This window comes from Lactuca serriola, chromosome 8, assembly GCF_051521515.1.
Source record: "Lactuca serriola cultivar US96UC23 chromosome 8, Lser_US96UC23_V15, whole genome shotgun sequence".
Taxonomy (NCBI): domain Eukaryota; kingdom Viridiplantae; phylum Streptophyta; class Magnoliopsida; order Asterales; family Asteraceae; genus Lactuca; species Lactuca serriola.
Window position 1 is genome coordinate 71,746,460 of NC_136415.1, and position 59,260 is coordinate 71,805,719.

The 59,260-nt window shown below is 35.2% G+C and overlaps 2 protein-coding genes and 1 long non-coding RNA gene across 5 annotated transcripts; 2 read left to right on the plus strand and 1 right to left on the minus strand.

The window, feature by feature from the left end:
• Nucleotides 1–20,965: 20,965 nt before the first annotated feature.
• On the plus strand, nt 20,966–35,036 carry LOC145065911 (TMV resistance protein N-like). Of its 3 annotated transcripts, XM_079013021.1 has the most exons (9): nt 20,966–21,134; nt 22,898–23,498; nt 23,975–25,073; nt 25,166–25,387; nt 32,018–32,821; nt 32,912–32,978; nt 33,090–33,661; nt 33,781–34,246; nt 34,533–35,036. In XM_079013021.1, the coding sequence occupies exons 2-7, from the start codon at nt 22,984–22,986 to the stop codon at nt 33,521–33,523; spliced, it is 3,141 nt and encodes a 1,046-aa protein (XP_078869147.1). In that variant the 5' UTR covers nt 20,966–21,134; nt 22,898–22,983; the 3' UTR covers nt 33,524–33,661; nt 33,781–34,246; nt 34,533–35,036. The 3 variants fall into 3 exon arrangements, with proteins under 3 accessions (XP_078869147.1, XP_078869145.1, XP_078869146.1); XM_079013019.1 differs by having other exon boundaries at nt 32,912–33,661; XM_079013020.1 differs by lacking the exon at nt 34,533–35,036 and having other exon boundaries at nt 32,912–33,661; nt 33,781–33,935; nt 34,140–34,277.
• A 550-nt stretch (nt 35,037–35,586) lies between these two features.
• On the minus strand, nt 35,587–37,163 carry LOC145065912 (uncharacterized). Its single transcript, XR_013688569.1, has 2 exons — nt 36,887–37,163; nt 35,587–35,883 (listed from the first exon to the last, which is right to left on the minus strand). It is a non-coding gene; the product is annotated as an uncharacterized LOC145065912 (long non-coding RNA).
• Nucleotides 37,164–46,665: 9,502 nt separating this feature from the next.
• Nucleotides 46,666–51,164, plus strand: LOC145067019 (TMV resistance protein N-like). Its single transcript, XM_079014248.1, has 5 exons — nt 46,666–47,226; nt 47,702–48,818; nt 48,872–49,066; nt 49,652–50,512; nt 50,601–51,164. Exons 1-5 carry the CDS (start codon nt 46,751–46,753, stop codon nt 51,162–51,164), a joined length of 3,213 nt encoding a protein of 1,070 aa, XP_078870374.1. The 5' UTR covers nt 46,666–46,750.
• The last annotated feature ends 8,096 nt before the right edge of the window (nt 51,165–59,260 follow it).

The window sequence follows — 59,260 nt, forward strand, 5'->3', positions numbered from 1 at the left end:
ATTTCAGGCAGTTCAGTGTTCAGGCAGTTTCAGCGTCTGGGCAGTGTTAGTATTGGTGTTTGGGGTTGCAAGTACTCACGGAATAGCTAGTTTATTGGGGAGTGACAAGTCACTTACAACAGGAGTACCTGGTCCTTGGCCAGGTACAAGTGATCTGCAGAGATAATTAGGTCTATGATCCTGTTTTATAATGGGAACCTCGAGTTACAAGAAATTGAGTAGCCGGTTGAAGGATAAAGTGGACTGGGTCCAACGATATTGATTCAGTATGAATGGTCTGCCAGGGATTCAGAACATCTCGAGACAGCAGATCCAGATCGAGTAAATGTTACCTTATCGCGAGAAATTCGTTCATCTACGGATTATAGGGCTTTACGAGGATTGGTCATGGCTACCCTAGGAAGGCTAGGGTGTGCCCAGGATTGTGACCATGTTACTAGAATGATTGGGTGTGTAAGGAATGGTAAGGAATGATTTTGAGGACGAAATCTAATTTACGTGGGGGAGAGTTGTAATACCCTGTTTATTTATTTGATAAATAAATAAATTAATGAACCAATAGTAGCCTAAAATAAATAATTATATAGCAAGGTGTTGGTCTCGGGGAGCTATAGGTCACAATTTTAGAAGTCAGCGATTAAAAGTGTAAGTTCCGGACTAAGTTTATAATTATTTATGAAGATAGGGACCACTCGGTAAATTATTGGGACTTCATTTGAAAAGAATTGTAAGAGGAGGGGTTGTTTTAGTAAAATTCGGTCCTACTTTGTAATGTATTTAGATGGAAAGGGTTAAAAAGGTAAAATGTGGATCACATTTGAATAAAAGGGGCATGGAGGGACCAGAGTTGCCAAATTCGTTAAAAGTTTGAATGGGGTCACGGGACTTAAACCCGTGCCATCCATTCCCGTTGGAGACTATTTCATTGAGCAACCCTAAATCTAATACACTTCTATAGCCGCCACCACGATATGAGAGTTCCCCCAGCCACCGTTGCATCCCAGGATCCGATCACCACCTGTTGCCGTCCGCTACTCCGCTGTCGAGGTCGCAAATCGCCGGAGGAGCACCAGAATAGTCCAGCGCCGTGTTGCTCCGAGCCGCCGCTGTAGTCGCTGCCGCTGCCTTGCGTAGTCGTCGATGAAGCCGAAACCGACGCCATCAGCCGCCGTTTGCATTGTCGAGCCCGAACGTTACCGTCTCTGCTGTTGCACCGCTTATGTGAAGAAGATGAAGTCAGCGCCCATCGCCACCTTCTGTCCAAGTAGACGTCGTGGTGAGCCGCCGTTCTCGGTTGAAAGCGGGCCGACCTTCTATAGTCGATGGCCATCGTGCGTAGCTGGAGAAGAACCGTCGTGACCGGTCGAGTTTGCTGTTGTTGGGTTCTTCATTTCTGTTGCCGGCATGCGGCTGTTCCTCCGTGAAGTCGCTGCCACCGTCGCCTAGCACCACATGATTCCGATGGGTGTGTTTCTTTTCGTGTTCAGCTCATGAGTTCGCGTATTTTGGTATTGCTGAACAAGGGAGGGTGCGTTTTTTGACCGGTAACCACCATGGCAGCCAACCATGGTGGCTGCCACCGTGCACCACCGTACTTTGTGTGTTTATTTTGTTTAGTGTGTGTGTTTATTTTGAGATTTATCATTGTAAAGTGTAAGTTACAAATTGAAATAATGAAAGGAAAAATCAAACCACCACCGGCCGCCGTGTCGGGTGGCGGTGTGCTTGCCTCGTTGAGTTCGATTCGTTTAGGGTGTTTGAAACCCTAATGGTCCCTAGGAAGCCCTAATGGGCCCAATAAGACTTAATGGGCTTAATAATATTCTAGTGGGCTTAATAGGCCCAATAAAGCCCTAATTGATCTAAAAGCCCAACAAATTAATTGATGGGCTAGTATTGGGTTGGAAACCCTAATTAGGGTTTAGAAAACCCTAATGCCAATGAAACCCTAACTTTAAGAATTAATCGGGTCACACACACACGAGAATTATTTAATAACTTGAGATATTAAATAATAAACTTTGGCAAAGATTAATCTAAGCGATAATGGACTTAATGGATTAAGTCCTTAATGGGTTAAGTAGGAAACTTAACCCTAATCATCATTTTATGTGAAACCCTAATTTCACTTGGGTTTATTTTTGGGCCTTTCTATTGGGCCTTGATGATTTGGGTTATTAAATGGACTATCCAAGATCAAGCAAATGGTCTAGAGTAATTTAATGGGCCTAGGGTAAGGCCCATGTAAGGGGCTTGGGCCCAATTTGGAAAATTGGGCCATAGATAGGCCAAGGTTTGGGTCTTAATGAGTATATGATGTTGGGCCTTAGAATGAGACCATGTATAGGCCTAGGCCCAATTTGGAAAATTGGGCCATATGTTGGGCTTTGATTCCTAATTGACTTTGGGCCTACGGACTGGGCCTTGGGCTTGAGTAAGCCAAACTTGGGGTAATGTAATTATCCAAAGTAAGTGTTTATGGTTATGTAGTGGGAACCAATTATTAATTGGGTGATGTTTTGATATTGATAGATCGGGAATCTGTCATCCAGCAGCTGGGGTTGAGTCTGCAGGACTTTAGCAGTGTGGGATTGTGTCTACGGGACTTCAGCAGTGTGAGGTGAGTTACCTTCCAGTAGCGGTGGGTCTACGGCCACAATGCCGGCCCACCAGTAGGAGTTGTTGTTAGATGATTGTCTTTGTGATAATTGTCTATGTTTGCTACTACCTGTTATGTTTATGTGCTAGCATGATATGATGTTATGTGATAGTGGTAGTAGGGGGTGAAATAGTCCCCACATACCGGTCGACAGGACCGAAGGGGTAGGCCAGCACCCAGATATGCTAGGCAGTATATGACTTATGTGTTTATGCTATGCTTTTATGTGGTAGTGTTAGGGGGTGAAATAGTCCCCACTTACCGGTCGACATGACCGAAGGGGTAGGCCAGCTCCCAGATATGCTAGGCAGTAAGTATATGACTTATGTGTTTATGCTATGCTTTTATGTGGTAGTGTTAGGGGGTGATATAGTCCCCGGTTACCGGTTGAAAGATACCGAATGGGAGGCCAGCACTCATATATGCTAGGCAGTATCCGGTCGAGAGGACCGAAGGGGAGCCCAGCACGCAGATATGCTAGGCAGTATCCGGTCGAGAGGACCGAAGGGGAGTCCAGCACCCAGATATGCTAGGCAGTATCCGGTCAAGAGGACCGAAGGGGTAGGTCGGGCACCCAGATATGCCTGACAGTATATGTATGTTATATGATTATGTGGTATGTGGTATGATGGGGGAACTCACTAAGCTTCGTGCTTACGGTTTTCAGTTTTGGTTTCAGGTACTTCGTGTTTAAAGGAAAGGAGCCGGCTTGATCGCAACGCATCACACTATGGTTTTCTGCACATGAGATCTTTGGGATTACACTCTGATATTGTTTTATGATAACATGTTTGATTATTTCCACTTTGGGTTTGACATGACATGATATTACAAATGTTTTATTACACTGTTGGTTTAATAATGACGTATTTAAAAATGAAATTTTTGGCCTGTATTTTTGGGACGTTACACTCTATCCAACCCGAATTGAAAAAGGCTATCTATGAGGAGATGCAAGCTCTCGAGAAGAATCAGACATGGAAAATTGAAGAGTTACCAAAAGGAAAACCTGTTGTTGGTTGTAAGTGGGTATTCACTTCGAAATTTAGAGTTGATGGTACCCTTGAACGCTACAAGGAAAGACTTGTAGCCAAGGGATTTACACAGACATACGATAGACTACAAGGAGACATTTTCTCCAGTTGCTAAACTTAAAACTGTGAGAATTTTGTTATCTGTTGCAACAAATCTCGACTGGAGTCTAAGACATTTTGATGTAAAAAATGCATTTCTCAATGGAAAACTAGAAGAAGAAGTATATATGAGACCTCCCCCAGGTTTTGAAGAAAAATTTCACTCCAACGTATGCAAACTACAAAAGGCATTATATGGTTTAAAGCAGTCGCCAAAGGCATGGTTTGATCGATTCACTTTGTTTGTAAAAGGGCAAAATTATTGTCAAGCTCAATCCGATCATACTCTCTTTACCAAGCTTTCAAAAGAAGGAAAGATAGCTATATTGATTGTTTATGTGGATGATATAATTCTCACCGGTGATTATCATGAAGAATTGGAAATTTTGAAAGAAAAGATGGCCAAAGAATTCGAAATGAAAGATTTGGGAGAATTACGATATTTTCTTGGTATGGAAGTTGCTAGGTCTAAAAAGGGTATTATCGTCTCTTAACGAAAATACATTCTAGACCTACTTAATGATACTTGGATGAGTGCTTGTAAGTCGGCCGATACTCCAATTGATCCAAATAAAAAACTTAGAGTTGTTAAAGATGGAACTCCAGTTAATGTGGAACAATATCAGAGATTAGTTGGAAGACTAATTTACTTGGCCCACACTAGGCATGATATTGCCTTTGCTGTGAGTCTTGTTAGTCAATTTATGCATTGTCCATATGAAGAATTACTTGGCACATATAGGATACTTAGATATTTAAAGAGTTGCCCAGGTAAGGGTTTACTTTTCAAGAAAAGTGATAGCATATATGTAGAATCATTTATAGATGCAGATTGGGGAGGGTCCTTCGATGGAAAATCAACTTCTGGATATTGTACATATGTTTGGGGGAATCTTGTGACTTGGAGGAGTAAAAATCTAAATGTTGTAGCAAGGAGTACTGCAGAAGCCGAGTTTAGATCCATGGCAAATGGAATTTGTGAGTTGTTATGGATAAAACGCGTTCTTGAAGACTTGAAGAAAGACATTAAGTTGCCTATGAAACTGTTCTGTGACAATAAGACAACAATTAGTATCTCACAAAATCCGGTACAACATAACCGAACAAAGCACATCGAGATTGATCAACATTTTATAAAAGAGAAGATGGAGGCAGCCAGGCAGGGCTTATTTGTATTCCATTTGTCACTTCAAAAGAACAAATTGCCAATATTCTAACAAAAGGATTGTTCAGACCTAGTTTTGAGTTTCTTGTAAGCAAGTTGGGCATGTATGATATTTATGCTACAACTTGAGGGGGAGTGTAGAATATTCAAGTTAATATTAATCTAATATACAGCTGGTATGTTAATTTAGGATATAAATTAGGATAATTGAATTAGAGTGATTTGATTTGATTTAGTTTTCCTTTTTTAGATTGATCTAGTTTCCATGTTTAGGCTTATCATTGTATATATATTGAGGTGATTATCTCATAGTAAAATATAATAAACAATTCTCTGTAAAACCACAAATTTTCATGGCAGGGGAATGCTAGCTATTGAAGATCATTTTATCAGTTTCTCTATTTCATAGCAGATTCCAAAGGGGTTCGTAGGTAGGTCCTTTAGGGGAAAAAGATTTACAAAGCATCTCCCACATGTTATGTACGATGCCGACACGTGTAGACTGCATCTTCCAAATGATTGGTGCAATGACTTTTGTGGGTTCTTAATACGTGTTGTTACCCTTTTTGGACATCTAAAAATAGATGTGATTTGGCAGGATTCTAATGAAGCCCCAGAGCCTGATTATGGTGGAGGGTTATGTACACAAGTGGGATATGTTTCCTTGAGTTTATTGAGGCAGACCACATCATTTAATCCATCATACAATATTATTTCATTTTCGATAAAAGGGCATTGGACTTCGTTTGCAGCTGAAATCGTTCCTATAGAAAAAGTAAAGATCATCTGGTGCAATTGCTAACTACAAAAGTTGCAACAGATTCCTCAAACTTTTGGCATGAGGAAAATGATCTTTATAAGGCATTTATGATCCATGATAATTCCATGTATTCTATCAATATTTTATGGCACACATACAGACATCTAACAAACCCATACATAGATATCTCGACTCCTTGTCAGTTTTTATAGTCCGAGTGACTTTGAACTTATGATTGTGATTACACTACAACATAAATCCAGAAAAAAATTGTAAAGGGAGGAGAATGAATGACCTGAAGATGAGTGCATATCATGGTGAGATCTCCTTCCAATTTGCCCTAGGTTTTGATACCCTAAAATACATCGAATATTGAGAGAGAATGCTTTCTATATGAACTTTAGCTAATTCATATGACTACACTTTGTATTTATACAAGAAAGGAAATCACCACCTCTATACCATGAGTCATGACAGGGTGTGACTCACATCAGAGCTCACAATCACCTGTAAATCACATCATAACATCATAAATGCCTCCAATTACCACAGTAATAGTCTAACACAACAAGGAAGAAAGCAGATGAAAGATCAAAAGTAGGTTATGTAATAGAAATAATCGAATTGTTATTGATGATGTCAAGGTCACCAACTAGAGGTGGTAGGTGGATTACATGATTGGTATGATGAGGGGGCCAACAGTAATTAATCACTACTAGAAATTAACATTAAATCACAAGGTAGACATGATGTATGGTGCCAACTTATTATCACATAATGATGTTATTGATCAGCTCTTTCAATGACTTGCATATCAGGTAAGATTAAAGAGATAATGAATACATTAAAGGTCTTCATCATGTTTTCCTAAGCTTGTTGAAAACATGAAGAAGCTAATTAAGGTTCCTTCTATGTGCCTTTCATCTTTCACCAACAAAATGATGAAGAGCCCATTTGTCTTTCTATTAAGTTGCACCTTATTTGTTGGTCAGTCTTGTTATCCGGCACATCGGATAGCCATTTCCAACCCATGAAGCTTGTCGTTCTACAATGAATTGTATCAGAGCTTGCAAAAAGAACTTTGGATGGGTTAAAAGATAAATCAAGTGTTTCTTTGATTACACAGTCTGACTAATTTATGTTGTATTTTATTTGTAGATATCAGTAAAACTGCTTATTCTGGCATGGAGTATTGGTCGTATTGAGCAACTTTAGTTTAGCTTTACAATCTATATTAGTTAATGTGCACAAAGCACCTGATAATCTGCTATTCAACCTGCTTATTCTCTCAACTTTCAGAACATTATCTAATTTTCGTCTTCCTGCACATTATTTCATGTAGCTCTGGAATATGCACGGAAAATGTCGATATATATGTTTCTAGCTTTGAATTAGTTTGGACATCTTTGGAGTGAAATAAAGATTTAAGTTGTTGGTTGTTCGAACAGGCCCTTGAAAAAACCCACACAACACACACTAGTCACGTATATATGTATGTGAAATCAACATATAAAATATAAAGGACTAAAAAGCACCCTATTATTCATATATATATATATATATATATATATATATATATATATATATATATAGGGTAAAGTGAATATACCTAACTCCAAAATACTACATTGGTTTGTATCATATTTACATTGTAATTGCCTAAGGTTCTTAAACTTCAACCCCATAACTTGATTACTTCTAAAATCTTTGGACTTTCACCAATAACTTTCTTTTACATCGCGTCTTTCTATCGAATACCACCTGATGGACTTCATATCCTACCGCTACAAATGAAAGGATATAGGAGAAATATAATGATGAATTTCCAAATTTTTTTGAAGTAAATCAAGTTTAAGGATGAAGTTTAAGAACCTTGGATGATTTCAATGAAAATTTAATGCAAAATGACGTAGTCTGATGAGGTTAGGTACCTAAGCTTATATAAGGTTGTTAGGTATATTCACTTTACCCACATATATATATATATATATATATATATATATATATATATATATATATATATATATTCCTAATGCCCATGTGAATTCACAGATTCACAAACCATGCTACTTTCTTCCAAAAACCCGTACAACTCCTTGGAATCAGGTCAAAGCAAATACCAATTCAACTAATAAATATTATCTATAACATAAAACATAAAACAATAATAATTATTAAATCTAAAGTTTCAACCATGCAAGTGAGCTATGACTAACGAGCCGATTAACCCAACAATCACCCCCTTAATCGGTTTTTTCATACCATTCACTAACAACAATGTTGAATCCCTGTCTTCTAGAACTATCCCAACTTCTCCCGGACACCCGACCTCCACCTCGGTCACATCCAAAGTCCTTCATACAATCCCGACTTTTCCCGGATATCCAACCTTCACCTCGGTCACATCCAAAGTCCTCCATACCCAGCTGTTGTTTGTCACCACACATAATCCGTTTTCACCAACACTTCTATGAAACGAGAGCCTTCTTCCACCGATCAAGAAAACAAAACAACCCGCTTTTCCCGTCTTCTTTCACCTGCAAAACGAAACAAACCCAAAGCCACCTGCTTTGATGGATCTTTTCCGTTCGTTTTCTCATGCATATCCGGTTACTCTCTCTATTTTCCAGTAACATACCCACAACCTACCGCCGGAAGCACCACCTTGTCGATATGTTTCTTTCCTTGTGACAACCCCAACCTTTTTCCGATCCAATACGTTCTTGGAGTCCTCTTCCACAGTCAAGAAAACAATCTCCTGGTTTTTCCGTTTTCCTTTTTCTGCAAACAAGCCAAACCAAAAACAACCCACATGTTTGCATGTCTTTTCGCTTCTAGTTAGGCTCCTTTTAACACCGAATAAACTGATCAAGGATGGACATTACACCTTTCTGGCTACTTACGTCACTTAAATGCAACCGGGTTGCCTACTACATCTACCGTGCAACAGAGGTCCCCTTTTCTTGAAACGACTCTCAAACCTGCCCTCTTCCCCTGTTCAACCAGGCTCTGATACCAAGTGTTGGAATAGGCCCTTGAAAAAACACACACTAGTCACGTATATATGTATGTGAAATCAACAGATAAAATATAGAGGACTAACAAACACCCTATTATTCATATCAATATATGCTATATATAGCTTCCTAATGCCCATGTGAATTCACAGATTCACATGAAACAAACCATGCTACTTTCTTCCAAAAGACCCATACAACTCCTTGGAATCAGGTCAAAGCAAATACCAATTCAACTACAAACTATTATCTATAACATAAAACATAAAACAATAATAATTATTAAATCTAAAGTTTCAACCATGCAAGTGAGATATGACTAACAAACCGATTAACCCAACATTGGCTTACTATTATTAATTCATGTTTTCCCAATGAAACTGCAACTTTATTAGTTGAACCTAACAACTTAATGAACAATTGAAACATTGAAGTCCTAAAAGAAGGAAAACCACTTATCTAGTCTCAACCACTTGTCTTGAACTTCCAGAGGATCGGTACAATGATTATTGTGGGTTCTTAATATGCATTGTTACCAACATGCCTTAACTGGAGATTGATACTATCATCAAGCAGGAGGTGGACGAAGGTCGTCTTGGTCTAGAGCTTTGATAGGACTCTAGTGAAGCACCAAAACATGGAAAATATGAAACAACAAGGGTACTTAGGATATATCTGATGGGTTTTAGCCATAAGAACATCCTATGTGCTCATGCAAACCCTAATGCTTGGATCTAGGTTTCTCTATTGTACATGCAATTCATCCAAGACTTTAAACCCTAGATCTAGCATACAATTAATCATATTAACTTATGAATGGAGTTTAGATCTTACCTTGATTGTTATGTAGCAATAACAATCTCAAATCCTCCTTGTAATGGCTTTAGAAAGCTTAGAGTCACAAATGTCACTCCTCTAATGGCTCACAAACACCAAGAGCAAGAGGATGAAGAATGATAAGAGAGGAAGCACCCAAAAACGTGTAGAAACCCTAAGGAATCACTTCACCACGTTTTTGGTGCTCTAGGGATCCTTAAATAGTGAGGCTATTAGGGTTATCTAACAAGGAAACTCTAATTTGACTGCTTAGGCCCTAAGCAACCCATGGACTCGATATCTAGAATAGAGGAATATATGATCCCTTATCTAAAGGACACGCGTATCTGGTAAGATCACACTTGACAGCGGTTTTTGAAAGCAATAATTGCAAATCAGGATCTGAAGTCATACGCATAATAGTTATTAGACTTATCCAAGAGGGAGACTATTGGATTAGTGTCTAAGTCTATAATTATTTTGGTATGTACTTGACCCGATGGTGCATGGTCCTTTTGGGTTGCCTTCACCAAAGCAACTTGATAGGATGAATTATGGAGAGAGAGGATTAATTATGATTTATTAATATATTATGAGAATAATATATTAAAGGAGAAATCATATTATTTAATTAATATTAGTCAAGAATTAATAAGAATTAATTTTGTGGCTAAAAGACATTAATTAAACTTAAGGGACTAGAACTGTCAATTGTGTGATAGTTGAATATTGGGCTAATGGACTCCATATTAGAGGGGTGGACGAATTCTATGGGGAAACCCATTAGAAATCGTCCAAGGCCTCTAAGTAGATATGAGACATGGATTTCAATCATTCTCTCTATACTGTTTCCCGATTTCCGATTTATGACGACTGACAACAGGCTACAATTTGAACACATCAAATTAGTCCTGGCTTGGCCAAGCGCTTAGGTGTCATCACTAAATCATCGAGGGGCCCACATATATCGCTTTCATCCTACTTTGGATAAAAGGAACGGATAAACTTTAAATCAATGCTTGCTTGCACACACTTACCAAATCACACACAACAATATGTTTTATAACACCAAGTTACTGGTGTGTTTACATATTATCAATGTGTAACCGACTCGCAAGATACAACTCACATATCTCGGTTTCAAGAATATAAGATGTTATCGTCTCACCAATCACTCGTGATAAAATCCATGAAGTGATCCAAGTGAGCGTGGGTTTAATCCAATGCTCAAATCATATTCATAAGCACTCATGAACGTTGCAGCAAACATTTGCTTATGTCTAATACACTTTAGACAATCCACACACCAATTCATGACAGTCTTCATTCATACCTACTTCCAACATATGAACGATTGTGGTCCATTCGAATAATTTGATTGTTCTGAACCAATTTAACTATTCAGGAAGTCAAAACATGCAAAGTGAAACACAATAATAATACTAATCCCATATGGCCCCAAACTCTTGGTATAAATAAAACATTTTATTTAATCACCATATTGATTACTCATTATTTGTTGTTTCGGGTAATCAACTTCTTACTTGAATTGTTACTACACTTGTCCCATGCTCTTAGCATGCACACAATGTTTACCTATGGTCCTTACTTTGTGAAATAGATCAAATGAACACATTTCCAATCATACTCATTTCACAATTCCCAATCCTTATCACAAGTGTAAGAATATCAAATTCTTGCCACTGCTAGATTCTAACATTTTTATGCAATGATCCTTTCGTAAAGTCACAGCTCAAAATCATCAAGACTTGGCCAATCTCTATTAGAAACAATTCTATAGATATGATGTCTCTCACTCAAAGTACATTCCTTTGAACATCCTTCTTGCATAAAAGTTTCTAATCTAGACATAGATTTTCAATATCCAACTCCTAATATGGAAACATTTCCATATTTTCCATATGACAACTCATTCTTAATAGAATATTATCTATTCATAATAATGTCGATATGGTCCATCCAATACCATACTTCCAACTATTCACAAGTGACCAATCCTCAGCGAGCTTTGGATCGTCCTTTGATAGTTATTTAATTATTTTAGTCAAAACCAATTCTTGTCCTTTTTCCCTCAAAATGCGCTAGACCTTTGGAAAATCTTAGAATTGTCAAATATTATAGCATTTGCAATCGATCCTATACCCGAAGCGTATGGGACACGATGCTTAATGTCTTACTTAAAGATCTGATACTTTATCAATCTTCTGTCATAATATTTTATGTACCATGTTCTCACAATTTCAAAATTTGAGAACACACTATGTATCCTTGACTAAATTTATTAACAGTCCACAACCTAAGCCTTTAGATTTGAAATGAAGCATAATATTCTCTCCCTTAATTATAGCAAAACAACTATTCAACCCTTACGACTTTGCAAAGTATAACTCTTGTTTTCTATGATTAATATTGCTAACTTGGAATACTTGTCTTAATAATCATACAAGCACAACATTTATGCTCCCACTAGCTTTGACATGTATTCATAAAACAGCTTAACTTCCAGAAAAAACAATACTTATTGAATTTCTTAAGTTCATATTTCTAATACCTAATGCTTTGATAATCTTTTATCTAAGCTTCTTAATCTCATACACCTTTGCCTTAGATAGCTCATATGTGTGTCTTAAACAATTCAGACTAATTGCCATATCTCATAATTCTAATTATGGAAAGGGATACTGTAACCATAATCAAATTTGAGAATACAATTTTCACAATCACTATCTTCTTAAAATCTCTCTTGGTGAAAGCATTTCCTCACAGTCATCTTCATGAAGGAGGGAATCTTATGACACTTAGATTTTAATGGTGTATGTGTTCCTATCCATGAGAATTTGTCCAAAACCAAAGTTTGCGACAAATCCAAACTCTTATGGACCGAACTTTCTCAATCTTGATCTCTTGCCTTATAGTAACACAAATGCCCACCATGTCTTCCTAGTAGTTAAGCAGCTCACCCTTTCTTATCAATGTACTTTTCATTGATCAAGATCCTTGCCTTTTATTCATTCAAATGAGAACTCATAGAACTCACATGCATAATTAACTCAATTGGAATGACACATAAATAAGATATTGTCAACACGATAGGTTGTAAACCTCAAGTCGTGTGCTAGTAATGATTGATAAGGTTTACTCTTGATTAGTTCTTGAAACTTTTCAAGACCATTAAGACTTCCACTGACTCCTTGACATAAAAGATTCTCTTGTCAATAAACATTTCTTGACAAACAAATATTCAAGAGTTAGTGTAGCTTTTATCAAGACAAAACACTTCACAAAATTGGTCTTAGTTGGTCTTTGTCTTATCTAAGACATCACAACTTTCCAATTTCAAATGTACAAGAATAAGAAAACCCTTTTTCAAATTCCACATTTGATGAATGTTATAAACCTTCTTAAGATTTGTCACTCAATGTCACAATCTTAACTCTAAGACTTGTTTTTGGAACGAAGTATGATTGACTTCTTGATTTAACCATTTCTTCAATTCTTGATTCCTCTTTTTAGACATACAATTGCACTAAGACTCACTTAGAGGATCAATTGAGATATGGTTCTTAATCATTAAGACCTATCATAAAACATAATAAAAGGTACTCTCCCTTCTTCTTAGAATAGAGAAACTTTTATCTTTCTGCCTACTTGATTCTTCTTATTCGTTCTGCTATTGATTTAAACTCTTTCAATCAATTCAGAATTACACTTAATCTTATAAGTATATCATATTTACTAAACCTTTAGTAAATCAAGACGAACATCTTTGTTACTCTTGTGGTGGACTTGACCAACACACAACTTTGTGTACTCGATCTCCTTGTCCTTCACTTGACACTTTGTCACCAAATTAGTCTAATTTCCAAATATGAAATTTCTCATCATGCAACCAAGTTGTATGATTCCAAGTTTCTATCCAATTTAAACTTGGGCGATGAGAAACTTTCCCTATTTGGTAAATTCTTGACCTTTCCAAAAATAACATAATTAAGAATCAAATCCATTATTGCTAATAATAGAAACATTCAAACATCAATTTTTCATACGCGCTATTGCAAGGATAAATAAATAATATAAAATCAAAATTTATTTTATTGCGGAAAAATTTGTCCTCACAATGCAATTCAACTGAAAAACTATGTTGTTACATATTCCTAAGCAATCTATTCTAACTCCAAGTAGTAGCTTAAGAAAAACCAATCTTCAAGCAATGCGATCGAAAACCATTTCTTCACGATTGGATTCCGCTCGCTTCTTTCCTTAAGCTTCCTCTCTTTTCTATGATCTTACAAAACACCAAATGTAATCTTATCACATCATGTATTAAGAATCTAGAATAGGAACTTAAAAGAGTTAGTTAATGGATTTTACCTAAAGTAGAGCCATACGTTTTGACTCTCCCATCTCTTAGATCTCTTAGGTAAATAGGGCAGCTTCGTCTCCAATGCCCCTTCTCTTGGCAATAAAAGCAAATTGACTCTTTTGGAACATCACATGGAACTACTTCAGACTTTGCCTTTCTCTTCTGATCAAACTCTTCGAACATGGCATGTCTTTCGTTGCCATTGCCTATATCCATAGAGGTCTAGAAGGCAGATTCACCAATCAACTTTGCTTTTCCAGTGCGCCAAATCATTGCTGATTCAGCAACAATAAGCATGTAAGTGAGATCTATAAGGGACACGTCATGGTTCATCATATAGTACTCTCTTACGAACTCACTATATGAGTTAGGAAGTGACTGAAGAACCCAATCAACAGCCAGCTCCTCACAGACAACAGATCCCAACATTCTTAACCTATCAATGTGTGACTTCGTCTTTAGGATGTGTGCACACACCAACTTTCCTTCTTCATGTTTACTTGCCAAAAGGGCTTGAGTGAGCTTGAACTTTTTCAAGCCTTCGAACTTGTGGGTTAGGGAGAATAATTGGAGGAGGTGGAGGAAGTGAAGCATGATCTGTTGTTCCCCGATCGAATCGTGGAATATCATCTTCATGTGAAAAGCTTGTTCCACGGGATTTGGGAAGACCATAGTTGTCATACTTTGACATCTACAAAACGGGAGAAAAAATTCAAGTTAGTTGATTGATTGAGTCCTTAATAAATCACCCAAATGAGATATTAAGGATAGGACCCAACACAATACTCTACAACCTAGAAAAGGGATGCCGTAATATAGTTGCAGAATATTTGAAGGTAAATGAATGACGATTCACTAATTTCCACCATGAAAAACGAAAAAGAAATTTAAGTTTTAAATCTATTGAAAATTCCTAGATCTTTTGAGATTCATTGAACATTTCAATGGCATGTTTAAATCTCGATATGCCCCTCTAGTTTGTGACTGGGATACCGAGGATCACAAAGCGGGTGTGAATAACCATGCAAACTTACATGGTGCCCCCACATGTTACAGTCACCTATTCGATGTGCCGGTTAACCACACACGCTCCACCGCACTATGACAAACATTGAGTCACCCTTTGCTACCATTGCTTAGAACCATTTAGTGTGTCGGTTAAGCACACACGCTCCACTAACGTCTTCGCAAGGGCACAAAGTGTAATTTCATGGAATTGCATCAATTCACTTTTGCCTAAAGTAACTAAGATTGGGAATTTTATGAAAGCATTTAGTTACTTTTGTACTTCATTATACTTATAATGGAAGGTTTCTGTCCTATCCTACCCGTTCGGCTAACGACCCTCCACTAGTCAAGAGTGCGGTTGGTAGGAGTGGATACCCATTCAATCGCCATTTTATAGGCAATTTCCTTAAACACCCCTTATAGACCAGCTTCGTGAATGAGGCCTACTAACTGTAAGACTGACTTTTACTCATACATATATATAATATTAGACTTTTAATGTTATATATAGTATAGGGTGTATTTTACACTTTTAAAATATTAGGTGGTCAAATTTAATAATTATACTTTTAATTTAATTAAATTGTAAACCAAAACTTTATGGATTTATTAAATCTCTTTTAATTATACACCTTAATTAATCAATAAAACCATAAGGGTGTGATTTGAACTTTTCAAAACAATATTAGGGTTTTAGAATTTAACATTTCTAAATTAAACTTTTAATCAACTTTTAAATTCCAAAACTTGAGGGCAAGTTTTGAAACATTTCAAAAACATTTGGGTTTCAACTATTTAAATTTCAAAACCAAAACTTTTGAGTTCAAATTTAAACTATAAAACCTAAAGGGGCAAAATTTAAACTTTTTCACAACACAAGGATAAAATAACAAATAATAGAAATTAAAGAATTAATTTTGTCTTTATCTATATTTGACCTAATTTCAATTTCTTGCAAGATAAGTTACCCAATTAATACAAATAATCAATCTTTAATCATATAAAGAAGTTATTATCTAATCAATTGGTAAATATCTTTTGTTTAATCAAGGATATACTCAAATATAAGATAAAATACGAATATTAAAGACCCAAAACAATTAAGGCAAGTATCCTCAAGCAAAACAACAATAAATCCCGAAACTGCCTCCTTCTGATGCTCGAACTCGCCGAGTTCCTCTATGGACTCGCCGAGTTGGAGCAACTCGCCGAGTCCACATTGGAACTCGCCGAGTTCATCAGGCAGGGAGCCAAAATATCGATTTTGAAGCTTGAACAAATAACCAAGGCATCAATACAATAGAAACCAATCAAGGCTCTGATACCATTGATGGGTTTTAGCCATAAGAACATCCTATTATTGGATTAGTGTCTAAGTCCATAACTATTTTGGTACGTACTTGACCTGATGGTGCATGGTCCTTTTGGGTTGCCTTCACCAAAGCAACTTGATAGGATGAATTATGGAGAGAAAGGATTAAATATGATTTATTAATATATTATGAGAATAATATATTAAAGGAGAAATCATATTGTTTAATTAATATTAGTCAAGAATTAATAAGAATTCAGTTTGTGACTAAAAGAGATTAATTAAACTTAAGGGACTGGAATTGTAATTATAAGATAATTGCAATTTGGGCTATGGATTGCCTTATATTAAGGAGTGGACGAATTCTATGGGGAAACCCATGAGAAATCGTCCAAAGCCTTTAAGGAAAGGAGTCCATGGGTTGCTTAGGGCTTAAGCATCCAAATTAGGGTTTCCTTGTTAAGATAACCCTAATAGCCTCACTATATATATATATATATATATATATATATATATATATATATATATATATATATATATATATCCCTTATGCCCCAAAAACGTGGCCAAGACTTCTTCTAGGGTTTCCACATGTTTTGGGCAGCCTCCTTCACCTCTCCTTCTCATCCTCTTGCTCTTGGTGTTTGTGAACCATTAGAGGAGTGACATTTGTGACTCTAAGATTTCTAAAGTCAATACAAGAAGGAATTGGGATTGTTATTTCTACATAACAATCAAGGTAATATCTTAAACCCATTCTCATGTTAATATGATTACTTGTGTGCTAGAATTAGGATTTATAGTCTTGGATAACTTGCATGTACAATAGAGAAACCTAGATCCAAGCATTAGGGTTTGTATGAGCACATAGGATGTTCTTATGACAAAAACCCATCACCTATGTGCTCATGCAAACCCTAATGCTTGGATCTAGGTTTCTCTATTGTACATGCAATTCATCCAAGACTTTAAACCTTAGATCTAGCATACAATTAATCATATTAACTTATGAATGGAGTTTAGATCTTACCTTGATTGTTATGTAGCAATAACAATCTCAAATCCTCCTTGTAATGGCTTTAGAAAGCTTAGAGTCACAAATGTCACTCCTCTAATGGCTCATAAACACCAAGAGCAAGAGGATGAAGAATGATAAGAGAGGAGGCACCAAAAAACGTGTAGAAACCCTAAGGAATCACTTCACCACGTTTTTGGTGCTCTAGGGATCCTTAAATAGTGAGGCTATTAGGGTTGTCTAACAAGGAAGCTCTAATTTGACTGCTTAGGCCCTAAGCAACCCATGGACTCCCTCCTTAGAGGCCTTGGACGATTTCTAATGGGTTTCCCCATAGAATTCGTCCACCCCTCTAATATGGAGTCCATTAGCCCAATATTCAACTATCACACAATTGACAGTTCTAGTCCCTTAAGTTTAATTAATGTCTTTTAGCCACAAAGTTAATTCTTATTAATTCTTGACTAATATTAATTAAACAATATGATTTCTCCTTTAATATATTATTCTCATAATATATTAATAAATCATAATTAATCCTCTCTCTCCATAATTCATCCTAGCAAGTTGCTTTGGTGAAGGCAACCCAAAAAGACCATGCACCATCGGGTCAAGTACATACCAAAATAGTTATGGACTTAGACACTAATCCAACAATATCTCATTTAATTCATTAAGTAGGCACACAATGTCGGTGGCTTTATCATACAATATGATTTCAATTTCCTTACCGACATAGATTGGTTGTATGCAGTCAAAAGGCCATCATTAGGTATAATATGATCTATATAAGAGGCGTATGTAGTCAATGTGGAATTTTTTCCTCTTATGTGTTGAGAGTGATACATATAAGGAATCTTACTAAAGTTGAACACCAAATGAGAATGATTGTGATCCATGTCTCATGTTTAACATGATGTTCGAAACAAAAGGATAACCGATACATCACCTAGTTACATCAATTGAAGCTTTGGGCTTATGGGAATTAAATGTTGTTGAATGGCACTTCGTCATGTGTTGTTGGGGTAAGTGAAATGTTGCTAAACATTCACCACTATGTATATCCTTGTACGATTCAATCTTGCGCAAGTGGGAGATTGTTGGTTCTATCTGCTCAAGATTGATAATAAAACAATATTGCTAATAACATATGACCCTATAGGGTCACACCAATAACAAGTAGACACTTGAATTAAAATTTTAGTATATGAGTTTGACTTATATTAAAATATTAGAACTCTTGAATTGTTATTACATGGTAATAATAATAATAATAATAAAATGCGATTCAGAAGAGTGTATAAATCATTATAAGTTTAGTACTTTTATTGTTTCATTATTAAATGATTCACTTTGTGTGAGATTTATTTATTTAATTTAAAGAGTTATATTAAATAAATAAAACTAACAAATATATGTATATATAGTTGAAAGTCTATAAAATATAAAAGCTAGGTTGATAAAATAGAAGACTTGGAGTATTAAAGAGGAGAGAGAATGAGTGTTTGACTAACTTTCCCTCCTATCTCTCATGATTTCATGTATAATCACTCCATACCACCTTTATGGGTGGTCCAATGCATGTAGAGACTTTTATATTAGTCATGGTTGACTCTTGCATGTGTGAGGTGATTAAAAGAGTGAAAGGCTTTCATTTTTCCTCATGCTTAAGCATGTAAATGAAATTTTTACTCTCACAAACTCTCTCATTCTCTCTATAAGTTGTTAGTTGATAAAAGAAGAGAATACACTCTATTGAACACCAAAAATTCTTTTTTGGGTGTTCAAACTCAAGAGGTTGTATTATCAAGAGTTGAACTAGCATTCATCTAGTGTTGGAGCTTGTTGGTGGACTTTCTCTAGAGGGATTCTACTTTGAGTTCTTGCCATCATCATCATCATCATCTTTCAACCTCCCGTGAGGACCAAAGGACAACAAATGTTATTAATCTTATCCTTCTATGGTTGTTGATCTAAATCTCACATGTTCATGTAATGTGATCTTTTGTCGGAATTTATATGTTCAAGTTTTGAAATGAAAAGTTTTCTGTTGCAAGCTTAAAGTTTTATGTCTCGAAACTTAATCTCGAACACCATGTTTCTATCATTTTAAATAATGTAAATTGTTAATATATTATTGAAAATGGAACCGACAAGTCCACTCCACCTTAATCCTTTTCTCGTTTCCGACACCACATTTGGGCACCATCTCCGACCATAAATCTAGTTCTCGATACCAACTCCGGTCATCATCTTTGACCATAGATCCAGTACCATATAAATCACCCCAAACTAAACACAAATCCAACCATAAATCTATGTAAAGTTCAACAATAAATCTAAAATACATCTAAAATTGAACTTGTACCTTAAATCCAACCATAAATCTATGTAAAGTTAAACAATAAATCTGAAATACATCTAAAATTGAACTTGTGCCTCAAATCCAAAAGCAAAATCGTTGAAACAAAAATCGCAGATACAAAAAATCCTAAATTCAATCTAGGGGGGGTGTTTGGCTTATCTTTTTTAGAGCCAAAAGTCATTTTGACAAAAGTTATCAAAAGACAACATTTCCTGACTTTTTCAAAATGTCAATTTTCCTTATATAAAAAATCAAAAAGTAACTTTTAAAATGGTTTTACCAAACATCTTTTGCATTCTATCTTTTCCAAAAAGAACTTTTGGCCCCTCAAAAGATAAGCCAAACACCCCCTAGGTGAATCGACACAAGAGAACATATTATGTCATTGAGACTCGATAGATTGATCAATAATTAGAAAATTTGTTACATACAGATTTGCGATTTAAAGGTTTAACAAAGGGCAACCACAATTCAACACTACTTCATCCAATCTTCTCCCTTTGGTTTTTTCATTTTGGTGGATCGGAGGGGTCTAACTTGAAGCTTCCAGTCGTTCCCCATCCTCCGCCCTTGGAATGATTCGACGTTAATTCAGTCTGACATTTTAAACCTTAGATTAAACATGTAGTGAAGAAATCGAAATCCAGAAATCATTGGTTGATTTGGTCGTCGGACGTCGGGTCTCCTGCAATAGGTTGCTTCTTCTTGTGGGATCCGCTGACACGGGTTTGAGGTGGGTTGTGGGTGTCATTGGTTAAGAGGAGAAGGGCGACAGATAATTGTTGGATGATTCGCTGATTCAGGGTAAAAGGGGGAAAATGATTGGAAGGAGGAGTGAGCAACACATTTCCCATGAACACCAGGCAACTGCGTGAAGGTTTTCATCGTCGGCGGTAGCGATTTCAGTGGCATTGTGGAGGTGGCACCGGAAAGAGAGGAGAAGGAGGAAGGGGGAACTGAGGTGTCACCGGTGGTTTAGGTTTCCCTTTCATTCTTCACAATATTAGAAAGACTAGGGGCCATATCTAATAAGAAATTTCTTTTAAAATTTTATTTAATAAGTTAATAAAACAACACAATGAAAATAATAGATATGGCTATATTGGTCATTTTGAGTCGCTAGGGACCAACATCGTAACAAAATCAAACTATAGGACGGTCCGAATTAAAAACTAAGTTAAGGACTAAAAATATAAATTAACTCAAACCACAGGGACCATTCATGTATTTTACTCTTTATTTTATGACCAAAAAATTTTAAAAAATTATTCAGAGAACAAAATTGTAATGTTCTCTTATTTATAATTACTTTTTTTTCCTACTCTTTCTAAAACTGAGAGGGTAGTCAACGATAGAAGAAAAGATACCGACCTACTCAAATTGATCCAAGTTCGAAAGAGAAATTAAGGAAGGAATTTTCCGAAATTGAAGTATAAGCTTGCAAACTGAAGAGCTTAGTGAGGGCGTCTGCTAAAAGTTTGGTGCTGCTGGGAATTTGAGGTATGTTCCCTAAACTGATAACTTGATGAACCACAAATTATCAATAAGAAAGAAATGGAAGCGCTTAGCTGTTAATGATGTTTTTATATAATTTATTAAGTAAATTTAATCAAACAGTGAAAAAAATGTCAATTCGGAATGTGAGAAATCGTATTATGACCTAATTTAGTCCAAAGCTGTGAAGCTTTTGAATTAGTGTAGTTAGATGATCAAATTAAGCAATTCGTGAAGTTAGTATGCTGTTGTGTATGTTATAAACGAATGGAATTTGGAAGTAAATGAGCCTAATGATATGTGTATGAGTTGTCGATACAAAAATAAAATATAATAGGCGGATTGGTCCGTTGTGCGCTGCTGTGTTTTTTGAGCAAATCCAAGTAAGCTTGGCACTATTTGAATTTGTGTTTCACTACGTTTAAGAACCAAATACTTGGGGAATTCAATAAAGATACTAAATTTTTTTATTCGGATACAAGTTATGGGTTTTAGCCGTAAAGCAAAAGGTCATAAAGGTAAGCTTTGTGAAGACCTTATGATGATTATACAATGGTAAATGAAGACGTTATGATGATTATGAGTGTGAATTTTGTACATGGTAGGCTTTTGAAAGTTGTAATGTAGTGACTTAGTGAAAAAATCTTGAAGGCTATAAGTGTCCTCTGTCCTAGGAGAGATAGATGTTGACATCAATCTATAAATATGAATATATCCCTTTCTATCCATAGAGAATGACTAAGTGGCAGCAATGATGTGTAAAATTATTGGAAGATCATGATTTTAAAGATGAAAGTGGGAGTGTGGGACCGTTTATATGAAATCCATACTTTTAGTAACTTTCCTGTAAATAGACATGTCTTGATGGGAAGTTTCTTGTTTTTTCATTAAGAAACACCTGGAATCATGTTTATAGATAGAGTCCGCTAAACTAAGAAATTAAGTAACATAATTTCGATTGACTTTCTGAGTGTACCCTGTGCATGAAATAGGAGAAGCTGTTCGTAAACAATGTAAATGCTGGGTGTGTAATGACATTATTATTGGTTTGTACCAAAGTGGTCAACTTTGTTCACACTATACTAGTGAATCATTGGATTTGAAATTTGAATGCAATACAAATGAATTGTTAACCAAGATATATACTCTAGGTAAAAGATGTAGTGTATATCATTATTTAATGTAAAAATCCCTGGGGTGTATTACTTTATTCCATATTTTATTGTATGGAACGGTAGGTCAGAGATGGTATTTATGTATTTGGTGAAATTTTGGGGTATAAGTTATCTGACAAATAGCATAGGTGATGCAATAAATTTGGTGTGAGAATGTACAATGTAAAAGTGTGGTGGTTAAATGTTGAAACTATGAAAATTGATTATAAAGATAAGGGAATTATATTTACTTTTCCATTATCTTCACTTTGTGGTTAACCAATCTAGAGACTTGAGAGAAGAGTCAAGTTGTAGAGGCAAAGCATCCACATACTCAAAATGATTCAAGTTGAAAGAAGATATTAAAGGAACAAATCCTATGGAAATTGAAGTATAAGCTTGCAAAGTAAAGATTTCAGAAAGGGATTATGCTAAAGTTTGGTGTTGTTGGGAAATTTTCACCCTGTCTTTTCAGAAAAATCTCAACATACAGCTATAAGCAAAATATTAGTATGTATAATGTAATTGTGTTAAAACCAACTGATATCACCTAAATTAGTGGTAACCGGTTACTCCAATTATGAGTTCTGACAAGGTTTTTCTATATGATAACAGGTTTTATTGGAAACTCACATCTGTCTGTATAAAGTTCATTTCATTGAGGTGCTCAAACCACATACTGGCAACATATCAACACATCAATGGCATCATCATCATCATCATCATCATCATTTTCCCCTTCCGCTCCGGTATTTTCTTCTAAATCATGGAAGTATGATGTATTTCTTAGCTTTAGAGGAGAGGATACCCGCAAGACCTTTGTAGATCATCTCTACACAGCTCTTGAACAACAAGGCATCTACACCTACAAGGACGATGAAACACTTCCTCGGGGTGAATCGATAGGTCCATCCCTTATGAATGCTATAGAAGAATCACAAATTGCTGTCATCATATTCTCTGAAAACTATGCAGATTCTTCATGGTGCTTACATGAACTTGCACATATCATGAAATGCAAGGATACCGGAAACCAAATCGTTTTGCCCATATTTTATAATGTGGATCCATCTGATGTGCGAAAACAAAAGAGAAAATATGGAGAAACATTTTCCAAACATGAGTTGGAGAACGAGAACAATGTTGAATCTTGGAGAAAAGCACTCATGGATGCAAGTAACATTTCTGGATGGGAATCCAAGCACATTGCCAATGGGTAATTTTCTTCATTGTTTTTGTGAAACACATGTATACTTGTATCTTAGAAGTTTTTATCTAAATGTTTTGATTATTCGATGATGTTGATGAACTAGATAATCACAGGCTCTACTAGATCAATTTATCATTTTGGTAAAGTTAAAAGATATGTATCAAGTCCTAGGATTATGAATAACCTTAAATTAAGTTTTGATGGACTTCGTTAAGTTCTGATTCTAATAGCATACTTGATGCCTCGCTTCAAGCCGCAACACATCCATCTTGCTTCACTTTTTGTTATATGAAACTATTTTCGATGTTTCCCGAGAAAATTGTTACAAACTACCTTTAAATTTAACTTTTCAACTTCTATTTAAAATATTAAATTTTAATGGTGATTATGATCCCTTATTTCTATTTCATGGAACATGAAAAACGTTACCTCTTTCGTCAATGTGAGCATGTGTTGATTATCCTTGTATGTCCAACGTGTAGGCATGAATCAAAGGTTATCAAAGAAATTGTTGACACAATTTCTCGTAGGCTGCATCTAGTAACTCAAAGTGCAAATGAAAACCTGGTTGGAATAGAGGCTCGCATGCAAGATCTGAAATCAAAGTTACAAATTGGCTCAGGTGGCGTGCGCATGATTGGAATATGGGGGGTCGGGGGTGGTGGTAAGACTACTCTTGTGTCTGCTATTTATGATGAAATCTCTAGCAAGTTTGATGGTTGCTGCTTTATAAAAAATATCCGGGAGGAATCAAGCAAAAATGGATCGGAAAAATTGCAAGAGAAAATCATTTTTGGTGTTTTGAAACAAAAGCAAGTGACAATAGAGAGAGTTGAGGAAGGAAGACAAATGATAAAGGATAGGTTGTGCCACAAAATGGTCTTGATTGTGCTAGATGATGTCAATCAGCTTGACCAACTAAAAGCGTTAGCTGGATCACATGATTGGTTTGGTGAAGGAAGTCGAATAATAATCACAACAAGAGATGTGCATTTATTAAATGCACACAGAGTAGATGTGATGCACAATATTCGCTTGCTAAACGATGATGAGTCTATTAAGCTCTTTTGCAAGCATGCATGCCGGGATTACAGATGGACGGAAGATTACGGGCAGCTTTCTAAAGAGGTTGTCTCTTATGCTGGTGGGCTTCCATTAGCACTTACAGTAATCGGTTCTTTCTTGTGTGACAAAAACATTCATGAGTGGAGGAGTACATTAGCCAGACTGAAAGACATCCCGGATGATAATATTTTGGAAGCGCTAAAAGTCAGCTTTGATGGACTTAAACCACTTGAGCAAGACTTGTTTCTTGATATAGCATGTTTTTTTAGGTGGGAGAAGAAAGATAGGGCAATGGAGATGCTTGATGCTTGTGGTTTTCATCCTGTTATAGGAGTGAAGGTGTTGATACAAAAGGCTCTCATAACTATTTCCAATGGAAGGTTTGATATGCATGATCTGGTGCAAGAAATGGGACACCACATCGTTAGAGGTGAACACCGCAAGAATCCTGAAAAACATAGTAGAGTTTGGAAGAGGGAAGATATTTTTAAGATATGTGTTATGGGTGCAACTGCGGTAATGGTTAAGCTAGCTTTGCATGATGTATTATTTATGTATAAACAAAAATTTTGAATCTATCCTGATACCATTTTGTTCTTCTATCACAGGAACTTGACAAGATCGAAGCAATAAAAATGGATTTTCGGTTTCACCCAACAAAAAAACAAGAACAAGATCTTCCTACGGTCTACTCTGCAAACATGAAGAACCTTCGGTATATGGATTCAAGAGGTGGTCAACTATCATTGTCTAATGACCTTCCACTAAGGCAGCTTTGCTGTCTTATATTGTGCGAAGGCTTGCAAAAACAACTTTGGGAGGGTTGTAAGGTAATTTGTATTGTTTATTACTTTATTTAATTAATAGATGAAAATGATAAGACCAGATTAACAACAGAATCAAAGATAACCTAATGCTTTGATTAATCAATAAAGGGGAGCCTGAATTTTGAGAATCAGGAAGTCTCCAAACAGAATGTAAACTGTGAAAAACTTGTCTAACCCTAATGGGGGCTTAACCCTCCTTATTTAAGCCTCCTACCTAAAGGATATGTCCTAAACAAAATTAAATACCATATAATTACTATAAATATTTTTAATTACGGAAAGTACTAAACAGCCCCTATTGATTTCTTCTTCGCCTCTGATACACCTTTGTCAACTTTGGTCGGTTCATATCAATAACCCCCTCCCCCCCTCTCTCTGAAATATCACCTTGTCCTCAAGGTAAGACTCGGGAAACTGTCGCTGAGCCGACTCTTTCTCTTCCCAAGTTGCTTTCTCCTCATGTAAGCCTTTCCACTGGACCAACCATTCCTCAACACCTCGCTGTATTCTGCTTCGCACCACCTTTTCTGGAACCAGCATCCCATCATCCGTGGCAGTCAATTCCTCGGGAAGGGTTGTGAGCACCTCTTGACTTCCGACAACCTTCTTAAGCTAGTAAACATGAAAAACCGGATGAATAGAAGCATTATCGGGAAGCTTTAACTTATACGCCACTTTGCCCACTCGAGTCAGAACCTGGAATGGCCCATAGAAACACGGAGCCAACTTCTCGTTTGTGCTTTTAGCTACCGTAACCTTCCGATATGGTCATAGTTTCAAGTAAACCAAGTCATCAGCCACGAATTCCACATCTCTTCTATTACCATCAGCATGAGTCTTCATAATCTACTGTGCCCGGAGCAGATACAACTTAATTTCCTTGAGAACTTCATCCCTTGCTTGTAGATATCTGTCCACCTCAAATGTGACAACAATATCAGAATCATATCGAATCAAATGCGGTGGATCTCGTCCATAAAGTAGCTTGAATGGGGCCATTCGAATAGAAGAGCGGTATGAAGTATTATACCAATACGCAACCCATATATGGTAGCCATTTCACCCATTCCTTTGGCTGAGTGGAAGAAAAACACCACAAGTATGTTTCCAAATTTCTATTGACGACTTATGTCTGGCCATCCGTTTGCGGATGGTACGCGGTCCTGCATTTTAGGGTTGTACCCGAGTCCTTAAATAGCTCCTTCAAAAAATGGTTGATGAACACCCCATGGTTAAATCTTCCTAGATCCGTTCTGGTAGCTTTAACGGTTGGAGCAACCCTGTCGGTGCCAAATGGGAGTACTTATTGCACTGAAATCTGGCACATTCAACCACCGGTTTTGCCACATCCCTCTTCATACCAATCTAATATAACTCCCTAGAAAGGCATTGGTACGTCTTTTACATGTCTTCATGACCACTACTTGCCCCGGCATGCGATTTGTGAAACACATGAGAGACCCAGATAGATGTTCGTGGAATCACCAGCTTACCCATATGCATACCCTTATACAACACATGCCCCTGTCATGCCTCCTGATCTCATACACATCCATGTCACCAGCAGCTGAATCAATTTTCGCCTGAATATCATAAATGTGCTGGTCAAGGCTCAATTTAGCCAGCAAGTTAGCATGGTTGCTAATCCGAGAAACCGTTAATGCCGACAAGGAAACTCCCTCTCCGCGTCTCTGGACAACGCATCAACAGCGCCATTCTCTCCCACAGGTCAATACAAGATTTTGAAATTGAACCCATATAACTTTGAATTCTAGCGTTGATGTTCCCCGGCCACCAAACCCTGGTCAAGCAAAAATTTCAAGCTCTTTTGATCGGTCAATACTGTAAATTGGCGTCCTAACAAATATGACCACCATTTTTGTACCGCCAGTACAATTGCCATTAACCCGCGCTCCTATACCGATTTGAGTTGGGCTTAGCTACCCAATACTCGGTTGAAATAAGCTACGGGTTGGCCTTCTTCTATTAGTACTGCCCTTACCCCTTGACCAGATGCGTTCATCTCCACTGTAAACTTTTTGGAGAAATCAGGCTAAAACGGGCACTTGAGTCATGGCTTGTTGTAATTAATGGAATGCATGGGTTCCTTCGTTACTCCCAACAAATTTATCCTTCTTTAAAAGATCTGTTAAGGCTCTTGCAAATTTTCTTTTGTATCATTGCACAAATTTTCTGTGATAACTGGTTAAACCCAAGAACCCACTAAGTTCTCGAAGAGTCTTGGGAATCGGCCACTCTAACATAGCCAAAATCTTATTCAGATGATCAGCCATGGCCCCATCCTTGGTCACGACGTGACTGAAATAATCCACCCTCCCATGGTCAAAAACACATTTTTCTTTCTGTTGAAAAACAACCTCTCGGTTTTAAGGCAGCCAAAAATGACTTTGAGGTGCTCCCCCGGTGTTCTTCCATTGTTTTGTTGTAAACCAAAATATCTTTGAAAAGACAAAGGGTAAAAAACCTTATTAATTAACGACTGGAATGTCGATGGAGCGTTTGTCAACCCGAAAGGCATTACAAGGAACTTGTAGTGTCCCTCGTGTGTGCGTAATGCCATTTTTGGAACATCTTGCGGTTTCATCCGAATCTAATGGTACCCTGATTTTAGATCATGTTTGTTGAAAACCGCTGCCCCGTGAAGTTCGTCCAATAGCTCGTCTATAATCGAGATCTAGAATTTGTCCAAAACTGCCAGGGCACGATAATCTACATAGAAGCATCACTGCTGTCTTTTTTTAACAAGTAAAAATGGATTGGAGAATGGGCTAGAGCTCAGCTGTATGATCTCCACTGTGATCATCACATCCACTAGTCGTACGTTCTTGCTTTTTTGTAATTGTGGGAACCGATAGGGTCGAACGTTAACGCTCTCAGTCCCGAGTTCATCGAGCGTGGGATGAACTTGGGATTGAGATTCGAACACTGAACTTCTAGAATAGTGATGGTCGGGTTCACCTCGCAATGTTACTCATTTTTTGGTTACCGTAACAGGTTATTGTTAATTCCTACCAATTCACTCTCTTATCGCCCAACGTATGCAACTACTTCATGCCAAATATGATATTGTTGCTGCCCAGTTCCAAGGGGGTAAAAGTCATTAACCAACTGGTATTCAAGTAGGGTTAATAGTTAATACCATACCCTTACATATTCCTCTATTGTGATCTCACTTCTCGTTCCCCATCATAACCCCCATCTTGCGAAGCCCTTTCACAGCTTAGCCTAGAAGCCCTATGATAATGTGCCCTTAGCACGGGCTAGAAGCTGCGCCCAGCCCTGCTGAAAGGCGTCATGGAAGACCGCCAGACCAAGCTACTCCCATTGCAGCCGCCAAAACGAAGTCTCGCGCCACGGGCGTCCCTCTAGAGCCGGACGCCCACATTGAAGGCTCAGCCCTCAGCGGGGGCCTTCCACTCCGTGACAAATCCAATGACTCCAAGCGACAAGGAGTATGCTCAGAGCTTTACTACCTTATTACCTGAACCAATCGTCAGCTCTGGCACAACAAGGAGCACGATTAATCAATCAAGGCACTAGATCCTATCGGAGCTGACGACCTTGTCCCATGTATTGGCCAGAGGTCCCAGCATAAAAGGTCTCCTCCGCCACCTTAAAGAGTAAGTCATTCTCTCTCAGCTCTAACCATACACTCTCAATTCAACCACTAACTTGACCGTTTTAGCATTTTTCCAAGAGCTCCTCCCTCAGAGAGAGAGAGAGAGAGAGAGAGAGAGAGAGAGAGAGAGAGAGAGAGAGAGAGAGAGAGATTGTTCTTCTCTGTTGTGACCTTGCAGGTCTCCCGGAATGACCAAGATTACTCTGTAACCGCCCAGAGCCACCGCTTCAGATTACCGGAGGACGTGGTCACATCACCCTACAATGTGTAATGACAAAAAAATTATGGGTGGCACCATTGTCAATGAGTACCACCTCCTCCTGATCACTAATCATACCACACGGCTTCATCGTATGGGGTGTCGTGAATCCCATTATCGAACTCGCCGACATTGAGACCATGTCCAAGTGCACATGCTCCTGCCTCTCGGGTTCCTCCTCTTCAACGTCGACCAGCAAAAGGGTTTTGTCAGGACAACGATGGCCAGATGCAAATTTTCCACCACAGCAGAAACAAAGGCCCTTGGCCTTAGTATCTGCAAACTCCGCGTTTGTCATTCTTTTAGAAGGGGCTCTAGTAGTTAGTTGCACCTGAGGTGTCCTTGAGGGCCTACGAACCATGTTGTCGTTCCCCACCCGTCGCAGAATGGTTACCCATTGCTCTTGACTTGCCCTTGTTTGGCCCCACATATTAACTCATTCGACTTTCATCTATCAACAAGGCCAACTTAATCGTTTGTCCAAGCCTTGTAGGTTGCATCATTTTAACCGGATTGTGCAAATCTGGCTTAAGTCCCTTAACGAAAGTACCCTCCGGCGAATGCCCCCTAGTTGAGCCGCCAACTGTTCAAATATCCCCATGTAATTTTGTGCCTATCCTCCTGTTTGATGGCTAAAAACTGCTCATATAGGTCACCCACTTAAGAAGTCTGAAAACGTTCCAATATCCTGAGTTTAAGCTCCTCCCAACTTTGAAATGGTGTCCCATGTTCATTCCAATGGTACCAAGCTGGTACCGGACCTTCTAGGCACAACACTACTGTCTGTAATCGCTCTCCTAATGTGGTTAGGCCCTGCATATCAAAAAACCCATGTTTTGAAAACCGGACCGGACCGGCCGGTTCGACCGGTTCAACCGGGAACCGGTCAGGTTACCGGTTTTCTCAAGCCTAAAAACCGTTTGTTTTCAAACCGGATAAAACCGTCCGGTTCACCAAAAAACCGGTTCAACCAGCCCGGTTCAACCAACGAAAAACCGGTTTTTATAAATTATAAGAAAAAAAAAAACTTAAACTTTCAAACGCCGGTTGATGGACCCAACGCATGGATCCGGCTGAACTAATTTGCATGACCCTTCTTTATATAAGCAAGTGGCTACCTTTGTTTTTACTTCCAACCGATGTGGGAAGTATAAGGATTACTTAATGTAAAACCTTTACTTCATACGTTTTATACTCCAAATAACTAATTTTTATTCTATTTATCTTTCGATGTGGGATACTATAGGATTGTCCCATTGTTTAACATAATCCTTTTCAAACCTCAAAGACTATGGATCATTATATATATATATATATATATATATATATATATATATATATACACCGGTTTTTACGGGTTTTAGGACCGGTCGGACCAGTTGAACCATCGGACCAGTAAGACGGCCGGTTCAATGTCCGGTCCGGTTTTCAAAACCTTGCAAAAAACCGTTCCGCCTTGTACACCCACCCATATACGTCGTTGCCTTCACAGTGGCCCCTTCCTTGCCCTTGGTTAGAGATTGGTGGCTGCCATGGTTGGTCCCATGTGATTGCTTCTTGGAAAGTGCTGATCTCAATCCCCCATCCATCACCGGTGTATGATTTAAACTTGCTATTGTTGGAACCGTCCCCAGGGTGAAGGGAGGTGGTCCAAGGAATCTTTGTTCATCGAACAGAAAGGAGGATGTGGCGTGTAAGAAGGTTGGGGTTGCGATTGCATGTGTGGTTGCATGATTGGTGGCTGTTGCCAACCCCTGGAGGCAGTTTTTAGCGGAATAGAAGCAGCCACCTTAGTGATTGTAACAATTGGAGGGGTCACCTGGGGAATTGGTTGCGTAGGCGGTGGTGGTGGTGGTTACGATGCCCTAAGTAGGAGGGCCATTATTTCTTAATTGCTTGTCTACTTTCCGATTCTGCCCTCATCTCCACCAATTCTTGATCCACCTTCTCGAACCGCTCCAGTGATTGTGTTTGAAAATCTACTAGATTCTTATCAAGAGTCGGATCCTTGTTGAGGTTTCAGGCGGCAGTATCAGATCGGGTGTCTGGTTTTCCCATGGTTCAAGTAAGAGGATAAATCCTAAACAAAATCAAATACCATATAATTACCATAAATATTTTAAATTACGAAAAGTACTAAACAGCCCCCGGAGAATGCTTCTTGCGCCTCTGATAGACTTTTGTCAACTTTGGTGGGTTCATATCAGAAAACAAAGTTGATGAATTACTGAAATGACTAATCCAGAGTAAATTTCAAGTATCTATAGTATTAAAAAGCTTGGACCTTTATTCTATGAATACCATTTGTCTTCATAACTATAAACTTTTCAAAAAACAAATTGTTTATTGACATATTAATTAGTCATTGTAGTACATGGTATTTATGTAAAGCCCATCCTCCAACAAGTTATCATCTCATATATTTATTTTTAGAACAGCCAACTCATACACCCATTACGTTACCTTTTGGGTTTAAAGATCTATTAGTCATTGTTGATTAAAGACCATTATAAAATATTGATAACACTGATTTGGGTTTAAAGATCTATTATTATCTTGTTTTTCTTATATGTTTTATAGATATTTTATTAAATAACTGAACACTTCAGTTGATTCAGTTGATTTCCATATGTGGATGGAAGGAACTAGTTTATGCGTGTGTGTGTGTGCCATTTTCCTTCAAATCTTGTCACGTTTTATACATTTTTGACTTGTTTGCACTTTTATTAAACAGTTGCTGCCAAATTTGAAGTTATTGAAACTTTGTGATATGAATAACCTAATCATGACACCAGATTTTATTGGACTTCCAAATCTTGAAAGGTTCATTCTTAATGGATGTGGGTATTTAGAAGAAATTCATCCATCGTTTGGATGCTTGGAAAAGCTTGTTTTCTTATCTATAGAATATTGTCCCAGTCTTGAGATGTTTCCACCGATTAGGGGAATAAAGAAACTTGATACCCTTTCATTCAAAGGACACCTCAAACTTGTTAAGTTTCCAAAGATCCAACAACAGAAAATGGAGAATTTACCACATCTTGATTTGGATAATAGTGGGAATGAAATTGCATCCTACATAGAATCTTGTCCAAAATTTTTTGTTAATTGTTGCAGCAATCTTCCTGGTGTAGAATGTTTATGTCGGTTAGGGTTTTTTAACAACTGGCAAGAACTCCGCTTCTTAAGGAAGTTGGATCTGCACTGGTTCAACTTGCGAGATAAAGACCTAGGCTCTAATGTTTTAGAGTTGCCCAACTTGCAACAGCTCGATCTAAGAGGAAATAAGTTTTCACGATTAAGTTTTAGTTGCTTCCGACTTCCTCGGCTCAAATGGCTCAACGTGTCATGGTGCCAAGGACTTGTAGAGTTGTCGGAGCTGCCATCAAGTATGGCCGTTGTCATAGCAGATTTTTGTGGCTCACTTGAAAGCATTGGAGATATTTCAAACTGTAAATGGTTGTGGAAAGTCTCACTTCGGGGGGACAAGAAAGTAGGTCCACTTGTTGGTGAGATATTACTAGACTCCATGCTCCAGGTTTGCCTCTACTCTACGTACCTTTTGAATTTCGATCTTTATCATATATTTATCAAAACATACAAATACATGAATGTGTTTTTATGGCAGGGAAATGCTATTGAAGATCATTTTATCAATGTTGTTCTTGAACAGCAGATTCCAAAGGGGTTTGTAGGTAGGTTCTTTAGGGGAAAAACATTTACAAAGCGTCACCCACATGTTAAATGGGACCTATATACCCAGCATATTCAATCTCATGATGACACGTTTATACTGCATCTTCCAGATGATTGGTGCAATGACTTTTGTGGGTTCTTAATACGTATTGTTACCCAGGACCTAACAATGTGGATGGATATAAGCATCAAGCAGGATCCAGATGAAGAAGATTCTCGGTTTGAGATTTGGCAGGAATCCAATGAGGTACCAGAGCCTGAATATGGTGGAGATGTTAGGACACACGTGGGATATGTTTCCTTTAGTTCATTGAGGCAGACCACATCATTGAGTCCATCATACAATATCATTTCATTTTCCATAAAGGGGTATTGGACTTCATTTGCAGCTGAGCTCGTTCCTAGAAAAAGTAAAGATGATCCGGTGCAAACAAGAAAATTTGCAACAGATTGCTCAGAATTTTGGGATGAGGCAAATGATGCATCTAAGGAATTTATGATCCAAGATAATTCTAAGTCTTCTATCAATATTATATGGAAATAAAACATCTATCAGATCCATACACCCATATATCTCTCAACTCTTTGCCGGTTCATATAGTCTGCACTCTGAATTTATGAATGCGATTACACTGCGCATCATACATTGAAAAACAGATTGCAAAGGTGATTGCATATCAAGGTAAAAACTCCTGATTTGATCCTAGGTTTTGATACTGTAAGATACATCGAGTATTGAAAGAGAATGCTTGGTATATAAGCTTTAGCTAATTCATATGACTACACTTTGTATTTATACAGCAAAGGAAAGCACCACCTCTATATCATGACAGGGTGTGACTCACAGCAGAGCGAACAATCACCTGTAAGGCACATCATATATAACTGCCTCCAACTACCACGATATTATAGTCTAACATAACACATCAAGGGAGCAAGAAGATGCAAGATCAGAAGTAGGTTTATGTAATAGAAATACTCTAATTGTTCTCAATGATGTCTATGACCTTGACCAGCTAAAGGTGCTAGGTGGATTACATGATTGATGTGATCTATGGTGTCAGTTTATTATCACATAATGAGGCTAATGCTCTTTCATAGACATGCGTATTATCAAAATTCCAACTCAACCCTTGCATCATTTTATTTCTTTGTTGCAGGCAAATGACAAGATTAAAGAGATAATACATCAAAGGACTTCATCACTTTTTCCTAAGCTTGTCAAAAACATGAAGAAGCCAAGGTTCCTTCTATTTACCATGTTTTGGTAAATAATTTACAAACTACATTGTTTTGGTAAATACTTTTTACAACTACTGCTATTTAGTTAAAAACTCCAAGATGAGAAGTAGGTTATGTAATAATAGAAATACTGTAATTTATTTCAATGATGTCAATGACCTTGACCAAATAGAGGTGCTCGGTGGATTACATGATTGGTTTGATGAAGTGCCCCACATAATGAAGCTGTTCAGCACTATCGTAGACATGCATATCAGCCTATCATATATATTCTAACTCAACCCTTGCATCATTTTATTTGTTTATTGCAGGCAAATGACATGATTAAAGAGATAATAAATACATCAAAGGTCTTCATCATGTATTCCCAAGCTTGTTAAAAACAAGAAGCTAAGGTTCCTTCTATGTGCCTTTCTTCTTTCACCAACAATGTTGAAGGGCCCAATTGTCTTTCTCATAAGTTGCACCTTATTTGTTGGTCGTATCTCGTGTGTTATCCTGCAAATCCGATAGTCAGTTTCCAACCCATGTAGCTTGTTGTTCTACAATCGTACGAGAGCTTGCAAAAAAGAGCTTTGGAGGGGTTGTAAGATAAATCAAATGTTTCTTTAATTAACATATAAAAACTTTGGATCCTGTGTAAAAAGTCTGACTAATTTATTCTGTAATTTGTTTTTAGATATATTGGTAAAACTGTTTGTTGTGGCTTTGAGTATTGGTCTTATCGAGCAACTTTAGTGTAGCTTTACAATCTATATAAGTTAATGTGCACAAAGCACCTGATAATCTGATATGAAACCTGCTTATTTCCTCAACTTCAGAACATTATTTCATCTTTGTCTTCCTGCACATCATTCGGACAGCTCTGGAATATGCAATGAAAATGTTGATGTATATGTTTTTAGCTTTGAATTAGTTTAGACATCTTTGGAGTGCAACAAAGATTTAAGCTATTGGGTTATTGTTATTAATAATGATTTCGAAATGAAACTATAACTTTATTAATTGAACCCAACATCTCAATATACGATGAGTAATTATATAAACCCAAACATATGAATCATAAGTGTGTTGTTTTCCATGGCAGGATAATGCTATTGAAGATTACTTTTTCAGTCTTGCAATTGAAGATATGAATCCAGGGAGGCTTTTTGGTAGATTGTTGTTTAGGGTTGGAACATTTACACTTCATCTACCACAATGACTTTTTCTGTGTTGTTCTCTAATAATAAAGTCATCAAGCAGGAGGTAGATGAAGGTTCTCTATTTGAGCTTTCACATGAGTCTAGTGTAGCAGTGGAGCCTTAATATGGTGGAACGACATGTGTAGGATATGTTTCCTTTGGTTCATTGAGGAACACCACATTTTCGAATTCATCATACACTATGATATATATAATAACAAATGTTACAGTTTTGGTACCCCGAGAACTACAAACATACAATACAATACATATAATAATTTTTTGTTTCCTAGTCTAATAGAAACTTTGTTAGTTGTTACTACCTTGATATTTTCCTTACAAAACCTGTACTATTTTCAATCAAACTTGAGATAAAGAGCACGGAAAATTCTTACTGTTTGAACATCACTGATATATCCCGAGCTGGATCAAATAATGCCATTAGAGGATCCCACTTCAGCATAGAACATATTTTGCACTGGCATACAATTAAAAAGCTCAAAATAAACTTTTAATTTTCAAACTAATTTCGGGGACCAATTATAGGCAGTTTTTCGACTTTTAATCCAATTATTCTTTCCATAGCATTTCATTTTTTTCTGGAATAAATGGCAATCAAGTTTCAGGATTGTGAATTGGAAAAGTAGGATCTCATATATTTTACTAGGAATCAGCAGAATATCAATGCCAACTAGATTGCTATCAACTTAAGTAACTAAATTAAGATAAAGAAGGATAAACAAATAGATCAAAATGGGTTCAAAACATATAAAATTCATTCAATCAGCTTCAACATAAAAGGCTAAAAGCCACAATAACTAGATTGGAGTTTCTTCATCCAGTAAAACTACAAGGGAGAATGACATTTTTTTCTGATAATTTGGGCTAATGAATAGGAAGGGAATCCCTACTTTTCTGTTTGCTGCTCAATATACATCTTTTTTGGAATCTTCTGGTACTATATGAACTAAAACACTAACACAGCCTAATAAGTCAGTAACTCATTGATAATGATATTAATTAGTATGTGAACTGTAAACATATACAGATCAGACTTTGGATTATGTAAAAGGTAAACCATATTGGAATTGGAAAATATAGCGGCCTAATTGCCTTATTGGTCCCTTTAATGGGAAAATCACAGATAAATTTGGGTATCATATATTCAACAGGACAACAGCATATCTAAACAGAGATCTCGAATCAAAGACAATTTGCATAATTGGTTCCTTTGATGGGAAAAACCGAAGAAGCCAGATGCATAAAGTAGCAGATTGATGATGTTAAAATCAGGGCCGATTCCTCTATTCAACAGAAAACAGGAAAACAGCATAAGATGAAATCAAAAACAGATAAATGGCGAACAATTGCATTGACAGAGAATGGGAGAACGAGTGTGATGATATGGAAAGGGTATTGGGGGACCGATGTACATAATAATATAGGTCGAATTGGAGTCATCTGAATCGTTCCTCACTTACTTGATAGTCGGATTACAGGATTTTGGAATCCCGTATCATCGTCTTCTGATCTCCTCCCTTTTTTTTTTTTTTTTTTTTTTTTTTTTTTTTTTTTTTTTTTTTTTGTCAAGACTCAATAACAAGGGAGTAAATCAGAACAAGGCTGTTGGAAAGGGAGTGTTTGGGAATTTGGATTCATTATTGGCGTTTGTTAGGGTATTTTCATTTTTTTTTCTTTTTTCTTTTTCATCCTAACTTAAAATTGTTTGTTACTCAGATCCCAACCTCATTTCTCATGATGAAGCATTGCCAAGATCAAGTTTTTACTTGTTCAATAAACAGAGGAAAAAGAAAAAACATATCATAATCAATATTTTTATTTTCAATATCAAAATGGTTTTTGCACTTAAGCAAGATAATAAATTTACAAATTAATATTAAAACCTACTAATGATCTTTAAGACCTAGTCAAGTGTGGAAGCAAAAAGGTCCAATACATGACCTAGGCTAACCCTATGCTTTAAAAGTTCTTCATAAAATTAAATCTTATTCCTTAAATACAATATTCCATTTTTATCAAGATCTTCTTTATGTGAACATACCTGACCCAATAGGTTTTTGGTACAAATCCTCCCTAATAAATGAAAATACTTTTGCCACTTGTCATATTCTTAAGCCTTTTGCCACATGTAAATTTGTGGTTTTTTTTTTGAATAAAATTAATTCCACATGGAATTTTGTGGTTTTTTTTGTATTAAATATAAAACCAATTAAAACAAGGTATGAAACCGAAAATTCATGGATTGGCTGATCTGGAAGGAAGGATTCTATTTTTTGACCCTAATTAGGTAAGAAAAATATATAAATGATATTATAAGATCAAATTTTTAATGACAAGATTATACGTTACGTTTCCTAACATAAATGTTCTTTAAAACAGTATGCGTTCATTAGTGTTGATTATTGGGATGCCTTTTTGTATCACTAATATGAATTTTCTCGCATTTATTAGCGTTGATTATTGGGATTCCTTTTTTGTACCACTAATATGAATTTTCTCTTGTATATATGTCTTCATAGGCAATCGATGATTGAACCTACAGACATAAGTTGATTCCTTTGAGGCGGATGCTTTCACTAAAAGATTGTCTTTTTTGTCGTATTCTTGCTTTCCATTCCTGTTACAATTTGTTTCTCTACTTCTGTAGTTTCAGAAACTAACAGAGTTCAATGCTAACGAGATACACTTTGCAGGTATGTAGATGTCATATGCTTTCACTGAGAGAGGATATGTAGTGAACCATAAATCTACGTCTAAAAACAATGGTCATGCTATGAGCGATCGTGTGATTCCCGACCCTTGTCATAAGGATAGTGATTGCCAACCTTTTTGTCACATTGGCGTAGGATCCTGTACTGAGGGTCCTTGCTCCTGTCACAACCCAAAAGTTTTATTATGTTTAATCCTTTGATGCATTTATATTAGACTATTCATGAATAAAATTCAATGTGTTTACATAATGTTCTCACTTTTATAAATCAGCAACCATACAACTTTACAATATTAATTAAGATGGTTCTAACACTTACTGTCATTTCAATGATTCCGGATTTTCATATATATTAGTTTAATCATAGCAAAGGTACGTATTTTTCAACTTCAAAGAGTGAACTCATAAACCCAATTCAAATTTGGAGTTGATGGGAATCAAATAAATGAAGACCAATTTGAGAAGCTTGAGCATCAGGTGGTTAGGTGTTTAAGCCTCATTTGTAAGGCCTCATCAAAGCTATGTGTTCAACACGTAAATTTTGGGTATATATTGATCGTCATTTTCATAATTTAACATTTTTTCTTTTTATTTTCAAATTTACTAACTTCCAAAATGCCTTGTAATCTGCATGGATGATGGCACCCTGTTCGATGATCATGGCATCTTTGAGGCTAAGGGTCGTTATTATGCATCATTCTTCATGGTAGTAACCATTCACTATTACTTAAATGTCCAAAATGCCCTGGAAAGAAAACTATATAATATTGGTCATAAATCATCATGTCTATTTTAGAGATGCTCTTTGTTTTCAACCTGCCATAAATCAAAATATAATAGATCCAAATAAAATAATGTTCTGTTTATAGCAATGTACTTTGGAGCGAATGACAAAATGGCAATTTACTTTGGTGAAAATGTTAAAATAGTGCTCATTTTTATTATTTTTTTAATAGGAAAAGTAAGATTTTTATCAAAATTATGTAAATGCTCCTTTTCAAAATGTGATTTTGCTTGCATGGATGTAAAAATGGATGTAAATCAGGTATTTTTGACACCATTACTTTGCAGGCAAGTTGTGCAGCTAAAATGATATTTTTTCAGGCCTTTTGTCAAGTTTAAAAAGGTCACAATAGGCATTTTTAATAACAAATATTCTCATCTAGACGAGATGACCGTTTTGTAAATTTTGAGTGGAAATCAATGTTGGGGTGCTTTTTTTCAATTCACTTTGGTGAAAATGATAAAAATTAAAATGGTATTTTATTTTTAGTCAACTTTTGACGGTAAAAATATTCCAAATGGTTATATTGTTTACAACATTATACTTTTGTGAAGATAGTAAAATAAATGCTCATTTTTTTGTAATAATGAAAATTTTTATTTTTTTAGTAAATTTGATTATTTTTACCGTTTTTGTTTCTTTTGTTATTTGGATAACTTAAAAATGAATAAAAAACTTAATAGGAAACACTCAAAACATATAGTAAAGGAATTTTTAGTCAAAATGATATTTTATTTAATTTGTTCATTCTATGTTATTTAACTTGTCAACACTGTGTTTTTTTTATTACAATATGGTGCTTTCAAAATTTTTGTTAATAGGGTATTTAACTAAAAAATTTTAAGGAGTTATAACAATGGTAATCGTTGGCTTTTATTGTGTTTTTTCATAAAAATTATCAATGAAACATAAAAATCAAAAATCAAATATCAAAAATACAAAGTACATTGTTATTTATTTACTTTCATTCTATTGAAGTTTATATTTATTGTGCAAAATTATATTTTTATCATTGATATTGACTTAATAGAACATGATTTTAATATTTTGAAACCATTTTAAATATTAATAAATTAAAAATAACGATGATTGACTTACGTACAAAACATCAAATTATGTATAAAATAACTGTTTGTGAATGTATGATTAATGATTGTGATTTTTATAGTCTCTATGTTGTTTTACCTTGTCAACCAACCGTATAGAAATGTATAAAATACAAATACAAAATTGACAACAAATTTGACTATTTTGCCACGACTTAAAAACTAATTTATAATGAGTCACATTTCTGCCGTGTTAACATTTTTTTTCTACATTTTTTATAGAATTATTAAATTAAACAATGAAACTGTAGAAAATATGCAAAATATAGTAGCATTGTAGTTTATAGATTTTTTATTTTAACATTTTTTCATAAGAAAGTATATTGTTATGCTGCGTGTGACTGATTTACCCATGAATTTCTACCTATTTTCCAAAAAAGATGAGAATTATAAAAGAACTTCATAACTAAGCAAAAAATAGCATTGTAATTTTATAAATAATAAATTTCTGCCAATTTAATTTTTTTGGGTTCAAATATATTAAAAAGTTATGGTGTTATATTAAACATCAAATTGATAGTATAATGTGTTACCATGTGAATGTGTTATAATTAAATACAAAAATGGGAACAAATTTTACTGTTTTACCCCTACTCAAATAAGTATTTTATAGTAAGTCATATTTTTGCCATATTTTCCAAAAAAAACTAAAATTTACAATTCTCAAAACTTCAAAATTCTGCAGAAACTAGCATTGCACTTTCCTTAAATGTGATTTTTTGCATATTTTGTTAAAAAATTATAATTTAACAATAAACTTTGGAAAAAATCTATAAAATTGCAGTAAACTTTTTAACAATATATATATATATATATATATATATATATATATATATATATATATATATATATATAACATTTTTTCCAAAACAAAAATACATTGTTTAGCTGTGTGTATGTGTTGTAAAAAAAATACAAAAATATCAATGTTATAAAAAAAATACAGAAAAATACAAAAATATCAATGTTTCCTATTGCAATTTAGTTTTTTCTTTACAGAATACTATTACACATTAGGATGTATTCAAATTTTATAATTATTTAGTTACAAATTGTCATTTCATATTTATTATCAATGTAAAGGGGTGTAGGAAAGTAGTGTTGTTTTTTTTTTTTTTTTAATTTAAATATAAAGTCTTTTTTATAACATCTAACTTCCAAAGTCATCCGACTACAACTATATATTATGTATTTTCTGGTCATATTTTCCCTTAAACAAAACATGCAATTGGTTTCGATAGTTTTTCTCAATAAATGTGATTGTTTTGCCCTTGATGAAATAACTACTTTTAAATACAAATGTATAACAGTAACCTTAGAAATAAGATATCTAATTTTCATTCAAAGAACTATTTCAAAATTTTTTATTCCTAATAATTATTTACAATATGTCAATAGTTTTTTTTATTACTTTGTATTTCAATTACCTTCTTATTCATCATAGTTTATGATATTAACTTTTTTTTAATAAACTCGTGTAATACACGGATCTCACACCTAGTCATTAAGAACCAAGAACTAATAGAAGTTTTAATACGCGTTTTAAAATTGGTTATTGTGACTTTGATTGACTTCAACAATCATAACCAAAATAGGATGATCACAAGCATGATCAAAATAAGGAACTACTTAAGAATATGGTCTTTTTTTTGATGTGTTACACAAATAACCTTATACTTTGCAGTAATATCTATGTGAAATATATATATATATATATATATATATATATATATATATATATATATATATATATATATACTAGTTTATAACCCGTGATAACCACGGTTATAAAATTAATTAAACTTTCGTATTAAAAAATCAAAATTATTATACAATTATTTTAAATAAATTATTACTTAAGAGATATTTTTAGTTATATAAAATTATAATCGTTAATTTAAATAAATACGTGGAGTTATATCATTTTATAATTTATATTAATTTTATTTTATTTTTTAATCTAATGTTATTAATTTAATATAATTAAAGGGAGAAATTTTAAATTTTGAAATTTAAAATGAATAATCAATTATTAATTTAATAAAATTAGAGTGGGAAATTTAACATTTGAAATTTGAAATGAATAATTAATAGATTGACAAGTGACATGATAAATGATATATAACATTAATGAGGGGTTTTAATTGCATGACACTTGTCAAATATATATATATATATATATATATATATATATATATATATATATATATATATTATGCTGCAAAATTCATTTTTACAATGGTGTGCATCACAAAAAAATTCAAAAAAATAAAATAAATGGAATATTATATATTTCGCAATATTTGAAGACATGACTTTTTATTTATCTTTAATCTTTGGTGGTATAATCATTTAAAAATGTGAAATCATAGCAAAGGATGATTTTACATGATCCCATAATAAAATATGTGATCATTTATGTAAAAAAATATGTTAATTTTATTAAAAAAAACATTTTCCTAATATTTTGGTGTTTTGTGATATTTTTCACATTTTAAGGGTTTAAGGTGATAGTGTGTAGAATTGTGATGACTGATCAAAGGAATTATAAATATATTCTTGTTATTATCACTCCGTCGTTAATCGATATGAAGAATGGAGAGAAACGAGTCAATGATGAAGGGAAGGTATAAGCTTAGAAAATTATTAGAAGAAATCTATTGGAAATTGAAGCATAAGCTTCCAAAGTAAAGAGCTTAGAAAGGGTGTTTGCTAAAGTGTGACGTTGCTGGGAATTTGAGGTATGTTCCTCAAACTGTTATACTGATTAATTATAAATTACCGAGAAAGAAATGGAAGTGTTAATGAAGTTTTCTATAAGTTATTAAGTAAAATTTATCAGTGGGTTAAAAAAATGTTGATCCGGGTTGTGATAATCGTATTTTGACCTAATTTAGTCAGCGTTGTGAAGTTATTGAGTTGCTGTAGTTAGATGATCAAATTAAACAATCCGTGAAGTTAATATGCTGCTGTGTATGTTATAAATGAATGGAATTTGGAGGAAAATGACTATTGAATTCTTGTATTGCTATGTTTAAGCACCAAATACTTTTGGAAGTTCATTATTAGTCATTTACTGATTACCATTTGTGGTATTTTAAATCAGGTCAGGTTAGTGATGAAAAATCGTTTGGGTGTAAAGATAGGTTGAGGATCTATTTTTTGAGACACTGAAGCAAGTTAAGAAAAAAAAATGTATTGTCTAAAAAAAGACACTTAATATCAAAAAAGTAGTATACAGTTGCTCTCGTCTTATGTTCCTATGTTGAAAGTGGTCCGTGTATCTTTATCGTGAACTTTAAAAATATATTTTTATCTACATAAGTTACTGAATTATCATTTAAGAATTGATCACTCATATTATTAATATTATGTAACTTTCTTACAAACTATCAAGGAAAATAAAGCTAATTGTTAAGAACGTTAAGCTTACCAATAACCATAACTAACTAACCAATGATTTAATGTTTAAGTTATAGTTTATCATTTTATAATTATTAGTCATTGTTTACCAATATAAGTTATCTTTAATCAAATAGAGACAAGAGAAAACCACCTAATTAAGTAATAGAAGAATGAATAACTGGAGCACAGATATATTGAGGCTGCGATCAATCAGAGAGTCAACAGAGAGATGAGAGTCAATTCTGATTGTGTATTGCGCTCGAGTATGAGTTGACAATTTGTTTTTTTCTTTTTCTTACTTTTTTGTGCTTTTGTTTTGGATATCGAATAATTAATAAGAGCGCATGCATACGTTCCATAGCTACAAGTCCGCCTCTGATGTCAAATTGGTTCTTAAACTTCAAAAGTTGGCAAGTATGAGGATACATTCATGAATATTAGCAGACCCCATTAATGATCTTTCTATGTAGTCGAGTGCGGAAGAAAAAAGTTCTTATACATGACCTATGCTAACCATCTGCTGTTAAAGTTCATAAAATTAAATCACCTTCCCAAAATATGGTGTTGTGTCTCTATCTAGATCTTTATGTGCCAATACCAGAACTAATATATCTTTTGATACAATCTACAAGAACCAAACACTAATAAAAGTTTGCATGTATGTTTTAAATTTGATTATTCTTGACTTGATTATTGGGACATAATTAACCAAAATAAGAAGATAACAAATTGATCAACATTAGGGAGGTACTTAATAGAATGGCCCTTTTTTCGATGTTTTACACAACGACCTGGCCCTATTGATCAAAATTAGGGAGGTACTTGATAAAATTTTATAATTGTCATTTCGAAACATAACAAATGGCAAGTAGATACGATACAATAGCATCAAAATGTGATATTTAGTGGAAAAATCGATAATATTAGAAGTTTTATAATTTTCATTTTGAAAATTGGTAGATAGAGTTTTTGAAAAGTATCTCATGCAATGCGATAAAACACATTATATATTTACTGAAATCCCAATTCCCAAATGCCCTATTAAGAATGGCCCTATTAATCAAAACTAAGGAGGTACTCGATAGAATTTTATAATTATCATTTCGAAACATAACAAACGGAAAGTAGATAAGACACTATAGCATCAAAATGTGACATTTGGTGGTAAAATCAGTAATATTAGAAAATTTATAATTGTCATTTCGAAAATTGATAGATAGAGTTTTTGAACAGTGACCCTTGTAATGAGATAAAATACACATTATGTATTTTCTGAAATCCCAAATGCCCTATTTATGTATTTTTGCAAATCGCCAAAAACTAGATCATTTATTTATATCTTACAAAATCAGGTGACCAGTTTTGTAAATATCCCTATTTTACGGGTTAGGATGTGATAGTGTTAAGAACTGTGATGACTAATAATGAAACTCTGAAACATGAGTAAATATATAAAGGATTATAATTACTTTCTTATTGTTTTCACTCTTTCGTTAATGGAAATGAAGAAATGATAGAAAAGAGTCAACGGTACCTACCTACTCAAATCGATCCAAGTTAAAAAAATAAATTAAGGAATCCTATGGAGATGAAGTATAAGCTTGCAGAGTAAAGAGCTACAAAGGGTTTCTGCTAAAGTTTGATTTTTCACGGAATCTGAGGTACATTCTTCAAACTGATAAATCGATGAATTATAAGTTACCATGAAAGAAATGGAAGTTGTGAAGATTTAGAATTAGTGTAGTTAGATGATCAAATTATAGTGATGTGTGTATGTTATAAATGAATGGAATTTGGAGGATGATGACTAATGATGTGTGTATGTGTTGTGGATACAAAAAGAAAGTGAAACAGGTCCGTGTTGTAGTGATGTGTGTTTGTCGAAAGGTGTTAGGACATTTACTGACTACCAATTGTGTTGTTTCAAATTGATTCTGGTTAGCGATGAAAATATTGATTTGGTGTAAACATAAGTAGAGGATCTATTGTTGGGACCTTTTGGCGAGTTTCAACTTAACCTTTTTAAATCGGATACAAGTTATAGGTGTTGGTGTAATGGGAAAGCAAAAGTTCATAAATTAAGCCTTGTGAAACCAATAGAGACTTATAATCAATACACTTATAATTAATGATGATTACGAGTCTGAATTTTAATAGATGGTAAAATTATAAAAATTGTAATATAGTGACCTAGTAAAGTTTCTTTAAAGGCTATATATGTCCTTTTGTATTACAAGAGATAAATGTTGACATCAAATTATAAATGTGAACATATATCTTGCGCTCCAAGGAGAATTGGATCTAGGCACCATTGATGCGAGTGTGAAGTTTTCTAGAGGATCAGAATGGTGAAGATGAAAGTGGTAGTGCTTAGGAAATCCAGAATTAAGTAACTTTGTTGTATATTGATGGTCTGCTAAACTTAAAAATTACATAAGACCATTTCGATTGAATTTCATGGAGTGTATTAGTTTACCCTTAGTTAGCATGAACTTGAGAGGCTGTTTGTAAACAATATTGTAATTATGTTTTAAGATTCTATGGTAATCTTAAGTGTGAAAACAATTTTGTAATTGATATATAATTTCTTTTCTAACTATTTGAAATACATATAGCATATATTTTATACGAAATGAAATATGCTTATATGTAATTTATTTAAGAATACCTTTATTTGATTAAATAAAATAACACGTTTAATTAATCAAGTTAATATATTTAGTTTTGTATATAATCCATAACAAAAAATTATGTTCGAATAATTCATTCCATTATTTTGAGCCAACCTAACATGACTATAAAATGTAATGATCTATACTATTACCTTGTTCATTCCATTCCATCATAGCAAATGAACCGTATGGAATTATAATTACTTTTTCATTATTTTCCCATGGAAATTAATGTATGAGCTTGCAAAGTACAGAGTTCGGGAAGGGAGTTTGCTAAAATTTGGTTTTGCTCAGAAATCTCCTCCACTTCTTTTAAGAAGAATCTCAAAGTAGAATATAGAGTAAAACATTAGTTTTTACAATGTGATTGTGGAAAAACTAACTCACATTACCTAAATTGTTTCATGCCTATCTTTAGAACTGTAACTTCTATTATACATTCAAAGGAGTTTTTACGACCAGAAATGAAAAATAAAATGTAAGGACTGGTTATGAGATTTTCTACGTGGTAACCTGTTCAATTTTGAGTTCTTACAGGTTTTCCAACATGATAACAGGTTATATTGGAAACTCACATCTCTGTATAAAGTTCTTTTCATTGAGGTGCTCAAACCACATATCTTCTATCTCAATAAGTCAAGACATTGATGGTATCACCATCATCTTCTGTGTTCTGGAAGTACGATGTTTTTCTTAGCTTCAGAGGAGAAGATACTCGAAATACTTTTGTGGGCCATCTCTACTCGGCTCTTGAACAAGAAGGTATCTTTGCTTACAAGGACGACGAAACACTCCCCCGAGGCGAATCGATCCACCCATCCCTTATGAAGGCTATTGAAGAATCACAGATAGCCATCATTGTATTTTCAAAAAACTATTGTGATTCGTCGTGGTGTCTGGATGAACTTTCATATATTATGAAATGCAGGGATACGAGAGGCCAGATCGTTATGCCTATATTTTATGACGTGAATCCTGCTCAAGTACGAAAACCAAAACGGAAATACGGAGAAGTGTTTGCTAAACACGAGTTGGACAACAAAACCAAGGTTGAATCTTGGAGAAAAGCACTCGTGGATGCAAGTAACCTTTCTGGATGGGAACCCAAACACATTGCCAATGGGTAATTTGTCTTCGTTTTAATATTTCTTGGTGAAGTTGATGACTTTATAAACAGAGAGGATTTGACTACATCACTTGTTTTGAGCCAAATATGTTTTCTGTTCAAGATTATAAGATGCTCAAAGTAAATGTGTTTTCGTATGCTAGTGGCCAAGTTAAAAGGCATCCCAAGTCCTAGGATTATGGATAAGCTCAAATTAAGCTGTGATGTAATCTATTATGTTCTTATTTCTAAATTCGTACATGACACCTCTCTTCAAGTTACGACAACAAACCCATGTAGCTTTACTTTTTGCAATTTGAAACTATTCCTTCTTCCCAAGAAAGTTGCTACAAACTACTTGTGTTATTGATTTTAGAAATTCTGTTTGGATGTGAAAAGTAAAAGGTAATTAGGACTTGGTCTCTTTATTTCATAGAGTAATCTTTTTTCTATGTGAGCAGGTGTTAATTATCCTTTTATGTCCAATGTGTAGGCATGAAGCAAAAGGCATCAAACAAATTGTAGTCGAAATTTCATGGAAGTTGCAGCCAGCAACTTCAAGTGCAAATGAGAATTTGATCGGAATTGATGCTCGCTTGCAAGGTTTGAAATTGGAGTTACAAATTGGGTCAGGTGGTGTGATCATGATTGGAATATGGGGGGTTGGGGGTGGTGGTAAAACTACTCTTGCATCTTCTATCTACAATGAAATTTCTACCAAGTTTGACAGCTGCTGCTTTGTTGAAAATATTCGAGAGGAATCAGGCAGGTATGGTTTGGGAAAATTGAAAGAAAAAATTCTTTCAGAAATGGAAGTAAACAGAGCTGGAGGAGGAAGATGCTTGATAAATAATAGGTTTCGCCACAGAAAGGTCTTGATTGTTTTAGATGATGTCGATAACCTCGACCAGTTAAAAGCACTAGCTGGATCACATGATTGGTTTGGTGAAGGAAGCCGAATAATAATAACAACCCGTGATAAACATTTATTAACCGCACACAAAGTAAATGCAGTATACAATATTAGATTGTTAAACAGTGATGAAGCTATTAAGCTCTTTTACAAGCATGCACCCCGGGATAAGAGGCCTGTGGAAGATTATGACCATCTTTCAAAAGAGGTGATCACTTATGCTGGTGGGCTTCCATTGGCACTTACAGTTCTTGGTTCTTTTCTTTGTGACAAAGACATTCATGAGTGGAGGAGTGCATTAGCTAGACTAAAAGAGATCCCGGATACTGATATTGTAGAAAAGCTAAAAATCAGCTTTGATGGACTTAAACCAATTGAGAAAGAATTGTTCCTAGATATTGCATGCTTTTTTAGGAGGGAACGGAAAGATAAGGCAATGAAGATCCTTGGTGAATGTGGTTTCCATCCGGTTATAGGAGTAAAGGTGTTGATACAAAAGGCTCTCATAACTATTTCAGAATATGGTGAGTTTGATATGCATGATCTTGTGCAAGAAATGGGACATCACATTGTTAGAGGGGAACACCCTAACAATCCTGAAAAACATAGTAGAATTTGGAAGGAGGAAGATATTATGACTATATGTGCTATAGATGCAATGACGGTAATGGTTGAGCTAGCTTTTCATGATATAAGTGTATAAAGAAGCACTCTTACTGCAACTCTCACACCATTTTTCCTCTATCATAGGAACTTGAGATGATTGAAGCAATAAAAGTTAGATACAATATGGCTTATTCTTATCTGCCAATTGCTGCAAACATGAAGAACCTTAGGTGGATTGAATATGCCGGTGAATTTATGCCTAGTAATTTTCCACAAAGGAAGCTTTGTCGTCTAATTTTGTTTAACAGCTTGCAAAAACAACTTTGGGAGGGTTATAAGGTAATTCTTATTGTCTTTCTGCTAATTAAGACATGAAAACAAAGTGGACGATGAATGTTCGACCTAACTAATTGTTAATATCATCAAGCAGCTTCAACTATATTTTTTATAACTAGTAGCTAGTATTGAAAGCACAAACCCTTTATTCTCTTAATCACGATAAACTTGGTAATACATAACTTGTTTGATATGATGTAGACACCTTGGTCATTGTAATCCATGGTATTCATGTAAAGCTCAATATAAATACCCTTTTAAAGATAAACAATGTATTATTATCTACGTAAGATTTTAACATAAATTTATTTTTTGTTGATTGATAACCATTATAAAACATTTATAACAATTTGGGTTCAAAACTATTTCATTATTTTGTTTATATTAAGTATTTTTTATATTGTTATCAAACAAACACTTCAAATGATTTCCATAGGAATTGGTTTTTGTCTAAGTTGAGACATATTTCATATATATATATATATATATATATATATATATATATATATATATATATATATATATATATATATATATATGCCTGTATGTGTGCCAAAATTTTGAGTTGCTTGCACTTGTATACAACAGTTGCTGCCATATTTGAAGACAATTGAACTCTGCCATTTGCATAACCTAATCATGACACCAGATTTTGATGGACTTCCAAATCTTGAAAGATTCATTCTTAATGGATGTTGGCGTTTAAAAGAGATTCATCCATCGATTGGACGCTTGGAAAAGCTTATTCTCATATGTATTAAATTTTGTGATCGTCTTAAGATGTTTCCACCTGTTACTCGACTAAAGAAACTCAAGACCATTAAGTTCTTGGCATGCCCTGAACTTTTTAATTTCTCAGGGATCCAAGAAGAGAACAAGGAGAGTTTACCACATGTTCATTTGGATGATAATAGTGGGAGTAAAGTTGCGTCCTCTGTAGGATCTTGTCCAGACTTTTTTGTTAATTGTTGGAGGTGTGGTTGCAGCAATCTTCCTGGTGTTGAATGTTGTTTAATGGAGCCTTCTTCCCCTCACAAAAATGTGAAGCATTTTTTGCGTGACATCAATATGAACCACATAGGGTTACGTTTCTTTCTCAAGAACTTGAGAAAGTTGGATCTTAGCTTCTGCAGTTTGGGAGATAAAGAAATCGGCTCTGCTGTTTGGGAGTTACCCAACTTGCGGAAACTCTATCTATCAGGAAATCACTTTTCACAATTAAATTTTAGTTTCCTGCAAGTTCCTCAGCTCAAACTGCTCGACGTGTCATGCTGCCAAGGCCTTGTAAAATTGTCAGATCTGCCATCAAGTATAGCTGTTGTTTTAGCAATTGGTTGTTTCTCACTTGAAAGCTTGGGAGATATTTCAAACTGTAAATGGTTGTGGAATGTCTCAATTCTGGGAAACAACAAACTTGTTGGTTGCATATTACTTGACTCCATGCTCCAGGTTTAGTTCTACTTACCTTTTAAATTTTACTCATTATCATATAAAACCCAAACCTAAGAATTATAAGTAAATATGTTTTCCATGGCAGGGAAATGCTATTGAAGTTTACTTTATCAATATCATTCTTAAACCTCAGGTTCCAAATAGGTTTGTGGGTAGGTTGTTTAGGGGAACATTTACACTGCATCTTCCTGATGATTGGTACAATGAATATTGTGGGTTCTTAGTATGTGTAGTTACCCAAATCTACCGTCCGTGTATTAATATAGTCGTGAAGCAGGAGGTATATGAAGAAAATTCTCTATTTGAGCTTTTGCGGGAGTCTAATGAAGCAGTAGAGCCTATATATGATGGAACAATGACATTCATAGGATACGTTTCGTTTGGTTCATTGAGGCACACTGCATTTCCAAATTCATCATACAATATGATTTCATTTTCCCTAAAAGTCATGGATTGGAATTTATTGAAGAATGAGAGTTATGTTGGAGCTGAGCTCGTTCCTAGGAAAAGTAAAGGTGATCAGCTGCAAACAACAAAAGTTGCAACAGATTCCTCGGAATTTTGGGACGAGGAGAAAGTTTATGCTAGAAAGACATTTACGATCCAAGTCCAACATGATTCAAAATCTTCTATTAATATTATATGGTGACCTATGGAGAACAAGTTCTGATTATGTCTTAGTGGCTGGTTTGTAGGTTTATGGTTTTCTTTTTATTCTTTTATTTAACCATGATGAGTTCTTTCCCTGTACTACTTTAATTTTTTGGGTTCCTCTATTTCTACGACACCATGTTTTGCTACCACTACTAGAAAACAACCCTTTAATGACGCGCAAACAATGACACTCGCTGATAGAGGACTCGCATTTGTGTAAGCCCTAAAAAATAATGTCAATTTTGCAAAATTTGAAGGATATAGGACACGCATTTGTGCGTGCCCTAAAAGTAGTGTTAGAAAAGAAAAAAAAAAGTAAATGCGAAGGGCGCCTTTCATAAAATGTGCGTCCTCTAAATGTGTCGCTTTATAACATTTTAATGAAACACGCGTTTTTATGGCGGGATTTGACCCGCCTATTGAATCCCAAAAATTTCCAATTAGCAAGAAAAAACCCTAGGCCTTCGTCTTCATAGCAGCATCGTACCACCACCCGACCTCCGATCTCGCTCCGCCAAGTGTCTCCGACCATCTTCTCCAACCATTCTTTCCTGTCGCACTACACCGATAACAAAACCCCCATCACTATTTTAAACCACCCGTGATATGCATCCTCATCCTTCCCTCTAGATCTTCATTCTCTGTAAAAACCCTTCTACCATTGATGATCGAATTGCACTCCAAAAAATTACACAATGAAATCCCAAAAGAATTATAAAAAAATCCCGCTACTAAGAAAAACCCCAAACAACCGGTGGTATTTCCCTAAAATTCATGGATTATCTCATGCGATTTTAGCGATTTTCGTTTCCCCCCTATTTTTTTGGCATCAATCACTTCTTAGGCGGTCTTTGGCCTTCATTTCTATTGTATCTGGTTTCCCTTGTGCTCCTCCACCTCTGTTTCCATCTTTCATCTTCAAGTTCTTCACATCAATGATTCAGACGATTCATATGATTCTAGGTCAAAGAGGAGGAAGAAGAGCTACTGTTCAAGTTCTAGGATTAGAAGCAGGAAATCAATATCAGTATGTGAGATTGAGTAAGATGAATCCACTGATAAAAAGAATACCCCACCAAGAAAACCCATAAACCCTCGTTATTAACTACATAAGCCAGAAATGCCTCGTATAGGGTTTTATTTATCAATGCTCCCGCCAAAGGTACTCTCGTGTCTTTTTAACTTGAGTACATGTATACATTTCTTGACAAATTTATTGGATTTTCTACTTTGGTTAACCTAGAAATTGACAATACTTCATGAATTGTGGATACATGGTTTCTACTGTTTGTTCCTGGACTTGAAGTTCTATAGATACCGAGGAGTTCCTGAACTTGAAGTTCTATAGACCTGAACCATGAATCTTGTATCAGGTACCTGCCTTCTATGCTAATGTTGCTTTCTCTTTCTATTGTGCTATGAAGCCCTAGTGCGTGACTATTGAATTGACAAGAGTGCTTTACTGGGAACGAGTAGTGAGTACATTTGTAAATAATCTATATTGGTCAAAATTTGGTGATGCCTAGTGGTGATCTATCAGAAAAGCTAAAGAATTTGTTCTCTTTTTCTTCTTGTTATTTTTAGATGAATGGATTCTGCATAGTTCTTCAAAATGTGTAGGAGTGATCTACACTTTCTACACAACAGGATTGCAATCCATGTATCCAACTGTGTGTTATTCATTCAAACCCAAAATAATCACAGGATTTATAAACATTTATAAAGCAATAAGTAAATCACCTAACTCTGTGACACTTCCTAGTAGTCTTAAGGGTAGGAAATAAGTAGAAGTACAGAATAAAGGAGCTAATGAGGGGTATTTTGGTCATTCTCATAGTTAGGCCGGTTTAAGTAAGTATGATGGTTTGCAGTTAAGTCTATGTTTATAATGTTATTTATTTATTTATTTACTTTGTTGCACTTAAGTCTATGTTTATCACCATAGGTAATCTGGTTTTAATATCCAAATAACCCAACAGCAAAATTAAATCCTTAAAATAAGTTTCTGCACATTTAATATACGAATACTACTCATTTGTTGGTTTACCTCTCCCACTTGAATATGAATTTACTTCCATGGCTTGAGAAAGTTACATTGTTTGATTAATTTTTATTCAGATTAAAGTAACTTGGGTTTGCTAAGATTGCTCCCCTGTAAATCACACCTTGAAAATAAAATAAATAACAGTATTAGAAATTATGCAGAGGGTATTTTAGGTTATATGATTAGAGAGTACCATGTATTCACAACACATTAAGTGAATTTCCAAAAGTTATAGAAACTAAGAGGAAAATGATAAATAATGATCTTTTCTATTACTAAGTTGTCAAGAATTATCGATATTATAAATGATAAAAATAACAAAGAAAACTTATATTATTGATATCGTTTTAATTCATATTTTTCCTAGTTTATGCAGTAAAGTTGTTTTTGAAATATTGAAGTTTTTGTTGCAGCTAAGGAGCATGTGGTAGGATGGTATAGGACTGGCCCAAAGATAAGGGAGAATGATCTTGATGGTCATGGTCTATTTAATGAGTAAGCATTAGGATTTTATACTCAAGTTAAATTTTGTGATATTGACTGAGGAACCTTGTTACTGCAAATAACTGAAAGAGTTTCCTTGTTGAGCAAAAGCCTCTTTCCAGAAACAACCCTTAAAAGACCATTCAATATCAAAGTCCCAAACCATTGTTGCATATCCGGCTTCACCACGTCTGATCCTTTACCCTTTTTATTCTTTAACCAAGACTCATATATCTCTGCTGTGGATGCTCTAAGATCTGATACTCGAATAGGTGCACTTGTTGCCAATAGTCCCCATAAGGAGCAGGAGCAAAGATGACTCATCAAACACATCAGAAAACTACAAGTATGATCCATCAATCACTCATGAAGTTGATAGCATTAAGAACAGGGTTACTAAGTCAAAAAAAGAAACGGATCTGATGAATTGGCAATTTCTTATGAAGAGAATCAAAGGCTCAGAGGAAGCTTGGAGGTTGCTGAGTCATCGATTTTTGAGCTCGAAATGGAAGTAAACACTTTACAGAATTATGCAAATGAAATGTGTAAAGAAACACAAAATTTGCAACAAGAACTAGCTATTGAAGATTCTTCAAGCCAAGAATTAATGAAAGAGGTTACAGATCTTAAATAAGAATGTTCAAGGTTCAAAAACAATCTACAGTAGTTGAAAAAAAAATGAAATTAGAGAAAAGACCAATTCTACCCCTTCAAGAACCAGGGTCTACATCAACAATTAACTCAACAGAAGGGCAACATCTGGAACTTTTAAACGAGTTGAAGATAGCAAAAGCTGAAAGTGAAAGTCTTGTTAGAAAGCTGGAACAAATGGAGTGTTACTATGAAGTACTTGTGGAAGATCTTGAAGAAAACCATAAAAAGATTCTTGGAGAGTTTCAAAGCCTAAAAAATGAACACTCAAGATGTGCTTACTCAATAAATGAGCAGATGTTATGATTCGATGAAGAAAGACGTGAATTGAGTTCCATTAAAAAGGAGTTACAAAAAAGAGCTACAACTTCAGAATCAGCTCTGAAAAGGGATCAATTGAATTACTCAATTACAGTGAGTCCACTCCAAAAAGATCTTGACATGTTGTCTTTTCAAGTTTTGTCCATGTTTGAAACCGATCGGACTGTGGTTAAAGAAGTTTTCTCATATTCATCTCAAGGGCATGAAGATTTAGTTGATGATGATCACCGGAGTAAGAATCTTTTAGGTGGTGGTGATGTGCTTTCCGGTGACCTGAAAAAATCTTAAAGCTTGCAAGAAAATATATACAAGAAAGTGGAAGAAGAGCTTGGTGAAATGTGCTCTATAAATTTGTACTTATATATGTACTCAGGGGCACTTTCGGAAACATTAATGGAAGCAGTTTGTCATATAAGAAAAATAGAAGAGAAATTACAAGAATTGACACATATATAGTTACCTAAGTTTCTAGATAATAAATAGGTTTGATTTTTAGTCGGGAATTTAATCATTTTAGTGGTGTTCTAAAATCTTAGTCTAATGCTTTTCATATACATCAGTGGGATCATGAGTTGCTGGCTACATGGATAAAAATAATGAGTAGAGAACCGTAATGGTAATTTAGTTGCATGTTTAAAAAAAGTTAATAAATAATAATCGTTATATATATTTCTTCAAGTCACAAAACAATCAAATGCCTAATTTATAATTAATCCGACTAACCCGATTGGTTTGACCCTATTTACCCGAAACCCGACTAACCCGTAGCATAATAGGGTCGGGTTTCGAGTCAGATTTTTTTTCTAAAAAAACCCAAATAACCCGACCCGATTAACCCGAAACCCGATCGGGTTGACCCGATTAACACCCCTAGCTACTCATACCTTCTCATCCTTCTGTTCTTTATCTTTTGTTATCCATCCATTATACAAACCTCAGCTTCAAATAATGCTCTTGAATTTATGTGCTCGTGCAATGTGATGCCATACAAACCTGCATTATAAGCCGTTTTTTTGTTAGTAACGACAAAACTTCTTGTTGGATTTATGTTGCTTCCGGCTGCCATATCTACAGAATTCTGGTTTTCTCTTCCTCCAGTTTTCTTTCTTTATTTACTTACTTGAAGTTGATATTTGGTTTATGCATATTAGGTCTGTTATTAGGCAACATATATAATCTCTAACATGCAAGTTTAATTTTTTTTATAGGTCTTTTTGGCAGATTCTTTAGGAAAGGATATCCTCCTTATACCTGAACAAACTCAGGTAAGCTTTGACAGGGTATTGTTGTTATTTAAGTAGTCCCATCTTTAAATTGGTGTAACTTTGAATGTTTGATTAATGTGCATTGATGTATTATTGTATGAAATCTTAATGTTTGAAGGTTGTGGACTCTGCTATAATGAATCCCTGCCCTCATCGGTCGGTAAGATGATAGTATTGAATGAAACTGAGAGTATGTGGCATGTGATTGTTAATTTGTGTGAATTATTGATCATTTTTTTTCTAGATAAAATATCCATATTTATAATCTAATACTCTAATTCTCCTATTTCATTTAACCTTCATAGACTGAGCTACTAGCATATCATAAATCATAAATAATGCATAATTTAGTCTAATTTATTTGTATTGTGGTGCCTAAATGTTAATGTTTGATTTAATTGTGTGTAATATTGTTCATAGTATGTGATCCCACATCTGCAGGCTTTGACCGCTTAATATTGGGAAGTGTTGGTTATGGGTACACTAAAGGAGGTAGTGTTTCGTATGTTCTGCTGACATTGCTGACATTGAGCAGTTGTTTTCATGTGGTTTCATGGCTTCGAATGGCAGAAGTATGCTTCCAGTTATTTTATTTTCTTTTTCCAAATTCATGAATCTAGCTTATAAGATTTTGATGATTGGGATGTGATGTGAACAGAGCTATGGAAGATTTTGATGATTGGATTAATTGGCTTATGTATAAAGGTGGAGTTGGAGTGAAAGGAGACAATAGTTGGGAATCCGGGTGGGGTGAAGAACATGCTATTTTCATTTATATCCAGACAATCAAAGGGCGTGTACTTGAAACTATTTTGTGCTTGAGGTTCTTTATATTTCAATACGTGGTAGTTTAAAATCTCCATCTCACTTGAAATAATACATCATTATCGGTACTTACTATTTTCATTTATTTCACTTTTTTTCTATGTGAAAATATACTAATAAAAAATACATTACATGACATGATATGTTGGTTGAGTAGCTTTACGAGTTCTCATGGGTGGTGTTAGATGGAATTGTGATGATATGCTCTCTAGTTCAAATGATCAAGGATTGTCTATTTGCCTTAGGTATTATCTACAACGAACATTCCATGTTTGATTCTTCTAATAATTATTTTAGCCTATTAATTTTTTGAATTTTATTTGATCAGGTCACAAGAATTATCGAAGCAAGGGTTCATTAGTCTTAAAGAATTATGAAAGGCAAGATGCAAATCTACTTAGTTGGAATTTGATGTTTATCATCTTTGTGTATATCTTTTTAGTTTGTATAGCATTACATTGCAGAAGGTGTCCCTTAATAGCAATGTAGTATTAGGTTATATATTTAGGGAAAACCTCTTAATTACAATGTACAATTAGATCCCCTTAATATCAATGTATTACAATTTTTTGACATGATGTTATTAGATGAAGTTGATTGTTTTGGTATATATTTGTTTACATATTTTTGTATTATGGTTATTGAAGCTTATGACACGCAAATGTGTGTCATCTTCATTTATGACAGGGGCTTTAACGATACGCAATGCGTGTCATAAATGCACTTCCTAAGGTTACGACATGCAAATGCGTGTCGTCTTCCTGTATGACAGGGCCTTTCTTGATACGCATTGCGTGTCATAAATGCGTGTCGTAAATGCGTGTCGTAAATGAGCATCGTAAATGCGCATCGTCTCTCTTTATGATAGGGCCTTCCTTGACGCGCATTTGCGCGTCGTCTGAGCGTTTTACGACGCGCAATGAGCGTCGTAAAAGGTTGTTTTTCTAGTAGTGTACTTTAGTTTTGTCTTGAGGCTTCTTCTTGTTAATAGTTGTTTTTACCATCATATACGAAGATTTACAATATCGTTTAGAAAATATGCATATCCTAGTATACAAAAACCCTTAAGAAGCCCGGGGAGACCATGGCCTCCCCGCTTTTCTCCGGATATATGTTTTATTTCTATGTTGGGAGCCCTGTTGTACTACCATCGCCACCTCTAACATTCACCACTCTTCCCTTGTGATGCCAGATGTTTGTGCTTATCTTCTACGTGTTGAACCCTAATTTGTCAAATTATGCTTATGTTCTACCCTTCGAACACTAACAATTTCATCGATTTGGTTTTTGTTTTCAATTTGGTCATGTGATACCCCCCCCCCCCTCTCCTCTCTATTCAAGGAACCGGTGACCGGATATTTGGTCATTGATATTCTCTCTCTACACCGGTGATATTGTTTGATTTTTTATTTTCAATTTTGTATAACAAGTTTTTGTTTTCAATTTGGTCATATTGTTGGTTTTTGTTTGAGATTTGAGCATGATATTCCATCTTTGCAACTGAAATCTTCTCCTTTTCCTCAAAAGAAACTCTAATAACTGAGGTATTATATATGCCAACGTACCGAAGTATGAAGGTGCATAGTTTCTTATTTGATACTTCTTTAAATGATCCAAAATTCATTTAAACACATCTAAGTTCATCCATGGATAATTCTTTTCTCAGATTTAATTGCAGCTTGATGTTTGCCTACATCTTCATTTACCTTGCCTATTTCTTAGGCCAATAGATTAAACAAGATGTGGATGGCCTTATAAGTTGGGGTTGTGTTTTAGACTTCATTATATGAACTTAGATGTGTTTAATTTCTTGAAGTTTTCCATAATTTCTTGAACTTACATATGAACTTATATGAACCAAGATAGTTGTTCCTTTGACTCGATTGACAAAGAGGATGGTTATTTTTCATGGGGGGACTGAGTAGCAGACGACTTTTGAGACCTTCAGGCAACGGTTGTGTGAGAAACCGAGAGGGTGTTGAGAATTTTGTGGTTTATTGTGATGCGTCAATCACGGGTTTGGGAGCAGTGTTGATGCAGAGGGGTCGTGTGATCGCTTACACTTCGAGGCAGCTGAAGCCTCATGAGGCGAATTATCCGACTCATGACTTGGATGGGGGTTGTGGTTTTCGCCCTTAATATTTGGCGGCATTACCTTTATGGGGTTCATTATACTATTTACATAGATCACAAGAGCCTGAGGTATCTGATGGATAAGCCGAATCTGAATATAAGGCAACACTGGTGGTTGGACGTGGTAAATGATTATGATTGTGAAATCTTTTATCACCCGAGAAAGGCCAATGTGGTGGTCGATGCTCTCAACCGCAAGACGGTCGTGGATCCGATCAGAGATATTGTAGCACCTGATTCCCGGTACGCATTTAATTTAAACACTTCTGTATTTTCTCTGGGACTCGACGAGTTGGTGGCCCAACTCGTCGAGTAGGGTCGTGATCCGCAGGCATTTTAAGTGACCTCCTCGACAAGTCGGGAGACTGA

Excerpts from the sequence above, each read along its gene's own strand:
- LOC145065911 (XM_079013019.1), top strand. The coding sequence starts at position 22,984 with ATGGCATCATCATCATCATCATCATCATCATTTTCCCCTTCCGCTCCG. Across the intron at positions 23,499-23,974 it reads TCCAAGCACATTGCCAATGG|GCATGAATCAAAGGTTATCA; the intron begins GTAATTTTCTTC and ends TCCAACGTGTAG. Across the intron at positions 25,388-32,017 it reads AACTTTGGGAGGGTTGTAAG|TTGCTGCCAAATTTGAAGTT; the intron begins GTAATTTGTATT and ends TTTATTAAACAG.
- LOC145067019 (XM_079014248.1), top strand. The coding sequence starts at position 46,751 with ATGGTATCACCATCATCTTCTGTGTTCTGGAAGTACGATGTTTTTCTT. Across the intron at positions 47,227-47,701 it reads CCCAAACACATTGCCAATGG|GCATGAAGCAAAAGGCATCA; the intron begins GTAATTTGTCTT and ends TCCAATGTGTAG. Across the intron at positions 49,067-49,651 it reads AACTTTGGGAGGGTTATAAG|TTGCTGCCATATTTGAAGAC; the intron begins GTAATTCTTATT and ends TGTATACAACAG.